Source organism: Pinus tabuliformis, chromosome 9 (assembly GCF_031772625.1).
Source record: "Pinus tabuliformis cultivar Carrire ecotype Pingquan chromosome 9, CPIR1, whole genome shotgun sequence".
In the NCBI taxonomy this organism is placed as follows: Eukaryota; Viridiplantae; Streptophyta; class Pinopsida; order Pinales; family Pinaceae; genus Pinus; species Pinus tabuliformis.
Genome location: NC_142307.1, coordinates 743,248,478 through 743,309,425, shown reverse-complemented (window position 1 = coordinate 743,309,425; position 60,948 = coordinate 743,248,478). Strand labels below are relative to the sequence as shown.

The 60,948-nt window shown below is 39.4% G+C and overlaps 1 pseudogene across 1 annotated transcript; it reads left to right on the top strand.

Annotated features, from left to right (window-relative positions):
- The first annotated feature begins 10,838 nt into the window (after nt 1–10,838).
- On the top strand, nt 10,839–15,228 carry LOC149150849 (alcohol dehydrogenase class-3-like; annotated as a pseudogene). Its single transcript, XR_016263251.1, has 7 exons — nt 10,839–11,156; nt 13,991–14,368; nt 14,470–14,552; nt 14,669–14,744; nt 14,888–14,949; nt 15,034–15,129; nt 15,172–15,228. The product of XR_016263251.1 is annotated as an alcohol dehydrogenase class-3-like (transcript).
- The last annotated feature ends 45,720 nt before the right edge of the window (nt 15,229–60,948 follow it).

Below are 60,948 nucleotides of genomic sequence, written 5' to 3'. Positions count from 1 at the left end.
TTAAAATTATACTATTAAAGGTAATAATATTATTAATAACTAGTATTTTAATAAAATAATACTATAAACAATATAGTTATAATGTGTTGGATGCAGTTGGGGACACTCTTTGACCATCTTGCTCTACCTAGGTTCTGCCAATATCCCCGCCCATGACTAGATCCCGGACTGCTACGGTGGCTGGAGCACAACAAATCCAGCCCATGACTAGATCCTAGACTGTTGCATGGCTGGAGTGCAACAAATCTGCGGATCAATTTTCCAAAGAGGCAGCGCACCATCCCAGAGGAGAATGGTTGATACAAGAGGAAAGACATGGGCAGGCCTATCAGTACTATCACAAGCCATATATAGAATAAAATCAGCAAAGGGCCGATAGGCCCTAATTTATCATGGTATTTTAAGACATCAACAAACAGAGACTCACATAACTAAATATTTTTTGAAATTTTGTAAACATATTTGTATATGCATATTGATCTATGATGGTATACCCTCCTTAGGTTTTATGTACAGACTTACTACTTTTGATGACTTCTGTCGGTCACTCGTATAGAATATGTAATTTTTCATTATCGTATAGAATATGTAATTTTTCATTATAATAGAAAATTACAATTTTCCCTAGGGAAAAAATATAGTTATAATGTGTTAACTTTATTATTATTTAATAAAATAACTATTTTTATTAAACTTTTATAATCTTTTATAACACTATTATTATATATTATTATATATAATATTCTAATAACTATTATTATTATTAGGTTTAAACCTATCCTTAATCGCACTTGTTAATATATTATTATTATTATTGGCAATCCTAACAACTAACTATAGAATATTAAATAATTCATAACTAAATTTAGGATATTAAATAATTTATAACTAATTTTAAAATATTATAAACAATATAGTTAAGGTGGATTAACAAATATTATTTTACGAATAATTAGTAATACTACTAAATAGGTTTTGTAAGCTCCTCCTGATACTTGGTTATTTCACAGCACGGGGGCATCACTGACAAACCAATATTATATCACGTGCGTTCATATTGGGGCATTAAAAATGGAAAATTCACAAAATAATATATTGGGGTTATAATGAGGGCCTAAAGGGTTTTAATATACCATACAACAATATATATATCCTAAGGTATTTTTTATACAATTTTTTGGCCAAGCGGAGGGAAAAATATCGGGCTACACGCACAGGCGGAGGGAAAAATATCGGGCTACATCGCAGGGGTGGAGGGAAAGAGTTGGAAATGATTCATTTTGGAGTAGAGGTGGAGTCGAACCACTCTACAACCACTCTGTAACCCTAGGAAAAATATCGGGCTACAGGCACTCGGCTCACACTCGGCTACACACAGGGGTGGAGGGAAAGAGTTGGAAATGATTCATTTTGGAGTCGAGGTGGAGTCGAACCACTCTGCAATCACTCTGCAACCCTAGGAAAAATATCGGGCTACACGCACTCGGGAAAGAGTTTGAACCAGACAGGACCACTCCTCAAATCCTTGCCCTGCCTCTTGCTTGTTCGAACCCGTGTCCAACTACCCTACTTCTCTATAACGAACACATCAACTGCGTCATAGTAGTGGGCTTCTCCAACTGCAGTGAGCACATGAGCGAGACCTCTATAAATTAATGTGTTCTGTCCACGTTCTGTCTAGCTACGGTAACCCTACCTTATTTTCACCCACCTAAAATTAATGTGTTCTGTCCACGTTCTATCCAGCTACGGTAACCCTACCTTATTTTCACCCACCTAAAATTAATGTGTTCTGTCCACATTCTGTCCAGCTACGGTAACCTTCAGGATCAAGGATTTAAAAAATGACGGGTTCTACGAACACCCAACACAAACAGAAGAAGAGGTGAGGAGTCAGCTTGTGGAGTGAAACAAGCAGTATTAGCAGTTGATTCAGAGGAGGTGCAGAGGAGTTGGCTTGTGGAGTGCAACAGGCGGTATTAGCAGTTGATTCAGAGGAGTCAGTGAATCTCTATAATATACAGGTACATCCTTAAATAATTCTCTTGGCTCCTTCACAAACATGCTGACAATTTCGACTTCTTTTAAGAAAAATTGATAACTTGAGACTTCAGAATTTTAGCTTCTTCAATTTGGATTTTGACTTTGCAAAACATTCTCAAAACTTTCTTCATGTAGCTTGAACTTCAAAAATTTGGTAACCTTTGACAATGGTCTCAAAATAGGATTGATGCCCAACATAGACCTTCAACTAATGCATAGGACTGGATTTTTTGGAGATTATCCTTCTAGGGCTTATGCACAGAACCATACACAAATTTCGAACTATAGACAAAGGGTTTTACTCCTTTATAGGATTGATATAGTTGCCAATAGGAGGGCCTTAAGTGCCTTGCAAAACTAGAACAATCCATTCTTAATAATTTCACTGATCAGTAATGTACATACCAAAGTCTGTGTAGATGTTCATAAATTTGGTGATTTGGAAGATTCAGACCTAGGGGGCACCTTTTTGTTTTTTGCTCCAATGTGAAGAGGTGTGGCTTCTATTATGCTACTAGATAATTCCTTTGACTCTTCACAAATATGGTCCTTACGCCTTTTCTCTAATAAAGAAGGTTTGCAGTCTTGATTGTAGAGATAAGAGGACTCTGTTGATTTCTGCTTTTCATTGTTCAAGACTTGGGGAAATTGGTGTACAAAATAGAAATACTTGTGTTCCTCTAGAGCAACAAATTCATCATTGAGGATTTCATAACTTGTGTAATGTTGATACTCATTATCAGAAATGCCAATGTTTGGTGCAAAATCCTTATTGCTGTCATATTTGGAGCAAAGTCTCTCATCCTCGGAGGGATATTCTATCCTCAATTCTTGTGACAAGTCTAGGGAGGTTATTCCAACACTTTTATAACATGACACAGTCTCAAAACCCTCATGACGGATGCTTGTGAAGGGCTTAGAAGTGGCTCAGAATCAAACTTCCCCTCTTCTTCGTGATCACCAGACATCGATGGTCCATGCAAGTAGTGTATAGGACTTGCCTCTACCCAACCCAAAATATATGGTTTGATGATTGATCCATACTGATGAGAAGATCATTATGAGTGTCTAGGATTATGTTTTCATTATTATGATTATCATGTACATAAGCCATAAGAGAAGGGAGTGTTCTTGTTTTTATTTGTGAGCATAAATCCCACGCCAAATTCAACTCAAAACTGCTACTACTTTCTTCTTTTGTATCTGAAACACTGTTTCCTATTTGGCAGCCAAAAAAAACATCACCAACCTGATGCCAATCCTCACTAGAAAGAGTGACACATGTATCATTTGAAGGTGGTGTATTAATGCCATCACATTTTTCATGTTGGTACTCATTTATGTGTTAAGCAATCACTTTAGATGCTAAAATGACCCTCCTTCCTATCATTGCTGCTGCAAGGTTGTTCTCTGACAAATATCTAGTGTTTTCATATTCAAATTTTGAGCATAATCCCTCTTCCATAAATGCTCCACTTTCATCCCCAACAATGTTATCATTTCCTTCAAAAAGACCAAGGAGGCCTTCCTCTTGTAGGGTTGTCAACAACTCCGATATGTACCATCAAATTTCTGAACCTTGGGTGGCAATGCTTGAGGAAGATTTCAACTAGAGATTTGAGAGAATGTATGTTGTTTGGGCTACAAGAATGCTTCAGCTAGCCACCATGCCCTTGTCCTAAAGAAAGCATAAATAACCTTATCATGGAATCTTCATGTCTTTCCATTAATTCTCATATATGCTTCATAAATTCTAGGACATGTGGGGCAGTAGAAAAAGAGTTCCCCTCAAACTGTGGAAGCTCCTTGCTATAGCTAGGAGGACAATTTTTATGTGTGAAAAGCTATTATGCTATGATACACGGAAATAAAATATGCCCAGAAACTTAAGATGTGTATAAACTCATCACATGAAACTCCTATTCTATAATCTCTCATACTTCCATGCAAATTTCATTACAAAGGTGAAATATTTATAGTGTAACCTACAACTACCTTGAGCTATGTATAAGATATTCCCTTAATAAATTGTGGATGGAAACTTCAACCATAATTGCACCTAGAGAAGTGAGGTGATCTTAAATCCCAGTTGGAAATCCCATAGAGAAGGAAACCACCTGTATCACTTTGAAATGGGATCTTCTAAATCGTCAATATAAAGTTGAAAGAGTATGGGACCTGGGCAACAATGGACATATTTGCCGTGGGTTTTGCTCACAGAAACCAGCAAAGGGAGAATGTAAAGATAAGCAAGAGAAAATCACAGTTTCCAGAGAATTTACACAGCATAGGTCCAAGGAGATAACATTGTCCCAATAGTTGAAACAACAACACTCAACATCCAAGAGAAATATGCTCACCTAGAGAGAGAGAGAGTAGTAGCCATTTTGTTGAACACTAACATTATGAACCCTAGGCTGGAGGAACATCACAATGGGTTTCTTTTGATTTTCCTGTAGAAGTTTGTTCGAGCTTCAGTTCTAGTCACAATCATCATTTTCAGCAGCAGTTGCATCATCCTGCTCTACCATCGTCTAGGTCTAGGATTTTGCCCCTAATTAGGTCTATTTTTCCACAGAGGAATATACTGGGCTCTCTTTATGATTCACCTTCATCCTCCTCTATCTCAAGGGAAGCTATTGCATCTAATCAATCTCCTGTTGGTGACTATGTTGGGAGCTCTATGGGATCTCTTTGCATGAGCCATTGTCATTAGCACTGTCTAGGGAAGGTATTGTAGCAAACTTCACTGCCCAATAGAAAGACATTAGCTTTTGATTCTTCCACCTATTTTATTTTCTTAATTCTTTGAAAAATCTTTGGTTGGAATTTACTCTTCATATCACTTTTCCTCTCATTGCCTAAAATCTCAACAATTTTATCCCAAGGAAGCCTCCCTTGAGCAGGGGAGAGGCAGCTTAAAGTGTAAAGGAGAGAGGGTTAGGTGATAGTGGTCTCCCTCTTAGTTACATGAAAGATTTTCTTGATCTTTAGGACTTTATGACAAAAAATGAGGGTTTATGTGATAAAAAGATCTAATGAAAGTGTTTCAACAATGCAATTTTGGCGTGATCTATTTTATTTTTAGATAATTGTATCAATGTAAACAATTCTGCCTCGTTGAGCAATTTTATCATATGTATGGTGATTGGTTTAGCACCCATTCATTATTCATTGATTTCAAACCCTAAGTATATGATTTCAAATGAGGGCTCTTTTCAACCCTTGACAGCTCTCTCCAGGCCTTTACTTCTAAGATAAGTCTCTATCCTTGCTAGAATTCTGGTACCTGTAATGACTGCTAGAAATAATTTGCTGGAATTTTAATAAATCCTCTCTCATGGCTCTTTAAATATTTCTCTGATATTTTAGATTTATAGGTAGTCTGATCAATTATAGGTATTTAATCCTTGCTTTCGTTGCGCCACTCTAATTCCTTCAATAGGTCAGAGTTAACCTCTAATTCCTCGTGCTCTGCTTCTAACTGTAGGGTGAAATTCGTAGCACAATTATTATATTTAGTTCAAGATTTAGACTTGAATTATGTTTAAAATATTATTGTGAAATCGACTTTAAATACTCTGATATGTCATATACTTATACTTATTCCTAGAGTATATTTAACTATTGGATACTATCTACTTACATGTTTCAACTTTGTTTTTTCAATCTCACACACCTTAAAAGAAAAAAGGTTTGAAACCTGATATTTAAACATTATGGAAAATTTACATTATTCATCTACAAGGAATATGAAAAGTGATAAATGAACTTGAATAGTCTTTGCAAATCCCAAAGGCCTCTTAAAAAAATAGAACTCAAAAACTAAAAGTCACATAATATTGTATTATATTTGAATCTCTATATCTGGTTAAGACTTATCCTTCCATTTATGCCTGCCCGACACTTTTCTCATCCAGCGTAATCTCAAGGACTCTGTAAAAATTAAACATTTTGTAGAGTCCAAGAATAGAGCAGCCACTGAATTTCTTTAATATAAAATTTCAGGCACATTTATCTCATACACCTTCACTTTTGAACTTTGAAAATGGTGGAGGCTCTCTCATAGGTTTTTGAGTTTCTAGACTATTTGATTGAAGAGATGTTGACATGTGTACTAGCAGAATATATTTGGAAACTGGGCACCCTCCACGAGGAATAGAACAAAATTCCATGGTTGATCACAGGTAATGTGGACAACAATCAGGATTGTTGGGCATACTCCACCCACTCAGGAAAATGGCAGAGCACCCCTCTATCCCTTCCCTTCATGAAATTTTATCAAGAAGATGCAAAGAAAATTCCTGCTTCCTTTAGTTACTTGGCATCAACCACAAGCTTGTTCTTATTTCAAAGAAATGTCAGCCACTCCAAATATGGTTTTAAATTTTGGAGAAGGCATTTATCTTAGCAAGTGCAAATTCTAAAATATTTGAGAACTTTCAATTACACCATCAAATTTTCAAAAATTCTCTTTTTCAAATTTGGATTTTGAAATATTTTAGAAATCCAAAGTATATCATCAAATTTTCAAAAATTCTTTTTTCTTGATACAAATTTTGAAATATGTTGAAAATGTTCAGTACACCATAGGAGTTAAACTTCCTCCAAATAGTTCTCTGAACATCATGGCTGGCTAAGACTTTGTTTCCATAGGAGTTGCAGTAATGCTACAATAATTTTCCTACAGGAGCTGTCCAAAGTGGAATTTGGCCCTAGTTGTCAATTTTAACAGGTATTTACATGGTTGAAACAATTTCAAGATGCACAGATGTTTGGCCTATCTAACTTAATAATGGGCATTTTTAGAAAAGCATTTGAAATTCTCGTTACAAATCATGTTAAGATTATGAATTAAAAATAGTTGTACAATGTTTTTTCCGAGTTCTAGTGCAACAATAAATCAGCTCACAAATTTGTTTTAGTAATATGTTTTATTTCTGGTTTCAGTTCCATTTGAGGAATCCACCGATAGTACATTTTGAATCAAAGTGTTTCATCCAAATAGTAATATTTCTTCATGTTTTTTGGAGCTTTGAATTGAAATTTCATACTTTGCTTCCTTGCTCTTTTTTTTTTTTATAATAACCAATATGCTTGTGGAATTTTACTTACTTTTTCATTTATTTATGTGCAAAAATAGATGGAGTTGTTTTATAAAATTGCTACCTGTGAAGAAAATTCTATCATTGGCGTGGACAACTGTCGAGAAGTTGTACATTTGCTGAAATTCGTGATGAAATTTTGGATGATGAAATCGTTGGATACCCTTTTGCTTTTATCTAGGATGGAACAGGTTTAAATCCAAAGCAAGAGAAAAAATGGAAATTTTGTACAACACTTGTAGGCATCAAGAGGAAACTAGGCACATATGATGTGGAAGAAAAATGTTCAAATGTAGTGAAAACAATACCAATCTTTGAAAACATTGAAGTGAATGTGGAGGGACCTATGCATAAACAAACAAGAGTTGAAAATATGTCTTTGTCAATGGAGCAAGCCATATTTGTTGATCCTAGTGTATTGGCATCTTGGGAAAACAAAGTTAAAAGTTTAATGGAAGAGTTTGTCAATGAGAAAATTTCTCTCAAAGTATATTCCAGAAAAGGGAGAATCTAAAATAAAGATCCATTGTGAAATTTGTGGCATTGATTATGGAACAGGTGATGTATCGTTGGCAGCACGAACAACACACAACTCCAAAAACCATCATATGAAAACAAGGGCCCATCAACAATGCCTATCAATGCCAAGTGGTAGTGAAATTCCTTCATGTAACGAAATACAACATACAGTGATGGTTCGAGATCAATTTCATATTGATCAAGAAATCAAACTTCTAGATGATTTCAACGAGACACAAGAGCATAATTTGTTCAAGGTGGTGGAAGCAACACTTGCAGACTATAAGGACATGAAAAAAGTGAGAGTGGAATGTACACGATGCAATAAATGGTTTTGTTTAGTGCCAACAAGTGGTAATATTGTCAGTTCTCTAAATGAACACATGAAATCAAAGAAGCACACTGCTACTACTACAAATGAGGGTTCACATGAGGAGATTGGGTTGAGGAGTGGCATAGTTGGGAGACCCAAAAAGCCTACCAATGATAAGTCCCAACAAAGTTTGACTAGGTTCTTGGTCCCATTATCACCATCAGTATTACATAGGGGTTCTACAAGTGCAGATCCTTCTACTTCAGGTATGTTAATTAACAACTTAGACTAAACTTGAATATGAATTTGTATATTATTTTATTTATCTTACTTCAAATTTATTTGTTTGTTGTCATCTTATTACAACTCAATTATCTCCCTTGTTACTACAATGTTGGGGGTATGGGCATCCTTATATTGATATAAATGGGGAGAGATTGGAAACAAAGGTCCTAATGGATGATCAAAGGGGTGGAAAATTATGGGCCATAGAGAAGCATACCAAGATCATGTTATGTTATGAGGGTATTGAATGTCGTATTGATGGTACATATAGGCATATTCATTGCCAGAGGGCTTCTGAAACAGGGATCCCATTTGATTCATTAATATGCAAATTTTCTAAGTTGGTTCCAGAATGTGATGACTTCTGGATGCAATTATATCGTGAATCAATGTGCACCAATAAGAGAAGTGAACGAGATACAGGAAAAGGTAGAAGACTCGACTATTTGACTCACAATGAATTGAATAATGCTACAAGGGTTGCAAATGCTAAACATATATCAACAATGCGATCTCTTTGGTGGGAGAGGACAAAGGTTGCTACACTCTCTATTAGAATGAGATCCCTAAAGGAAAAGTTGTTTGAATCAACATAAAGGAAGGATGTCTTTAGGTTTTACAAGGATGTGTGTGAGGCACATAAGCAAGGAAAATTACAAGGTAAAGATGCATTTTGGGAATTTGTCAAGGATATTTTTCATAACTTGATGCATGAAAAAGCAGGGAGAAGGTATAGTACATCCAAAAAATCCCTTTATGAGATGATCAAGTTATGGGGAGGCCCTAGATTACATAGCTTTATTAGCTTGAATCTAGATGGTCCTTCAATATCTACAACTTTAAGGCAAGTTAGAAATTCATTAGCATATATCCCAGGGGAGCACAAGCATATTTTTGAGGCGGTCGGAAAATTTTATGCTTCTTATAAAGCCAAGCATGGTATAGATGGCCCAATTCCTATGTTGCTCGCTAAAGATGAAACAGTTGTGAAAAAATATGTTAGGTGGGTAGCAAAAAGTGATACAATGGTGGGGTTTTGTGGTACGAAAGAAGAACATCAATGCCAATCACATTTCTTGGTGAGAGTTGGTGACGGAGCTGTAGGCTATGAGATTATAACATATTCTTTTAAGAATAATGTTATTGGCCATTACGCACGTGTTATTATTGCAAACCCTTTACATGAAAGGCTTCCTCGTTTGGTTGTGGTTGTTCATCCAACATGCAATAGATTCAATGCAAATTTTGTTTATCAACAATGGGAAAAGGTAGAATCTATGTGGAAGAAACACGTGGAAAATAATTTGGGACCTATTGTTGGTCATTCCTCGGATGGGGATAGCAGAAGAAGACAACTTATGTTGAAGGATTATTCTTCAACATCAGGTCTTCGATATCAAATTCCTTGGGAAGGGTGGAGGCTAACCGGGTTGTACAATGGTTGCAATGTAACAGGATTGCATGACCAAGATTACATCCACAACGACAAAAATCTAGTGAATCCTTTGTTTAGTGGTCGACGAGAATTGGTTTTAGGAAATGATTACATAATTTTTGGTCATGTCAGAATGGTTTATCACACTTTTAAAGTGGATGATCACAAGCTTAAGGGTGAAGATATAGAGAGGATGGATCGACAAAATTGGGGATCTGCACAATGCATTGCTTCAAGGCATGTTCAGAGGTGTTTGAAAGAGTTGAGAAGTACACCAAGTGGAAAGTTAGAGAGGACACTAGCTACAAAGACTTATTTAATGATTGTTGTTGACTACATTGACATCTTTATGTCTCATAGTTTGAGCCTTTGGGAAAGGGTGTGAAATGCTTCACGAGTTCATCATTTCTTCACATTATGGTTATGTTGGGTACAGAAACAATCTCATACTAATGTCAACATAAATTTCATCAGTAGAGAAGCATATCAAGATGTGAAAATTTCTTGCCATTTTGCAGTTTTGTTGATGAGATTGTTTCGAGATCATTACTCTAACTTTCCATGTGTTTTGCACTTAACTGGGTCAGATGTATGTGAGAACTTCTTTGGTAAAGTTGGTGGCATGGTTGAAGTGGAGAGGGCCTATGATTTCACTAACTTGCTTCATGCTGTTGGAACCCTTAATAGAGTTGCTGAAGAAGAATCAAATCCCCAAGGGCTTCATTTTAATAAATCTCATAATTGGAATAGATTGCACCAAGAAACAACAAAAAAAATTGATATATTGTTGCAATATGATTCAATATCCATAGACACTAAAATTGTAGAAGCCCTTAAGATTGGATTGAAGGATGCACAAGACATTTTATCAACTCTTGGAATGCAACTAGAAAATTACACTCAATCTTCTTGGTGGGTTAAACCATGGACAGAGGAACAAAATTATCCAACATTCCAAATTGTGGATGAAGTAGTTGATGCTTCTCCACCGAGTTGTTCCAACTCTATATTCCAATCTTCATCATCATTGGTACAAAATGAAAGTGAATTGCAAATAATGGAAAGTGAGTGGCGACACGAGTTGGATGAAATTTTAAATTCCATTGATGAAAATGGAAGCAAAACGATAAAGCCAGTCATGGATCTTGATGGTAAGGATATATTTAAAGCATGTTTGGTTAGTCAGTTGAATGGAAATCTAACATTATCGAAATATAGGTTGACAAAAGTGAGAAATGGAGTCTACTTTAGGCGAGATGGGAAGGCTCCACAAAAGGGTGTTTCAATTGGCTTTGGAATTGGATCAGACTGTCGGGTGTTGTTTGAAAGCAACTCAATTCCTACCACTGAACGTACTGCAAGAAAAGGTGTTCCTCGAAGTACAAAACAAGGTGTTTCTTGTCGAACATGGTACATTGGAAGGGTTCAAAGAATAATGAAGAAATATGGTAAGAGGGTGTTTGATTACCATAATGACATTGACCTTTTGGATAGATTAGAAGGCATCGAGCTTCAATTATGTTGGTATAGTAGAATAAAGGGGCAATGCATGTATAAGTATGATTTGACAAATCATGCATTTGTACAACTCGAATCTGTTATAGCAATCGCAAACTTATCATACAATGCTAGGAATGATACATACAAATTAGAAGAATGTGATTACAATTTTTTTTTCAGATTTTGTGAAAAATTTGAACAAGGTAGATTTTCAAAACATTCTACTTTCTCTTTCCTTATCATTTATAAATAATTATTGGTTGTACTTTTGTTGATTTGTTCATATGAATCTGATGTTAATTTTGTACTTTTTGGTTTTAGGTCTAGTGAATAGTTCAAATGGTGAATGTTCGAGATGTGGTTTGGGATAACTCAACCTTTTTTGTTACCTGCTTTTTGGTGTAAGTTTCTTTCACTATTCATTCATTCTTTTGTAGTCGTGTTTCATTCAAATGTTAATTTGGTCCCTCCGAAGTTGGTCCATTTAATCATGAAAAAAAAGAAGAGATGGTTCCTTTTTCATGAATATGTTTTGTGGATAAGTATGTGGTTCTTCTCACTAATATTAACATTTTCCTTGAATTTTTAGATTTATGGTTCGCTTGCTAGAAAGGATATCAAGGATCTGATGGCACGAGCTTCAGTCATGATGGTTTTTGCTCACTCAAGTCAACAAATTTACACCATAGCAACGTCTAGCACATGAAGTGCATTTTATTTTGAATGTTTATGTGGTAGTTGGCTTTCCTATTTTTTAAATTGGACATATAAATCAGAGTCTGTAGTTCAAATGTGCCATCAGAGTCTTTTTGGAAGTATTTATGTTTTGGCCATCCACATGGGGTCTACAATAGTTAAATTACATTTGGTTATTATTGTCAATTGAGTCCTCAATCATATTTTGGGCATTTCCTTTCAGTGCTTTCACTAAATGACATTAACATTAATTACTATCTGTAAAGGCTTTTGGACATGTGATGGTAGTTTGTTTTTAAATTATTTGCAACTTTATTGAGATATGTGCTTCTGGTAGATTGTTTGGGTGATGGCACTTTGCTTTCTTATTTTTTCCTACATTGATATACATGTGTTTGATGGGCCTTGCAATGTGTGTGTATGATCCAAGGGCTATTTTAAGGTGAATGGTATCTGATTTTTTGCAACTTTTGGATTGACAAGAATTTGATAGGGTGAATGGTATGCAAATTTTAATTGATTTTATTTTTCCAAAGAAAGAATGCATACGTTTCTATTTCATGGTTTGGAAAAGGAAAATACATAACAAAGTTCTTATAGCATGACATATCACCTCTAAAAAGGAAAATAAGGCCACTTGGTGGCAACTTTTCACCAACTTTCATACAGAATATACGTATGATCTCCCGGGAACATAACTAGAAGAAAAAAATATGTGTTGTTGAGTGAGGTAGGTTGTCAATGTGATGCAGGGTTACCCCTACTTTATCCACAGTTTGCATGGATTATGCACATATCCTATCTGTCCCAGGAATTTTAACTCTGTCGAGTCAATCCTTCTCTAAGGAATGGTTTAAGGCCCCTCTTATTACTCCTCTACGGAATGATTAATTAGACTAACCACAGTCTAACTTAACCCATCCTTTCCTTCCTATCGGGACTCTACACTCCTCTTTAGTTAAATCTTAGTTAACCTTCGGTTAAACCTTAAGCTTCACATATATAACCAATCCCCTCTTTATACCTTGGTTATATCGCTTACCAATAAACCATCAATCGACGTGTTATTTCTATTATAACACCCGTATAATAGAAATACACATAAACTTACGTAAACTCACCTTTTCCGCTTTTCCATAGCCTTGGCACATTTCTCGAGGTTCCACCTTATCGCGGTCACAATCTCCACTGTCGATCTGATTCTATATTCGATGGTCATTATCTTTCCCGATCACCAAAGCTGCTTGACGGTCCTCCACCGTTGATTTGCACTCAGTGAATCCGACTGTCCACAGCAATATTGGGTGGACAACTTGCCCGACACTTAACCAGCTTTATGGATCCGATGGGAATTATAAACTCCCAATCTATTAAAGTTTGGGTCCGATTTCTTAATTAAAGTCTGATTACTTTAACACCCGATATTCGTTGGATCATGAGATATCTCGATCCTGACGTCTCTGAGTATTCAACATAAACACGTTTTAATTTCTAGATCTGACGGTCATTATCTTTCCCGGTCACCAAAGCTGCTTGATGGTCCTCCACCGTTGATCTGCACTCAGTGGATCCGACGGTCCATAACAATACTGGGTGGACAACTTGCCCGACACTTAAGCAGCTTTACAGACCTGATGGGAATTATAAACTCCCAATCTATTAAAGTTTGGGTCCAATTTCTTAATTAAAGTATGATTACTTTAACACCCGATATCCATTGGATGATGAGATCTCTCGATCCTGCGCTCTGTGGGTATTCAACATACACACGTTTTAATTTCCCTTCAAACCCTGCAGTTGACTTCAATCTCAGCGTTGAATCTGAGATCGACAGTCAGGATTAAATACGGGACTTCAACCTCGATTATCAACAGTCGTAGTTCCTCCCTCCACATTCGATCTCTGTTGTTCATCCCTTTGGATCTCTGCCGTTCATTCTCAATAAATCTCATTCGTTGATCACTCCAACCTAACAGCTCCTGTGCATTCACTCTTCATCTGTCTCTTCACTTTGAATGATCTTGTTATGCTTGTTATTGGTACTCATTGCTGGCCATAACTGTTTTACTTCAAATGGCTTATGTATGTCTGCAGGATGAAAACATGCAAACTTTTCCTCGCATACTTGGACATGAGGGTGCTGGATAATAGTAGAGAGCATGGGAGAAGGCGTGACAGATATTAAGGTTGGAGACCATGTAATTCCCTTGTTCACAGGAGAGTGTGGAGATTGTGTGTTCTATAAATCTAAGAAGACTAATCTGTGTGATAAATTCAAAATCGATCTCACAAGAAAAGTGATGAGAAATGATGGAAAGACGCATTTCTCAATCAAGGGATTTCCCATTTACCATTTCATGTCCACTTCTACATTTAGTGAATACATAGTTGTTGACTATGCTTGCGTTGCCAAAATCAATCCAGAGGCTCCATTGGACAAAGCATGCTTGTTTGGTTGTGGAATAGCCACTGGTATATTTACTGTGACTTTTTTTATGCATCTAAGCCTCAATATTGGAGCTACAATATTCAACTTACAATTAGAATGAGCAATATCTCTTTTGATTGTTCAGGTGTTGGAGTTGTTTTCAACACAACTAACATCCAAAGTGGATCAACTGTGGCCATTTTTGGCCTCGGTACCGTTGGCCTTGCTGTTAGTAATATTGTCTTGACACTAATTCAGTTTTATGTGATATTCTCTACAAACAATTTCAGATTTCATGATATTCTATAAAGTGTACTCATTATGTTTTCATGGGCACTCTGTAGGTCGCAGCAGGTGCAAGAATGAGAGGTGCCTCCAAGATAATTGGTATTGACACAAATTCAAGCAAGTTCATCAAAGGTAAAATGGATTCTCCTATGAAGATCAGACAACCATACATTTTCTGAGTCCTAATTATGTAGAACCAACTAATCTAAATATCATCATAACTGAGACCAGGGAATTAAGTAGAAACTCACCAATTAACTTCATTTCCAATGCAGTGAAAGCCTTGGGCGTGACTGAATGCATTAATCCAAAAGACCATGAAAAGCCCATTCAAGAGGTAAGTTAAATGCTTTTTTTCTTAATAAAATGTTCACAGATTTATCTCTGGTTCACGATAAGGAGAAAGTTATATTTATGTCAGGTAATAGCAGAGAAGACACAAGGAGGTGTGGATTATAGCTTCGAATGCATTGGAAATACATGTGTTTTGTATCAATCTTTCTTGGCTACTCAGGAGGTAAAACAACTAGTATTTTTCCCTTTTTTAATAGTGATGTAGATTGATGGAGAATCATTATCAGCTGCAACTATTACATTAGGAACAATTATTCCATAAATATCATTAACATACAGTTAAAATAAATATCAGTAATGGACAGTTACAAAAAATTGAAACTTTAATTTTATATAATTAGAAAACAAATTGTTAACCAAACCATTTGAACTAAAATCTCTTAGAATCTGTCTCAATTCTATATAATTGAAAAATAAATGGTTTCCCAAACCACTCTCACTAATTTGAAAACCCTTCTCTTTACCAAGTCATCTCATTCAAAGTTTCATCATCCTTCTCTTTATTGACATCCTGGATTAACTGCTCAAAAACCCCTGAGATTATATCTGTGTTTTCCTGTTCTAGAGTCACAACTTTCAACACCTTGAATTTTAGGCTAGGCATCCTAGCTTTAAGATATTTAAGAACCCGTCTCAATCCCTCATCTCCCACATCTGCATCATAATTTTTCTATGTCAGTATCTGAGTCTTCAGTAGCTTTAGGTGATACTGAAAAGGAAGCATCTGTAGATTGTCCATTCCGCTGCAAGTAGATGTGAAGTAGACCACCTGCTCCTTGTATTTCTGATCACTGTCTTTTGTTACGAAAATTTCAAACAAAGGAACGCCTAGAGCTCCTGTAGCTAGATGCCTTTCATTGTAACCCTTCGCAACAAATATCTCATGTTGAGAATCAATATGGATGGTTCTTCCATATGGATAATTTGCACCCTCTGCCAAACCAGCCCACCATCCAATGTCATGTTTAATCATTCCTTGTAAACCTAGAGTACAATGATCATGTGATGGCACCAATATAGGATCTGAAGTGCATGAATAGTTCCCTGAAATGGAATTAGCCCAATTTGAAGAAGTGGAATATTTCTCAATAATGTGTAATGCCTGGATTTAGCCTCCTATTTCCTCTGAATACGGATGAAATATTCCTTTCACCATATAATTTCTTCGCAACACCTCGAATCTGGTTCAGAAGCCCAGAATTGTGGAAACAACAGAGCCCACCCAACGCAAGAGTTTGATTGGGTTGTAGTTAACAGGATAAACTAAACCATGAGAGGTAGAAAGAAGCGGTGGTTTCTTTGATGATCTATGTTATGATTTGGAGTGTGGCTGAGAACTAGTAGACTTGGGAGATAATTGGAGATTTGCAAACCATCATAATAATAATCCTGTATAAAATCTTGAGAGCAACTACAACCTTAAACACCAATTTTTTTTTCCCATATAAATAATTTTTAACAAAAATCTATATGTGATAACAGGTTTGAGGTAAGGTTTCAAGGCCACGGGTGCAACATTGCATGAAGGACTGTTTGAAGGCTGAGAGGCCTATTGTAGGGCCTTCTCTTCAAGTTTCAGGTGCACAGAGCCTAGCGCAGGTGGGGAAAAGGGTGTTAACCCTTGAACAAAGTTTGGAGCTCTTGTTGTAGCAAAACCGTGGGCTGTAGGGTGCCTTGTGTAGGTTTCCAAAGACTAAAACAATGAGTGGGAAGGCTATAGGGGTCTATTTTACAGCTACAATGAAATTAAATTAGAGTTGTCAGAATCTATTAGCTCATAATTATGTTTTCAACTTCTGCTTGAATTAGAGGCAACTAAGTTGGACTAAATCTTGCATTTTATAGGAAACTAAGTTAGAATAGAGTTGATCAAAACCTTTTTAGCGTGGAATTTTGTTTCAAACTTCTGTTTGTATTAGATACAACAAAGTTTGATCAAATGCTGCATATTTCTGTTGTCTCAGAGTAAGTTCAGAGGTTCGAAAGAAAATTGTGTGCCTTCTCTTCAACTGATTCTGCCATAGCTATTTATTGCAACTTATTGTGACATATTGGTAAAATGATCATTATTCTGATAAATAATTTGTGTTTTTAGAATCGATAGCTACTATGAAATTATCTTTGGACATGTCAGTAGTTTAACAATTTCATGTAGCAAAATCAGGGACAACTGGTTTAGCTTTGAAGATTCTATAATATATGTCATGGAAGGTGATGTGAGTCCTACTGGTCCTGCCCAACTTGAGCTTCCAAGGTAATAAGTAGATTCTTGCACTTGTGCTTTTAGAAGTCCTCAAACCTCGTTGGCCTTTTATAACCTCTGGTCTGCAAGTTTTCCATAGAAGCTTTGGGATATTTGTAATCATGGTTGTATATAGAAAAAATGGTTGTTCTCTATTCTAATCTTGACACTGAGAAGACAATATTGAAGTGCTATACAATAATATTAACTGAAGTTTTTATATAAACAATTGGCTTAATCCCTTGGGAAAGAATAGTGAAAGGATCATTTTCAATTTTTGGCAAAGATTTTCTCCTATCATTTCCTCCTTGGAAATTTAAGCCCGTCTTGTGAGCACCTCTATTCATGTAATCGTTATATAAAATCTTGGAAGTTTGATCCCATGCTTCTCAACTGGTTTTCGAATTTGAAAGTCCCATATCATGCTTTTCAACTGATTTTGGAATTATAGATGTTTTCTCTAGCAGAATTGTCTACATGGATGTTCTCTAGCAGGTCTTTTTTGTAAATTTGATCTTGCATAGGTTGCTTCGTTATAGGGTGATAAGGATCTTGGTTCTTGGTGTTCAAGACACTACTTTAATATTGTTTAGCTTAAATTTTCAAGTGATTGTCTGATTATAGAAATTCGTGGGTCATTCCCATTTCAAGGAAGTGATATTAGTTCTTAGTATTGCTTGTAGGGTTGTTTTTATTTCCTATATGATGTTAGTTCCAATGTAATCGCTCATTATTTAAAATAGACCTTAAGGAGAAATCCATTATATCTAGCTTGAGTGGGCCTAATGGTTAAGAGCATGTGTTTCCTCCTAAGAGGTCACAGGTTCAAAACTAGAGGGGGTAGAGTATGTATGCCTTCATTGACTTAGCGGTCAAATCACTGTGTGGAGGTGGGTCCCTTGTTGCAAAAGTAAGGGGGTCTCATGACCTTAAAATTGGATAATCAAAATATCCTCTAGAAATTTTAGAATTGTATTTCAAAGGTATGAGAGTGCAAGGAAGCCTTGTCTTTAGTGAGGTGCATGATAAGGTAATGCTTGCCTTCAACATGTAGAAAATCTTGTAAGCGTTTGGAGGTTTAATTTGGAATACATCATTGTTTTGAGCTAGCCAAATGGAGCGGATCACCTCTACAACCAAAATATTGTCTTATGTTCTAGTTGTAGTCCATTCATTTAATGCCTATGTGTTATCTCCAATCCATTGTTGCATTTTACATAGTCTATGAGTGATAGCCCATATGTCATTGGTGAGATGACAGTGAATCAAAAGGTGATTTCATGCTTTCATGTTATTCCCTTAAGAGCGCATGTGTCTGGACTTGTCCATCCTCTTCTTCTAAGCATGTCTAGGTTGGGATTGCACCCTTGATTGGAGAAATGGGGCCCCAACTTTGGTTGTAGATAGTTTTCTTGCATCTAGAGGGTCTAGACTTGTGCTTGAACACCTTATTTGGTCCAAACCAATTCATGAATATTCATCAATTGGTTTTTCATCATCATGTTATTTTATATCCATGCACATAATCAATCTTCTTAAAACATAGTTGATCTTTGTGTGTCTTAGACCATTAAATGCCACAAATCATAGTTAGATGTGCTTGAGTGTGGGTTAAGTAATTGCATTGTGGGAGAACTAATATGCATTTACAATGTATATCAAAATAAGAAAGGTGAAAAGGTCGTGGAGGCGGCGTAAAGGTCGTGGAGGCGGCGTAGTGGTAAAGTCGGCCTCGTCATGACGGACAGGTCTTGTGTTCAATCCCGAGCAAGGTCGTAGCTCGTCGTGCGAGTAGTTAGTCTGAACCGGGCCAAGCCCACTACCTTTTCCCCGGATGCGGGTGACAGTTTGACATGCAGCAACGAGCCACATGACAGCCATGGGCTGCCACGTGATAGCCCTTCGTCCTTAAATGCTCATAGCCGCCGGTTCCCATCAACCTATGCGGACTCTGTGCTAACTTAATGGCGTTGGGGGAGAGTGCTGTTAGCATGCGGGAGGTTTTAATGGCGGGTCTTTTCATTGGTAATGAGGGGCGGTTTAAGAAGGGAGGATGCCTGGAGACGGGAGATTATCATGGTTATAGGCTCAGGCAGAGGGATAATCCTTAATGCGCGGAGCAGAGGTTGGAATGTTGGGCAGCGAACCAGAATTTGGACGAGATCCTCGCACTGGTACACTGCCTTTATAAGATTATCTTTGTCAAGAGGCTGCTTCATCGTCGGAAGTCGTCTGGCGGGGAAGGGCAAAAACGTTTGCTGGTGGTCATGGTGCGGGAGAGAATGCCTTGTCGCAGAGGAACTTGGCGTGGAGAATCCTCTCGCCCTCCAGCTGCTGACACGCACCATCACTGTTGCTGTTGCTATTGTCACCGGCGGATGGGAGCCAATCCTATCCAGCCCTGTCAATCTATGGAAGTCGGAGGCTCGAGCAGTGGGGAGCAAAAGCTACCTGCTTTTGGCTCTGTTATTTTTTCTTTGGGCAGGTCTGAGGACAATCCAGGCCTTAACGCCCACATCTCGGTGTTGTTCACTCGAACTGAGGAGGAGCATGCTGAAGACTCCTCTCTGGTCATGGCGGAGGACAATGCTATGCTTGACAACGGCAAACTCCCCATGGAGGTGCCGTCTTCTGAGGAGGAAGGGTCGACAACCAGTTAAGGGAAACTGCCTCAGGCGGAGTCAGAGAAAGAGGAAAGCAATTCGGACCGCTCTATGGTCTCAGCCCCGCCTCAAGTTATGGAGAAGGCGGATTCGGTGCATAACCTGGCAGCAATGGATGTGGAGTCGGAGGAATAACTTCGGAGGGTGGTTCTGTGTTTTGGTCTTCTGCACTCTTGTCGAGCTTCGGGGTAAGCATAATTGCGTTTTTTTCTGTGTCACACAGAGGACAGTGTTTATGTTATGTCTGGATCAGTTTGCGGTTTATACTATGGCAGTGGGGACATATACTACTATGGGGCGCAACTCCTGTGGGATTGCATGGTTTTTTTCTGTAAGTTCCAGTTTTTTTGTCTTAACGTTTCATAGTTGGATTGGGCCGGAGGTCAGTTTTGGTTCGCCCCTGCGTGGGTTGTTTTGTGAAAGTCTTAGTATTCTGTTGCAACATCTTAAGGCCCAACAGGGCAGTTGTAAATGTTTGAAAATGCACCCAAGTGCCGCAGTTAGCCTTGGGCTGCCAGACACCTTGCTTGTATAGTTTTTATGTACATATTAATACAATAGTAGTTAAGTTTGCCGAGAAAAAAAAAATAAGAAAGGTGAAACTAATATGCATTTTCAATCTATATCAAAAGAAGAAAGGTGCATTGTAGAATGCATGTGGGGTCATAAGAGAGGCATCATGTCACTATACAAAGGATATAAAAATAAAAGGGTATAAAAAATGTGAACAAAAAAATGGATACATACAATATTTAGTGAAAATAGGGGTTTTTTAAATTGGGAAGGTGTATTGGATTTATATTGGTAGGGGGTTAAATAATGTGATTTTTAGAGGTATTTTCCAATATGTAGTCAAATTAAGGGTATTGTTTAGTATGCCATGAACGCACGTGCTATGTCAGAGGTTCAATGAGTGAAGCCCCCGTGTTTCACAGTAAGCCTTATGGTAAAAAAGAATGCATCGTCAGAGATGTTCTTGTATCCAATAATCTTAGAAGCTAAACCCTTCCCATGAATCACTTTGGTTTTAAACACATATTGTAGTGGCTATATGACCATTAACAAACTTTGATTAGTCAAAAGGTGTCTTGATCCAGTGATAGAGTGCATCCAAAGAGGAAGAAGCTAAATTTTGATTATGGTTAAAATTTTTATAAATTAAATTTTAAAAAGAGACAAAAAGAAAGAAAAAAAGTTGCAAAACGCAATGTTCTATTCAACATTCCCTTCTCTCACTTTAGGGTTATGCTAGTATATTAGTGAACTTGAGAGAAATACATAAAACCATTTGAATGATTATAATATATGTAATGAAACATAGAAAATTAATAGATAATGTTCTATTCAACATTCCCTTTTCTCACTTTAGGGATATGCTAGTATATTAGTGAACTTGAGAGAAATACATAAAACCGTTTGAGTGATTATAATATATGTAATGAAACATAGAAAATTAATCGATCAATTCTTAGAGAAGAAATTAGGTCTCTCCCTGATTGCTATCACCCTGTGCCTATTGCCTCTCTCTTATGGCCTTCTTCTGCCTTGTCATATGAGTTTTTCCCACCACTTTTGTCTTCGACAGATTGAGGTCAGTTGAACATTGAAGGATACAACATTGTCCAACTATGTTTTCTATTGCACTATAAACTTTGGGGTAGGCCTTGTCATAGAAGTTCGGTGCAACTTTGCCTCCTTCTGCAAATATATAGACAAATACCCAGAAACTCACAACTACAATAAACAAATTTCTAATGGATTTGTTTGTCGCCTTTCTTAATGCAGACAAGAAGGTTCTATGGGAGCTATTACAATTGCAGTCAGTAAATAAGACAAAGTATTGTAGCTGGTATTTTGAACAATAATTCAACATGCCATATTGAAAAATAATTTTTTTTATATAAAATAGTAACATGTTTCGAAGCCTAGCGATAATTAAGTGACATTTTATCTTCATACATCGTCTAGATCATGGAGGCATCCTTGTCATTTCCAATTTCCATTTGTTGGCACTTCGACACCTAGCGCATCGATGACTCTTCCATGTTTTTATATAAGATGTACTATATTAAACTAAAATGTATGTACATGGTGATAGTCAGAGCATATCCTTTCAACATCTTTGTTTCTAAAACACCACCATCATCATTTATATTATTACCATAATGTGTTATCAATACAATTCTTAATTATTTAATATTAAATTTATTGGAAGTTATTAGTTAACATTAATTATTCATCACTAAGTAAGTTTAAAAGATCGAATGATACTCGTTAATAAGACACACTTATTTTTGAAGAGAATTAAGTTCTTAGTCAATGTATTATAAACGTTCATTCTATTACATACAAACTAAATCTTGTTATTAGTTTAGTTACCAATTATGTTATCGCATACAACTTTGGGTGTTAAATACCCAATTTATTATTTGCTTCATTATGGTTCATTTTTCTTTATCATTATTACAATAATAACATCATAAATATTGACACATTATAAATACATTCCATTTAAAATATCAAAATATTCCTAACATTAATTATTTTCATTATTATTTTACCATTATTAATTATTACAATAACTCTATTTAAAATATTTTTAAAAACTTTAATATTTTTTTTTTCAATCAAACTTTATCTATTATATTCTCATACAATTAAATAATACAAAATGTTTCTCAACGACTGCAAGCTTCATTCCTACCCGAACTTTAACAACCTTGGTTAAAAACTCGGGAAAAACCAATGATAATTTCTTTTTTCGTGTTGGAATCCAATGTTTGTTTTGGTTTTGTGGCCACATCTAATGGTCATGTTATGCTTTGATACGATGTTCACGGGAAAAAAAAGATGTTGATGAGCTTCTGTATGTGTATGAGTATTAAAAAATATGTCACAGAAAAGTAAGAGATACGGTGCTCGCTTGGAAAATGTGATTTGAATTTTTATTGTGTCGGTCATGTTATGCGTTGATACGATCTGTAATGTTATTATATATCTATCTAGATATATATATATTCACTTTTTATTTTATTGAAAATTCTAAATATATACATATATATATATATACTTTTTATTTTATTGAAAATTCTAATCACCCACGTGTAACTATTTGCTACAACTTAAAAATAAGTAATTTTGAGTGGTTTTCAGGTTTTTTATATCACAAAAATAAAAAATAAAAATATTATCTTTTATTTAAGAAAAAAAAGCAAGAGATAAGATTTTTGGAAAATGTAATTGTGAATGAGTTATTAAATCCGAATGATTTTTTCTTTTCCTTAGACAAAAATATATATTCTCCATTAATTCCAAAGGAAGAATTTTGAATATAAACACTTATGTAATATTTATAAGAAAAAATTATATATATTTTATTGAAATATAAATTAGGATATAAAATTATTGAACAACAAGCAGATATAAACTAATGATATGTATCATTATTGAAGCACAAACTTGGATACAAAGGAAGATATAAACTAATGATATGCATTCTATTAAATCAAAAACATGGATACAAACACACATTTTTCCATAGAAAAAAATTGTTGAACTACAAGGGAGACTTTGGAGACTTTAGATATAGACATTCATGCTTTTGTAGAAGTTCTTTATAGAAAAAAATTGTTGAACGACAAGGGAGACTTTGGGGAGTTTCGATATAAACATTCACACTTTCATAGAGTAAAATTGTTCATAACCAAATTTGGGAAACTCTAGATGTAAACTCCATAAACAAGTTTTGGACATAAACTTGAAAGGAATAGAATAAAATTGTTCACACCAAAATTCATTGAAGCTTAAAAAGGAGAATTTGGATATAAACCACCATGCCTTCATAGAATAAAATTGTTTGCAATAGATTTGATTGAAGCAATTTTGAGTGGGTATTAATCAAGATAAATTTTTTATTTTTTCTCAAAATATGAATTGTGAGCATGAAAAGTGAAAAATATATTGGTATGTAGAAATCAATTAAGCTTTTTTATTGCATTTGAGCATGACATTATAATTGAAAGAAGGATACCCATAACAAAATCAGATTCTTTTACCTTTTTTCTAGAATTATCTGGTCATAATAAGGGGTTTGAAGGATAGTTTATTCCCATGGATGATGGATGATTTTTTTTTTTTTTTATTCCTTTCTGAATGCTTAGTTATGGATATTGTGCCTAATTTTGACACTTGATTTTCAAGTTCACTTAGTCGCCAAAACATGATCATTTTACAAGTAAGACATATCTTACACAAAAAATGCATTATCACATAAATCAAGTGTCAATTAAATCATTGAAATGTAAAAAATGAAGAAGGGTAAGTTATTTATTTGAGTGCCTCGATTATTAAAAGGGTAGTGTTACAAACCCTTTCAAAAATCAATGTGTAGATTGTTATAAATAGTTACTTGAAATTGATTTATAAAGTCATTTTTATTCAGACTAAAAACCATTGTAAACACACTTTGGGGTGCATGATCTGACACCTTAAGGTAGTAATAAGAACAAGACAATTTGACATAAGCAAGCACAACTGAGTGTGACAAGTGAAAAACATGCAATGGGTAAAGAAATAAACTATTTGCAAAATATCAATCTAGAAATCAAAGAAATGCAAGACTCCTTACATGAATTGGATAATTGGGTTGTTGATATTCACAAGAAATTTATTTAAAGGATAAATTGATTGAAGCATTTCAATTAAAATTAATATTGTGAACATGGTTGATGCAACATGTGCAAAAAATGACCTAATACAAAAGGATGTTGTTACTTGTAACACACGTGACTTAATGCAAATGATGAATGTTACTTGTGACATGGATTATCTAATGCAAATGCATGATGCTACTTGTGGCACCAAATGATCTAACAAAAATGGTTGATGAAATTACAAAAAAAAAGATTATTTATGATTGCTTACCAAGTTATGAGATGGAATTATTATTTAGCAATCAATTAATGAAGGAAAGTTTAATTAAATATGAGTCACAAGAATGAACATAGAATCATAATAATAACAATAAATATGGATCTAAAGTTGTGTGTGTGTGTGTGTGAGATATTTCAAATATGATTCTTTAACCTTTGGAATAATTGCAACTCAAAAGAATTGAAATGACTTCAAATGTGACAAAGGAAACAACTTTCATATTCCACATTATTCCAAACCAGTTTATTTTTTGAGTGTATGATTTCTTGATGGAAATTTGAATACTTTATTTTTTGAGTGGGTATTGATTATATCTATATATATATATATATATATTCAAAATATGAATTGTGGGCATGAAAAGTGAAAGAGATATTGTTAATTGTGGGCATGAAAAGTGAAAGAGATATTGGTATGTAGAAATCAATGAAACTTTCTTATTATATTTGAGCATGCCATTATAATTGAAAGAATCATACACATAATAAAATCAAATGCTTTTACTTTTGTTTTAGAATTATCTTGTTAGAATAAGGGAGTTTAAGGATAGTTTATTCCTATGGATGTATTTTTTCTGAATGCTTCATTATGGATATTGTGCTTAATTTTCAAACTTGATTTTCAAGTTCACTTAGTCATCAAAACATGATCATTCTACGAAGAAAGACATATGTTACACAAAAAATTGAAACATGAGACAAAGAGAAAGGTAATTCTCTTTGAAGGATTTCAAATTGTTTTTCCAAATGAATATTTCAGGCATGATTGGGCCCAACTCTATATGTATTTTAAATTGAAACATGAGTCAAAGATAAAGGTAATTCTTGCACTAAATGGGGGAGTGCATTGATGAAATCAAAATGGTTAATGGTAAAAAAAATATCACATTAATTAATCAAGTCAAAATGGTTAGTGATCAATCAACAAATCCACTAGATAACAATGATGAACCATAAAGGAGAAAAAAAATCCAAAAGGTCAAGCTTGGATCCCTACAATAATCTTATCACATTGCATACGATAGAGGGGAATATTAATGATGGCAACCAATCTTCAAGATTCAAAGTCTTATCAATCAAAATTCAAATCCACTAGATAACAATGATGAACCATAAAGGAGAAAAAAAATCCAAAAGGTCAAGCTTGGATCCCTACAATAATCTTATCACATTGCATACGATAGAGGGGAATATTGATGATGGCAACCAATCTTCAAGATTCAAAGTCTTATCAATCAAAATTCAATTAGAATTTGGGAATTCCAAAATTAAAACTAGTCTTCTCAACAAGATATCTACAATGAAATCAACGTCAATTAATATGTTCAAATCAACATATTTGGGAATATCTAACATGGAATCTAGAATCCTCTAATTTCTCTTCAATTATTGATAATGATGTTATTTGAGAGCTAATTTCATCTAAATTCAAAGAGCACTTTGGTGATCATATTTGTTCACTGCTAATAGAATGGTGTTCCTATTTGTTCACCAATTACTATGAGAATGTTTAGACATGACGATTGTTCATTTTTATAATTTATACTCTATTTCAATATTCATTTCAAATGAATCATTCAACATCCATGCTAAAAATTTTCAAAATATATATTGAAGCTTAGTTCAAATTTTTTAGATGGAAGTTTGAAGTAATAACGGTTTATGCATTAGTTCATGTTGTCATGTATAATTTTTCAAACTTGTGATTGAGTTAGGGTGGGAATGTTAGACTCTGAGTACTTGGATAATATCAATGTTAGATATCACCTTCTTATTATTTTTTCATCCTTATCTATTGATGAAGTGTTTTCATTATCCACTAATGAGTTAGTGGGATCTAGATCTAGAGGTGGTTAAATATGCATGCTATAAATTAATATCATGAGATAAATACACATGTTGAGTGTTTCCCCTTCAAGAGTATCAACCCCAAAGCCACCTAATTAGTGAGTGTGGCATGCTCTCTCTCAAACGAGACCCATTGCTCATATCATTCAAATGCAATTTTTCTCTTTATTCATCCTTAGTTATATAGTTTCCATCACTCTCATATGCTTCAGCCATAATGTATTAACTCTAGGAGTAACAACCCCCAAGCCACGTAATTAGTGAGTGTGGCATGTTCTCTCCCACACAAGATGATCCATAAATTATTGTGGATATTCCACTGGACAGTTCATCACAATAGATCTAATAATATTATATTAGAAATCTGGAATTCTACATTATTATAGTTTTATTAAACTTTAAGATCTGTAGATTTAACTGTAATTAGTGCATGCATGTGAATGGAAATTACGCAGAAAATAGAGAATGAAAAAATAAGCTCACATACACACATAAGACACAAAATATGCTTTGTGAAACCATTTTGGGAGAAAACTCAACTAGAAGGTGAGGGTGCTTTGCTCTCTTTCTTCACCTCAAAATATGGTTGTAGGTACAAAGAAGTAAGGCATGTGGCCTGTGGGCTGCTACAGTGCGCAAATCCTCCCTATGTGCTCTACCTCCTATCCCTCTTGGCTATCTTTCCTCAACTATGGAACAAAATTCTCTTGAAAGAATGGAATGCCTCATCCTTCTAGTGGCTCGGTTATAACACAACTTGATTAGCTACTAGTGGTTAAATTTGACTACATCAACTCTTAACTAGAGTTACAATTTATACTATTCTAGAGTATTTTACATCACAAACACATGGCTAGCCCCTTTTCCATGAATAATGGGGGGTTGACGCATCATCCTCCCGAATTATAGGTGTGAAAATAGGAAGGTCAACTTCTGAGTGGCATAAATTTTACATACAAACACTGATTGTTGCGCTTCTTATTTCATTGGAAATATCTTTGTGTGTAAAACAACATGAAGAGGTGTCACATTAAAACGACAATTTTTTACCTCCAAAAAACATTGTTTGAGCCTCAAAACTATCCTGGAAGGTTTCAAACCTTGTTTCACCTGTTGGCTTGTATGGGTCTGACCCAGGTTCAGAGGTGATTTAGCCAAGCAAATCCCAGTACTACTAGCCCTTTCGGCAACAGTCCATGGAGTGCGGACTGAGGTCTCACCCGAAGTAGTATGGGAGGGTGTTAGAACTAGGTTTCAGCACCTTGGGGATGTCCGATGAGCTTCTGGAGATCCGCAGTTTAACCATGCGCGCACGTCACTACGCACACTTGCTATTCCTTCGCAGCTTGCGATGTTGCTTCTGTGCAGCCCTACTCGGGGTGCAACCCGTATAATACCCAAGTTCCTTGCTATTCAATCTGTTATTACCCGATTACTTAGTTTGTTTATGTAAGATTTAATGATTATTACAACATATTCAACAATCATATCAATGTGCGTGATAAATAAAACAATATAAATGTAAAGAAGGAAATGCACAACATATACATAGAAATAGGAATCAACTTCTCTTTATTATTCTTCTATCCAGATTAGAGACTCAACACCGCCCTGCGCACTCAACTGCAGGGGTCCACGCACTCAGCTGTGGACTCTACTAGGCCTCTGTGCACTCAGCTGTAGAGCCTCTTCCTACCACTACGACCTAATACACTTAGACTCTTACTCTATGCTCGAATCATTTCTATTCTTCTCTCCAATTTGCTCTCGTTACACTTAGAGCCTCGCTCTATTTATACAATCCCATGGTTCGCGAACCATGGGTAGGCCAACATGACTTTACATTACATTACAATACTTTAGGGCGGACAGCCCTATGACTCATCCTATACTTTGCGCTTCGCGCCCGCAATTCACGGAGTCTTACAAAACCTTTGACCAAATCTTGGGCTTTGAGCCCCAAAACATGCTGTGGGCGGATTCCATGCCCAATAGGCCACCAACAAAGTCATCGCGACTCATCCCAAGTCACTTTGATGGTGCGGTGATCTTCGCACTAAGCACCTCCAACTGGTCCCGTATCGCTCGGAGGTCCGCGACGCACTATTCTGTGGTTTGTTGGACCTATTGCATGCGCTCTTCCGATTCTTCTTTGTGAGGATCAGCTAATTGCCTTAGAGCGCAGAGTCCCTACATTTGTGTGAGCTTTCCCTTAATAACTGCCGTAATGGTGAAGGCCTCATCAATCCATGGCTGGACGCGCACTTTGAGAAGTGCCTCTTTTTGTCTTGCGGCATCCACCTGCTCTTTCAGTGCCCTTGCTTGCTACATATTTACTAGCTGTTAGGTGAGGACGACTGTCTGTGTAGTTCCCCTTACACTATCATACTGCTCCTGCAGTTCGTGCGCCTCTGTTTCCAGGCGCTGTATGTTGGGGTCCTCCTGCAAGGATGTGAGGACGTCAAAGGCTTGGTCCAACATACCGGTACAATCCTGCACTTCCCATCCAATTTCTTCCAGTCCTATTTGAATAGCGCTAACACGCTGCTCTCTAACTTCTGGAGGAGTGGAAGGCTGCACCTTCAGCTACAGCTCAGCAATCTGGAGGTTCAACTCCAGCTGCACTCACGTTGTTTCCTCGTGCGCGCTTCAGACTCCACTTTCCAGACAGTGGATCTGCATCTCTGTTGGTAGGTCTGCGACGATGGACAACTCTGGGACTCGCTGGCATGCTTCATCAACTGTCTGCATGATCTACTGGTTCTGTGACACCAATTTGTCATGCTGTAGGTTGAGCTGTTCGATGTTGATCTTCTGCTCACTCATCACCTGAATCGCGTGGCCCTCCCTGGTGTGGAGCTCTGCTATTATGCCATCCTGCAGCTGGTACAGTGTGTCTCATGGAAGGGCAACCAAATTTAGGCCAAGTCCCTTGATCCTGCCCACGCAGCTCTGTCGTCCTATTTCTTTGCTATTAGCGCTCCTTCCGGTAGCACTATGGTATTGGCCATCTTTGCACGTAGTAGTTGTTCCGCTGTTGATGTGCCTGTTGCGCCATAGGTGGCTACGGTTCCTTCCTATGGGGGTCGCACCTGAAGTTCCTGCAGCTGCGCCCTTAGGGCCCCCAACACAATCTGTTGCTCTGACATGGCTTCCTGGAGCACTTCCTTGGTGACCTCGTGAACCGTGTCGTCGATGTCGTAGAGGTCGCCTTCTGTTAACGTGATCAGGTCAAAGGTCAATTTGGAGGCCTTGACCTTTTTCCGTGGACCCGATCTCTCTGTGATGCGCGACCTTTTCAGTTGGGTAGACGTTGTGCCAGGGTCCGCGCCCTCTTCTACAAGGTTTGTGTCCTCTGCCCCCTATCCTGTAGACAAGTCCTGGCCTTCCTCTTGCTGCATTGTGGTGGCCCCTGTTGTTTGTGCTGCTGCTGCAACTTCAACGACCTTTGCCTACTCTGCGACTGCCTTTGCTGCCTCGTGGACTGCCCTTACCTCTGCTGCCACTTTTTCATTGCGCCTCTTTTCGACCTCATCCTTTCTCCTCTGGGCTGCTATCCTATCCAGCTCCACCAAATCCAGGGTGCGCCACTGAGGAGGCCATGATTCTAACACTGAAAAAATTGCATCATCAATGGCGATGAAGGGGAGCTTGGTCCACTGCTGCGCCGGATCCTTACGCGCCTTGATGTAAACATTATGCATGTCCGCCTTGAAGTCTGCAAAGCTCCGCAGACTGTTGTAAACTGTGGGGGACAGGTGCGGCCTCCTATTGATCCACATCCGGACGCTCGCCTCCATGAGCACCCAGAAGATTTTTGTCTCACGGATCCGCTTTGAGTCCTTGGTAGCCCAGAGCAATGCATACTTTGCGGCCTCTGGTAAGTCCTATTCAATGTTAGGGAACTGACTGTCCTCGGGTAGTTCCCCGGTTACCAGCAAAATGGGCAAGAGAAACCATGCATAGTGAAAGGTCTTACCAAGAGCAACCATGCATATTGGAAGGTCTTACCCTATTCCTGGGCTTCCTTGTAGTTGGTCAGGAATTCCTCGTAGAGGAATTCGGCCCTGTTGAATTGGACCCCCTCTACGCATTGTTCAGCCATTGCAACTACCGGCACTGGTACTTCATCAACGCGATATTTCCTCATTACCTTCCCGGACAGGAGTTGGTTGGCTACACACACCCCCTTATCTTTGATGATGTTGATTGCGTAACCCCACTTCTTCTTCTCGAGCTTGTATTTCTTCTTCATGGCTTCCGCGAGAGCCAAATCGCCACTTTTTCCTGCTATCGTCGCAGGGTTCTTTCCCTTATAGGGAAGCTGTGAAATTCGATGGATGAGATCCGCCGTGATGGGAATAGGCTCCTCCAGCCATAGGTACCCATTGTGCACCAAGTACAACAGTTTCCTGATGATGAAAATAGCGATGGGCGCGTGGTGAAAGTGTGGAATCCATAGCAGATGAACCAATCTGGCCTTCTCCACTCTCTGCAACCATTTTCATGGCTGTAATGTTGTGACTGGCCCCTTCGTACTCTACTTCATGAGGCTCTCTGTCTCTAAATGTGGGAACTTCTCACTATCCGCAAGGTCCCAATATTCAAACTTCATTGTGGGCACGTGGCCCAGGTGTGAGCCCTCAAATACAATTCAATTAGGGAGGAACAGGGTTTGGAGTGTGCTCTTGGTAGCATCCAGATCCTTTGGTATCTTTTTTTTCTCTTTTCGCGGAGGGACGTACTCAGGCAATTTCGCTGTAGAGCACACCGGCTGGATGTCCTCTTCCATGTCTTCTGATTCTTCTATCTCATCGACTAACACCTATAGGTCCTCGTCCTCATCATTTGTCTCAATGGTGACAACCTTTCCCTTTTCTTCCATTGAGAGTTTACCAAACTGCGGATTCCGTGGGGACATGCAGACTGGTCCCGCTGCCTGCTTATCTTTCTTGGGCCTCAACGTTCGAGGAAATTTTGGGATTTCTTGCGCGTCCCCATCATCTCCGGGAATGTCCTGCACCGTGGGGTTCTACGCAGCTTCATCGACGGTACTTTCTACAAAGACCACACCTCTCCTGGTAGTTGTCATCCTATTTGAATTGTCTGTGGTCGTTCGCGAACGTCAGGGCTCGAATATTGCTCGGCACTCAAGACTCTGTGCTCTAATTAACTGCTCAAATTTGAAGTGAACAAGTGTTGTCCCGTGGCTAGCCCTTGGAGTTTTATAGTGCCTTTTGAATTCGAATTCGACTATTCCGCCCAATTCTGGGCCATTAGTGCTTTCTTGGCGACAGATTGTCCCAAATATTGTCCTTAATTGGTGTCTTAAATGCCTTCCGCCCGCTCCTTTTTGCCTTAAATCGAACATCCCGTCATGAACAGTGACACCAACGGTCACTTCCCATCCTACCCGAGTGGCAGCGCAGTCCCTTGTGTGCAGGCGTGAACCTTGGGACATGCTGATTCTACGCGCATCTCCCTTATTGCGCAACTCCCAAACATACTCTTTTATAGTCCCACACTCTCTTTCAACTGCCTGGAGTGTTGAGACTGTGCTCCCTACGGCTAGTCAGGTGGACGTACCACCTGTGCAAGACTTCAACTCACCTTTCCGTATAGTCCACGGAAACTCCTCAATTGCCTTCACAACAGCCAGTGCCGCACGTTCTACTGTATGTGGTGCGGTCCCCTGGTTACTGCGTTTGGTGAGGTGCGATCGTAGCCATGGCACTAGAGTCATAAATTCTCGGTGACAATCTTCTAATGCAGTGTATGATCATCTGGATCTAGCCTTGTCATCCTTGGTTTATCGACGAGACATGCTTGTGTGATCTCGTATTCCATCCTCTTGATCTCAGCGTCCATCAAAATTCTTTTCTTCCTCGACCTCGTGTAGCTGTGTGACTTCTTCGTCCTGGTCATCGTGCACTGTCACAACTGCAGGAGCCATTACGTGCGGATTCCTTTTTGTATTCTCTTCAGAAATTACGGTTTCTACTCTATTCTTCACCTTTGGAATCATCTCTGCGCTCAGTGTTTTGCACATGGTCCTATAGGTCCATTGAACAGTTGGCATGCGCAGGTCCCAATCAGTTCATCTCGCCTGGTGAACCTTGCTCAGTACTCTTCACACGCTATCGAATGCTTCGTCGTAGATAATTGGTAGCATGCGTCGCCTTTCCTACTGTTGCGGTTTGTTCTGATTCTCTATTCTGGGGGTGGTGTGCGCTTGTGCGGGTTATACAACATATGTCTGTACCCATTGGGAAAGGTGGGCGCACAAGTTATTCCACCCCTGCTAACTGGCTTTCGTTCGGAGCCGAGGTTTTCCGAAACGTAGGTGCATCATCCTTTTGCATCCACGCCAGTCCTCAAAATTTCCTTGATGCATACCCCACCATCGTGCAGGTGTTGCACGCAGTGCCCACTTCAACGCATCGAACCGCTGCTGTTCTGGTACTGCGATTTCAAATTTTCTCAGAAACTCATCCACTGCTGACAATCCATCATATGTCGACATCTCCCTTGCCTCAGTTGTCACGTAACGCAGTGATCTAACCATCATGTTGCAATTAAGCGTTGTTACTTCATGCAGCCAATTCTGCCATCGCTATACTTTTTCGTCTGAATCTGAAGTGTCGGAGCTTTCACGCTCCCATGAAATTCTTCCATCTGTAGTCGGATTCACCCAGTCCTGTTCTCGCGCAGTTATCTTGTAAATACAATCGAGATCATCATCACTATCATCATCGCACACCAGTTCAGTGTATCGCGTTCCTTTGGCTGGATCTAGCGGTACTACTACGCATAGTGAATTTTTCTCAAATATCACTTTGTGCTTCTTCAGATTTATGACTCTGTTCATATCTGTGGCCAGTATATTCCTAGTAGTGCGGGATAGGGATTACTATCATTGACAATCTCTATCACTTCAAAATCCGCCTGCGCGCTCGCACCTTCAATATCTACTGTTAACCCTTGCAATCTCCCCATGGGAAAAATCTTATGCTGGTTCGCTATTCGTAACTGGATAGGAGACCAGTGTAGCGCGGGTCTGCCCATGCATTCCCTTGTTTTCTTTGGTAGTACATTCACGTCCGAACCCAGATCCAGGATTACCTGATCCATTTCATACTCGCCGATTTGTGCAGTCAACCTCATTTCCCTTCCTGTGTGCAATGCATGCTTTCCAAGTTTCCGAACCACACGTAGTTCTCCTGACCCCGCGCACCTAGTGATAAGTTCTTGTAGTCCTTTGACTGCCTTGCTATTGCGCAAAAATTTCATGCATGTCTCCAGAAAGGTAGTGAGCATTGAAGGATCCATTCCCGGTTCTAGTTGATCTTTACTACCTGAAGTGGAGGCATCCGTGAAGCTCTTCTTAGCTTCCATGAATGTCTCCTTCGCTCGTTCTAAATCAAACTCGGGTTCCTTTGTAGGAGCCTTGCGAACACACGCACTTTCTTTCGGCTTCTTCCCTTTATCATTACCCATGGTCATACCGCTCCTGAGCATCATGTTTACATTTAGGTCTTCTTCACACAGCTTAGACCTCATCATTTGTAAATTCTGAGTCGGAGGGGGCTGAAGTACCCTTTTTTCATGCATCCTCTTTATCAGCGAAGGGCAGTATTCTGGCTCATGATCAAACTGAGTACAATACAAGCATGATATCGTTGTCGAGTTTTTACAATCGCGGGCATAGTGCCCTGGCCCTCTGCAGTTGTAACAAATTAGTTGTCCGCGACCCCTTCCTGGTCACATCCCGCCTCAACCTTGACCGCACCCATGAAATCCAGCGTGCGCCATCCGTGCATTTGGGTCGAGGGCTCGCGTTTCGGTTTGCACCCTATAGGTAGGATTCCGATTCATCATTAGTTCGTAGCTTCGGCAGGTGCGTTCATCATGGCCTACCGACCTACAAAAATGACAAAATAATTGTTGGGACGTCTGTGTATACTTCTGCAACATATGAAAATTATTCGTAGTGTGTTTTCCTCCTATCTGACAAATCGCACACCATAATGCAGATGCCATGCTTGGCCCTGCCTGTGCCTCTGGTCTCAATGGCATCGGCCCTCCTCCTTCCAAGTAGTTCGCGAACACTAGACAATGGTCCTTGTCGTGCCCTTGGCCTTTGCATTTTATGCACCATACTTCCTCGCGCGCCTTCGACCGAGGTGTCCTGTCCTATTTCAAACTTTTCATTTCCAGACACAAATTCTGCAGTTGCGCATGGATTTGTTGGACTCCCAACCCAGGGTCTTGTATAGGGGTCTCATGTAATCTCATTGCCATCTCCAATGCTTCAGCCTGGGTGGAAAGTTTTTGCTGTGACAGCACCGTCCTTAAGTGCGGTGTCAGAGATGCTACAAAACATGCGTGATGTTTTCCATCTGTCAACGTCATATTGGCTTCACGAATCGTACTTTTCAGCCTTTGGTCCAGATCCCAAGGGGTCTCGCCCGAGAGCATCGCGATTTCCTTAAATTCGATGATCGATTGGGTTTCTGATTTTGGCCTGCTAAATTCCCTGTTCAGCGTGAACTGGATCTCTGCGATTCTTGTGTTTGGGTGGTCATTAGAATGCTTGATATACCATGTTAATGCATGATCCTAAAATGTGCTCACCAGCATAGCCTTCTTAATATTGTCATCCACGACGCCTTGTGCTTCCTAGGCGAAGGTGGGGCGGGTGGAGATGGAGGTGAGGAGGGTGAGACGGGTGGTGGTGTGGGTGGAAGTGGTAATCGCAGAATACACTGTCATATCAGACTGACCGTGCTTCTCAGAGAAACTTTTGCGAGCTCTTCCTTGCTTTCCCATGAGGGTGAAATTAAGGGACTGGTTTCCAATTCTTCACTACTTCCGCTTCTGTAGATCTTCCCGCTTCGTGTAGCCCCAAACATTAATTTATTCGCATAACCCGCTTTTCACACAATAACATCTTAATCCAAGTGTTCAAAGATTTAATATACTTACCTCGCGGTCCCTTGAGGAAATGTCGCTCCACCTCACTGTAGCTGATGGTCGTGTCTACCACAAACTCAACGATAAATCCTCCTATTATCCGGTCGAGCCAATGGTCCAAAACTCGTGCGATCTTATCTCCTGACACTTCTAGTTCGCACACTAATTCCAGAGTCCACACTATTGGTTTGTCGAGCCTACACCTTCCCTGGTTGTCTGCTAACTTTGTGATCCACTCATACAGCTCAGAAGGAAAGGATGCAAAGAAAATCTCGTGGATTTCCGTATACAAGTAGCGCTCCAACCACTGTTCCTTAGATACTCGCGGAGTTCTATTTTCCTGCGTCACGAACTTGTGAATCTTCTTGTCCAACCACTCTTCAATTTCTTTCTTTGTTAGATTCCAGTGGCACGACATCAGACATCCCTTATGCAGATCCCGGTCTCGGCAACGGAACCATTTGTTGGCTTGTATGGGCCTGACCCAGGTTCAGAGGTGATTTAGCCAAGCAAATCCCAGTACTATTGGCCCTTTCGGCAACAGTCTGCGGAGTGCGGATTGAGGTCTCACTTGAAGTATTATGGGAGGGTGCTAGAACCAGGTTTCCACACCCTAGGGATGTCCAATGAGCATTTGGAGATCCGCGGTTTAACCCTGTGCGCACGTCACTACGCGCACTTGCTATTCCTTCGTAGCTTGTGATGCTGCTTCTGTGCAGCCCTACTCAGGGCACAACCCGTATAATACCCAAGTTCCTTGCTATTCAATCTATTATTACCCAATTACTTAACTTGTTTATGTAAGACTTAATGATTAATACAACATATTCATCAATCATATCAATGTGTGCGATAAATAAAATAGTATAAATGTAAAGAAGGCAATGCACAGTAGATACATAGAAATAGGAATCAACTTCTCTTTATTATTCTTCGATCTAGATTATAGACTCGACACCGCCCTGTGTACTCAGCTGCAGGGGTCCGCACACTCAACTGCGGACTCTAATATGCCTCTGTGCTCTCATCTGCAGAACCTCTTCCTACCACTACGACCCAATACACTTAGATTCTTACTCTATGCTCAAATCATTTCTATTCTTATCTCCCATTCGCTCTCGTTACACTTAGAGCCTCGCTCTATTTATACAATCCCATGGTTCGCAGACCATGGGTAGGCTGACATGACTTTACATTACATTACAATACTTTAGGGTGGAAAAACCTATGACTCATCCTATACTTCGCGTTCCGCGCCCGCAATTCGTGTAGTCTTACAAAACCTTTGACCAAAACTTGGGCTTTGAGCCCCAAAACATGCGGTGGGGGGATTCCATGCCCAACATAACCAATTTGGGTCCCTTTGGTAAAAATGGTCCTCTGAGCTGACTCATGGACATTTTCCACTCTGAATGCATCGAGATGGATGAGAAACAATATAATGATCCAATATGGATCACACCTCCCCATTTTGGGAGGATTTTGGTCCCCAAAAGCTTCTACTGAATGAGGTGAGGAATTTTTTCCTCCACCTTCTCTCTAGTGTACCATTTAGATTTGCCTGGAAGCTGCCCCTTCAACCAAATCTACCTTAAAATGTCATGCTACCCCTATCTTGTAGTTTTGGACCTCTTCTGCAAAATTGTATCTTCTGTTAACTCTGCCTGAGCATTTGGTACCAAATCCTCCACAGAAGGTAGGACATGTTCCTCTTTCTGATCTAGCATGGAAGGCTCATAGAATTTCAAATTTTCTACATTCAAAACAGAGTAAATGCGCATATATGGTGGTAAACTAAGTCGATAGGCATTATCACCCACATTTTCTAGTATCTCAAAGGGACCATACCTCATAGCCTTGATTTTCTTATTAGGCCCATGTAACCTCTCCTTGTTCAACTGTAACCATACTTTGTCTCCCACCTTGAACGATTTCCATGTTATGTGTTGATCTTGCCTCGCCTTATATATCTTATGTGACTTCTGCATTGTTTCTTGTACCTGTAGATGGATTTACTTGATCTTCTCTATAATTTTTTCAGCCCTCAAAGCATCTCCTATAATATATTCCCTCAATCCTCCTTGCTGCCCATATGCAATGTCCAATGGTGAAGGTGTTATGAAACCAGCTCACAAAAAGATAGAAAAGAGAGATCCACGACTTAGAATTCAGCCTCTTCGAGGGGGCAACCTCCTTTACATTACATAAATGAACAATTCTTGGATGATACAAATGAAAATACCTCCTTTCTATATATAGGAGTCTAAGTGGTCCCAATACAATCAAAGCCTACATAACAATAATATTGTAGGGCACAACAGTAACAATGGTGGGCTTCTATGTCGCATAATAGTAACAATATGGGCACTACATGGGTACATAAATATAATAGGTGGGTTATACTAATAACAATAAGGGGTTACACTAGTAGTATAGGGGCCTAACATGCCCCTCTCCTTCAAAAAGCGTTGTCCTCAACGCTTGAGTAGTTCTTGATGCTTCTATATAAAATTCTTGTCCTCCCATGTGGAATATTCAGCGGGTAAGTTCTTCCATTTGATGAGATACTCTAAAATTGATCGATTTCTTAGCTGTCGGGTTCTTGTTTCTGTGACTGCTCCAGGTTCCAATATGATTTTTCCTTCCTCTTCAATTTCTGGCAATATTGCTTGAATTGGGATCTTTTGAAACTTTTGAATAAGTGGCCATACTTCTTCGTTCTTCTTCCATTCATCCGTTGCTTCGTTTATCCAATTTGGTTGGATAATATAAATAGCACAAAACAATGCTTCCACATCCTCATCCTTGAAGCGTCTTCCCATTCGGTAAGGTCGCCATTTTTTAAGTGCATGTAGTATTGCCAACATTTCCTTCTCATAAATAGCTTGCTTGAGATGTAGCAGTAAAAATACCCAATCACTCACATCAAAACATTTTTCACTACGATGTTCATCTACCTGTTGTTTCATTTGATTTTGCACTGAAGTGGCGTTATCCTTTAAAAGTTGGAGAACTTGCTGTTGATGCTCGATATGATCTTTCTCTACTTGAACCTTTTTCTTCTTGATATGTTCTTCTATCTTTTGAGGAGTGGTAATTTCTTCCAGTCCTTTACAAGATATGGTCGGATTCATTTCTTGATGCTCGATGTGATCTTTCACTTCTTGATCATTTTTCTTCTTGATGTGTCCTTCTATCTTGATAGTTTGAGGAGTGGTAATTTCATCCATTGAATTACAAGATATGGTTGGATTCATTTCTTCTTTCTCGATGTGATCTTTCACTTCTTGCACCTTTTTCTTCTTGATATGTCCTTCTATCTTGAGAGTTTGAGGAGTGGTAATTCTTGCCAATGCTTTACAAGATATGGTCTGATTCATTTCTTCTTTCTCTGGGGTGGTGTCCTGACTTATATCCTCTTCTTTTGATGTTTCTTGATCCTTTTCTTCCTCCTCTTCATATTCTATGTAAAATAATTTCTTCTCAGCACACCTATGACCTTTAGTGCATTTTCTATCACAATTGTAACAAAGCCCTTTTTCTCTTTTTTCTTCCAATTGTTGTGGTGTAACCCTTGTAGGTTGTGGAAGGCTGGGAGAAACAACACTTCCCTCTTTATAGTTGTGAGGGGTATGCTTCCTGGTTTCCATAATTTTGCTTTCCATTATGTCACAAATCCCTTTTACTCTTTCCAATTGTTGTGGTGTTGCTCAAAAGAAGGTGTTGCTCTTTATATCCTCATAATGTGCTATCATTTCCTCCGTGAAAATTGACCACGTAACAAGTTTTTTACGAGAACAAAGCCCTTTGTACCATAAAAATTGATCTGGTTCTAAATATGAAGATGCAATACATACCTTTTGTAACATTTGTACACCATGTATATCAAAATATTGCTCCATCTGAAGTATCCAATTTACCGGATCGTTGCCATCAAACTTCCTCATCTTGCTTTTTCTTGATTTTAGGAGCTCTACCTTGAAACGACTGTAACTCTGTATTTTCGGATCTTTAAGTTCTGAACTTGTGACCTGTAGTATCCCTCTATGTCCTCTTTCCAATGCCACAAGTCTGATCCATATTGGATTCTCCAAGAAAAAGTTATGCACAATCTCCCGCAGTGACCTGATTATAGACTAGTTCAGTAGAGCGAACTTGTATGAAGTGCCGTGTGTCACTGTTTCCACCTTTGACTCTGAAAAATATATAAACAGAAACTACAGTCCGTCCTCTTTCTGTACCTTCTTACGAAATTTCAATCCGATGCTCAGAAAGAAAGTTATGACGATTTTCCCCAGGTCACCTGTTTTGAGTGTAATTCAGGAGTCTGCAAAAAGACCAACTTCCTCAGATCATATCTCCGAAAATATCGCGCGAAAAGCTCTGAAATTCGGACCCAAGGTTCAGCGCTATTTCTTCTCAAATGGGTTTTGTTTGCGACTTATGAAACGTCATAGAAAAAAAGTTATAGCGAAAATTCCACGATGACCTGTTTGGAGCAGCGAAACCCTAGAATCCAAAGCTCTGATACCAAATGTTATGAAACCAGCTCACAAAAAGATAGAAAAGAGAGATCCACGACTTAGAATTCAGCCTCTTCGAGGGGGCAACCTCCTTTACATTACATAAATGAACAATTCTTGGATGATACAAATGAAAATACCTCCTTTCTATATATAGGAGTCTAAGTGGTCCCAATACAATCAAAGCCTACATAACAATAATATTGTAGGGCACAACAGTAACAATGGTGGGCTTCTATGTCGCATAATAGTAACAATATGGGCACTACATGGGTACATAAATATAATAGGTGGGTTATACTAATAACAATAAGGGGTTACACTAGTAGTATAGGGGCCTAACAGAAGGCAACAAATATCCAAAACAAATTTCAAAGGGGGACTTTCTTATAGAAGTGTGGACTTCTCTATTGTAAGAATGTTGTATATATACCATGTTTTCATTTAGGTCTTCGTATGATTCTGGTTGTACCCCATCACCCATTTGTCTGTAGATGGAATGTTGTAGACCTGTTCAACTTCATATCCATCTTCTCCCAAAATGTAGTCCAGAATGCACTGATAAATCTTGTATCCTTGTCCAAAAGGATGCCCCTTGGTATCGCAAAGTGCAACCGGGCCTATCCAAATAACACGTTTGTTGTTTCTTTCTTGTTGATGGTCTTTTTACAGGGCATAAGAATACACATCTTGTTGAACCTGTCAACTACCATGAACAGGTAGTCTTGTCCCTTCTTGGTTGTCAGTAAATCTCCCACAAAGTCCATGGAAATGCTTTCCTAAGGAACACATAGCCCATCATCTGAAATTTCTCACCTTTAGGAACACCTCATTGAAGCAATTGCTTATACACCTCCTTGAAGCCCTCATTCTCTGAATAGGCCTCTCTATATGCATCATGGGTGAATGAATCCATGTGCATAAGACTCTCTAAAGCTGTAATATTTGATGTGGGTGACCTTGAAAGAATGTCAACCAATTTTTTTGTGCTTCGCTTCTTATACTTGATCACCAAATGAAACTGTTGTAAAAACCCCATCTACTTGTAATGCCTAGTCTGCTGTAGCTTACTCTAGGCCTGCAAGCACTGTAACTGTTGGTGATCTGTGTGGATTAGTGTCTCCTTTTCCATCAGATATTGCTTCCACTTCTTCACAGCTTACACCATGGCATAGAGCTCCTTGTCGTAGGTAGGGTAGTTAAGGACTTCCCCATGAAATACTTCATAATGGTAGCATATAGGCCTTCCTCCCTACATCAAGACAACTCCCATAACATACCCACTTGCACTTGTCTCCACTTAAAAGGGCCACTGCAAGTTTGGTAATGTCATAACAGGTGCTTGATTGATATTCTTCTTTAACTCCTCGAAAGCCCTCTCCTAACCTTTTCCCCACTGGAAACTCTTGCCATTTGTTGTTATGGCATGGAGCGGTGTTGCTATCACTGAAAATGAGGCTATGAATTTCCTCAGGTATTGTGTTTTTCCAATGAAACTCTTGACCTCATAAACATTAGTAGGCACTGACCATTTCATGATGGCCTCTATCTTGGAAGGATATATCTTCAACTCTCCTCCACCTATCATATACCCCAGATACACCAAGGATTGTTGCACAAAATTGCACTTCTTTATATTAGCTAGTAGTTGATGCTTCTTCAATGTTTCCATCACCTATGTCAAATGTGAAATATTCTCCTCCCAGGTAGCACTATATACCAGTATATCATGCAGATAGATAATAAAAAATGAATCTATAAAAGGGTGCAATAAATCATTCATTAATATCATAAATGTAATTGTGCATTACATAGGCCAAATGGCATGACTAACCACTCATACAAACCTTGCCTGTTTTTGAAGATGCTCTTCCATATATCTTCTTCTTTGACTCGAACTTAGTGATATCTAGACTTCAAGTCGAGCCCGGTGAAATATTTTTCTTGTTGCAACTGATCCAACAAATCATATATCTTGGGCAAGGGGTATATTTTGTTGAGCGTGATTTTTTTCAATGCCCTATAATCTATAGACATCTGCCAAGTCCCATCCTTCTTTGGAAAAATTATGATGGATGACCCACATGGTGATGTACTCGGTCGAATGGCACCCTCTTCCAGTAGCTGCTGCAAATATTTCTTCACCTCATTTTCTTTTATAACCGATTTCATGTACAACACAATATTCGATAATGGGGAGTCTGGAAATAGTTGGATCTCATGCTCTACTTCTCTCTTATGTGGGAGCCCTTTAGGTTCTCGGAACACATCCTTGTATGTTTGTAACAACTTCTCTAATTATTGTTTATGTTTCTTATTACACCCCTCCAGGGATGCCTTGCCTCTTATTAACTCCTGTTAGGATTGAATTGCTCTTAAAAACAATAAAACATATTTCTTGTTGGAACTGATCAATTTCTCGGCTTGGTTGGAACTTACCAGTGAAATTTCTTACTTTCCTTCGTGCACATTGATGATAAACGATTTGCCATCCTTGAAAAGCCAATATTTGTTGGCTCTACTCATGAATATTACATCTCGCATGTACATGTATGGAATCCCAAACATGAATCCACATACATCAAGGGGAACCACATCTAGATCTACTTCATCAATAAAATCAGCACTGATAGAAAATCTGATTTTGCATTGTTTAGTTACCTTCAGCTCTGCATCCTTATTTACCCATCCCAATGGATATGGGTTTTGATAATCACAAACTTCTAGCCCCAACTTCTTGACCAACTCTTCTGCAATGAGATTCTCCTACGTTCCTGAGTCAAATAGAGCATCAACCTTTGTCTCCTTAACCTGTATCTTTATATGGAAGAGTTTGGTCATTTATTTATCTTCCTGTTGATGAAGGCTACTTAGATTCACCTCCTTCTGCACTGGTCTACATACGATCTTCTCATCCATGTCTGCGTTGCTTTCAACATGGCTGCTAGAATCAATGGCCATGGGATTCTTCTTATTATTGTATTTCTTCTTATTCTTCGGGTTTAGCTTTAGATGCAACTTCTAACACTTCTCCTCTGTATGGCCATCAATGTTGCAATGATTGCAGTGGTTGCTGGGATCTTTGCGCTGGTATGTTGTGGTTGTCTTCTTTTTATCTTTTCCCCCTTTTTTCTTCTTCTTTCCCTCATTAGAGGCATCATGTTGCTCATTCTACTTCGACCCACTTAATTCACTCTCTCCAGGCCTATGTTTTCAAGGTATTGTGCATGTATACAAGTCTGGCCCACCAATTTTGGGCTTAAACAACATCACTTTCTCATGAAGATGGCGGTGCAGACCCCCTAAATACTTGAGGAGTACATTTGGGTTCTTTGGAGAGATACCCAACATTATGGCCATCTTTCTAAATTATGTGGTGTACTCTTGCTCGCTTTGGCCCAGATTTTTCCTCAAGTTATGCCACTGGATCCAATGGTCCTATAAGTACCCAATGAGATAAAATTGTGACTTAATGAGGGTTTTGAAATTCTCCCACTTAGACACTAGAGGTTCTCCCTCCAACCTCAGGGTTTCCATGTGGCTCTCCCACCAAGTCAGTGCATGACCCTCTAATTTTAGCCGCGCAAATGAGATATTTTTCCCTTCCTCGATCTGATGGACGTTAAAATAAACTTCTAGTTGCTGCAACTAGTTGTTCAGATTTAGAGCGTCAATCTCATCATGGTACAACTTGATATCGACTTTTGCTTCCATTTTAAATAGGGACTGATTCATAGCACTTGAACTAGGTTGATATTTTCGAGGTTCTTTCTTCGGTTGGTTATTCGTGTCTTCTTGATCTCCCAATCACACTTCTGATTTGTCCTCTGCATTCGAACCCCCATCTTCTCAAAATATCCCAAGATTATTGCTCAGGGCTTCTTGATGAGGTTTACATTGCAATTTATGTCTGCAACTTGTTACTCTAGCCGCAAAAACCACACTTCTGCGGGATCATAAGGGTCATTTACAGATTTGTTGGCCATGATTAGGGTTTTATGATTTTTTACCCCGCCGACCTAGATCCCCTACAAACTCCACAAAATACCCAAAGAAACCTGTCTCTAATACCAATATGATCCGTAAATTGTCATGAATATTCCACTTGACAGTTTGTCACAATAGATCTAATATTATTATATTAGAAATATGAAATTCTACACTTACAGTTTTATTAAACTTTAAGATCTGTATATTTAACTATAATTAGTGCATGCATGTGAATGGAAATTATGCAGAAAAATAGAGAATGAAAAAATAAACTCACACACACACACACACAAGACACAAAATATGCTTTGGGAAACCCTTTCGGGAGAAAACCTAGCTGGAAGGTGAGGTCACTTCGCTCTCTTTCTTTGTCTAGAAATATGGTTGCAGGTACAAAGAAGTAAGGCCTATGGCCCATGGGCTGCTACAAAAACCACTACATTCGTCAAGCATTGAATTCTTTGTTAAAAATCACTTATCAACAATGAATATGAATGTTGGATATTGCACATTGTTAACCCTAACACTCCAACTTTGGACCAACTGCAATTGCAAATATGTAAAGAAATATTTATGGGTGAAAATAATAATAAAAATGAAGTGATTGATGGCTCATTGAGGGTTTTCATCTCTTTTCCTTGTTCAACTTGCATAAACAATAAACAAAACATGAGAGCTAAAGAGAAAAGTAAGTAACAACCCAATGCACAAATAAAGAGAAGGAAATCATTTTGCCTCTTATGTATTTACTTGAAAACCAATTAGATGCATAGTGTGAAAATTGAAGATTAACTCTTGAATATGACAATACATATATTCAAATCCTATTCTCTATTCATAATTAAGTAGACTTATGAGAATTAAATCTTGCACCATCACTAAATCCATTTAAAACAAAATGATATGCAATAGTTAAGAATAAAGTGTTGGAGATTTGGAAATAAAATCTCAGGCTTGAAACCAATCCAATAGCTTGAAAATAATCCAATATCCAAGTCCAAGAACTAGCTTAATGGAATGAATGTACAATCCAACCTTCACAATGATTATGCAATTAACTTGAGTAATAATGCCATGAAATTCTCATGAATATTTAAGCCTGAAGATGCACCTTAGAGGATGAGGATCAAGTTAAAACATGGTTGGGATCTTCATTCATAATCATGATAGTCTAGGAATTTAAATGTGCATGAGTAAAAAAATAATTTTCCAAAACCTAACATGTTCAACAGAATAAGAGCCAAGGTGAAGAAAGGACATCATCTTCACTTATGCAATATAAATTCATGCTTTGTGAATTGCAATGCATGTCATGTAGACATAAAGCTTGAGGGTCATGGGGCTTAAAATGCATCATTAGAGAAGCAACTTCCCTAAACCCTAATGCATCAATAAGATCAAGATCTAAGATCAATCAAGGCAAATATATACAATATGCATTGTGCAGGCATGAGAAACCATAGGATTTGATGATAGCTGGGTCAATTAAGGACTTTGACCAATTCAAGACATAAGCACACCTGTTAAACCTTGAAAAGCAGAGGGAGCCCAAAATTTGGGTGTTGTTGTATCAACCACAAGAAGTTGTTAATAAGTCACTCTATTTTCTAATTCTTAATTGGTGGTCTGGCTTATTGATTGCGTTGATTATAGATTTACTCCATTTTCTAATTCTACAATTTTACTTCTATTTTAACTCATTAATTTGGATTTCCTATATTGTAATTCCAACCAACAATTTTCTAGTATTATAGTGTCTATTCAATCCATTTCACCACATGTTTTTATGTTATAGAGTCAAGGATTGAAAAAACAATTTGATTAAGTCAACATTTTAATTTCCTACTAGTGTGTTTATTTCAATGAAAGGTTGATTTCATTTCCTACAAAGTGTGTTTCCTTTTTGTAAAGTGTGATTTCCTTTTCTACCATAGTGTTTCCTTTCAACAAGTGTGTTTTATTTCCTTTCAACAAAATTTGATTCCTTTCTACAAGAGTGTTGTATTTAACATTTCAATTCTTGCAAATGTGAATATTTCAATTCCTTCAAGTGTGCAATTCATTTTTCCTGATGGATTGATAAAGAACATTAATGTCTAACTCTATAATACTTAACCAATACTGCAACTTCACCAATACTTACAAGATTGTATTAGTATATATAGTGCACAACAGTTTGCAAGTTCCAAATAAACACCATAATGACAATTAAATGCATAGTTTCTCATTTATCTACTAAGGAAATAGAAGGTAATTGAAAAACCTGTCACTTTTGGTGTCATTTCCAAGGATTAGTTAATAATACAATAGTTATTTTTTTGCTTGGCTTGATTCAACCAAGTGTATTCCTTTTATAAGCTTGGTGTGATGTGTTTTTATTCAATTTTTTCTTTAAGTTGGTTTGTTTTAGAAAGCATGTCTCTTTAAATTCCCATGGAAAAAATTATAGATCAATAGGGTAGAATTGTTAGATCTGTTAAAAATACCCACAAAAGTACCAGTGTACGACAATCACAAGAGGAAAAAGGGCACACTCGGCTTAACTATTTAACTCCCATAGCTAGCTCTCTTGCCAAAAATAAGTTTGAATCTTTTGTTGAGGGGCCTGCGATCGTGTAAGCCTCATCTTCTATATGGAGATATTTTCCTCTAAAGGATAGATAGAAGAATAATTCCATTCCAAAGATTCGATCCTTCCTAACTCTCCCTAAGAATCTTTAGTGGAAGAGGGCAATTTTCATTGCTTCATGAGGATCCTATTAAGGAGGAGGCATCCACTTTTGAATTTCCAATTTGAGAATCATAAGAAGGAACTATGATAAAGAATATATTGCATTCAACCTTGCCCAACTTCCATGGTTTATATAAAGAATATCCAAACACCTTCCTCTTTGAGCTCAATGTTCTTTGTAGGTGCTACGATTATGCATAAGATGCCAAAAAGTTGAAATTTTTTCTTTCGGTTCTCAAGAGTGATGCATTGCAACTTAGTTCATGTGTCTTGGTAGAGATAATATTCACACTTGGGCATAAATGAAGGGAAGTTCCTAGAAAATATCAATATTATTATAAGGAAAATGATTGGATGGAGGAAGTCTTCAGAATGACTCAAAATGAATATGAATTCATGAAATACTATATTGAATGATTCAATCACAACCTAGAGTAATGAAGACAAGGAAAATTGGCTCCAGAAACACTACATGTCTTGTTGTTGTGCAAAGCTAATGACGATTGTATTGATCTCTTGAACATGATGGGTGGGGATATGTATCCTAGTAGTATTATGATTTCATTCTTGAATTGTGTCAAAAATATTCTAGAGGGACATCAAAGAATGGGAAAGTACCAAGAGATATATTGGATTATTATTATTATTAATTTTCTTTTATGTCTAAAGGAATTGACAATTGAGTTAGTCTCATGCTTACATGACATGGAGTCGATTCCAACCACTACCATTATAACCCCCTAGATGAACCATGCCACCCCCCAACAGATGGCCATAGGTAAGAAACTAAGGATTTAAACATGGGACCTTGTACTCACATTTCCTTTACATTTTCATAGGATTGCTAAGTGACCTTCCTCGTGAGGGGGCTTATTGTTATTTTGTTTTGTTACAGTAACACCCATGTGGGATTTGAATCAATGATAATTTTAGGAGTGTCTTAAAAATGCACACATTCACCATCAATTTAAAGACCCATGGGCAACATAATGGCAAGAATTAACATAGGTGTTGGTAATGAAATAACTAGAGCTAAGATTGGGAGCATGCTATAATAATTCAAGAATATTATACTTAATGCACTAAATTCTCCATTGGACATGCTACAATTGAATAAGAATAAGGAAGGAGAAGAGTTGGATTTGGAAATATTTTTCCCAATGTCTAGGAGAAATCGCCCATTGAAGGAATTCCTACTAGATCACATTGAGGTTTGTGTGATTTGTAGCCAGGAGCATGCCACATGCAAGTCTTTGTCTTTACCTAGATTGAAAGGTGTGTATTAGGAAGTCGATGAACCTAAGAAACTGTATTTTGTCTCTCAAAAGCACCCATGGTAGTCCAAGCCTTAAGGATTGATCCAAAATCAATATCAATATTATAATTTGTGCTCGTTTAGTCTATAATTGATGATGATGTAGTCTATAATTGCTAGGTTACATTGTTGCTTAGTCCTTATTTCAAGGATTTTTTCTACTTCTAGTATGATTTTCCCTTCTTTATTTTATCTTTGGTATACTTCCCAAGTACAAATGAATAACATGGTTATGATCTTGATTAGGTGGAAGACCCTTAGTCATTAATCCAAATACCTTGGGATGATTGTTAACAACATTATGGATATTCAGTGACATAGATGATATTGATGTTTGAACATTTAGTGAACATAATTGTGTTATTACACCCTAATTCCCCTTTTGAGTAGTTTTTTTATTCCATTAGAGATTATAAATTTAGAGGATTTCCCTTGGATGCCTCTAAGATCAATTTCCTTTCCTTTTGAGGTAAACCTTATGAGGGTTTTTGAAAAATAAAGATCATTGTTCCCAATGATTGTAACCATTGACCCCTTGATACAACATTAGCACCACCCATTTGTATCGCTGATCCAAGTGGCTCTAGAGAGGCTCAAAAATCAAAATCTTCTACTCAATGTGAAATCAAGTCCAAGTCATAGATCGTCATTTTGAATCTAGTGGCACAAACAACACCCAAATCTGTGTTCGTATATCTAACTTATCGTAATCAGAAGTTCACAAGTTAAAGCGTAAAAGTAAGACCCTTAAAACATACATGGTAGTTGATTGGCCAATTAGCTTATAACACATGGAAGTCCATCATTCACTCTCATCCCTGCAAAAAAGACAAAAAAAAATAATATTAAATAAATCTTACATAATAACAAAACTATTTAAAAATGGTTATTAACCATATGAAGTCAACAACCCATATAATAAAAAGGTCATTAAATATATATAATCCAACTCTATAAAACACCCCTTCAAAAGAAAAAAATATTAAAATAACTCATGGTGGGTGGTTATAATACCAACGTATATATCTATTAAAAATGTCCATGGGCGCCACTCATAAGCTCGTTTGTAAGTCAATCCTAGACTTTAAAAGGTGATGTTCCAGCTTAGGGCTTGATGGTACTCGTGTATTAATTATACAAGTGGGAGTCATGGTACTTGTGTATTAATAATAATATTCAAATTAATTAAAACATTAATTATAAAATTCAAAGTTATTATTCATTGTTTATGTACATCTCTAGTAGGATGATAATAATTTCTTACTTTAATCAATGAATCATAGAAACTTAATTTCTTACTTTAATCAATGAATCATAGAAACTTAAATTGGTCTTGAATGACTATTCAATTTGGTAAATGATTTAATAGAAAAAAAATATTTATTTTTGTCAACACTGATAATAACTTTTTAATTTAATCAATGAAATATTTTATTGTAAATGTGCATTCAATTTGGTAACCAATTTAATAAAAAAAAAAAATATTTATTTTTGTCAATTAAATAAGTAAATAAACATCACCTAAGTTTGAGAGAAATGTTTAACATAAAAAATGCGTAAATGTTTAAATTCAAGCAACACCCATAGATGCGGGAATTGAATTGCGATTCAATCTCTTTCAAAAATGATATTGCTTCTTTGAAAGGTTTTGTAAGCTTCTCTCGATACTTGGTAATTTCACACTAAGTTTTCTGGTAAAAAAGAATGCATCGTTGGAGATGTTCTTATATCCAATAATCTTAGAAGCTAAACCTTCTCATGAATCACTTTGGTTTTAAACACTCAGACCATAGTGGCTATATGACCGTTAACAAACTTTGATGAGTCAAAAGTTGTCTTGATCAGGTGATTAGAGTGCATCCTAAGAGGAGGAAGCTAAATTTTGATTATGGTTAAATTTTTTATAAATTAAATTTTAAAAAGATACAAAAAGAAATACAAAAAGTTGCAACATGTAATGTTTTATTCAACATTCTTTTCTCTTACTTTAGGGGTATGCTAGTATATTAGTGAACTTTAGAGAAATACATAAAACTGTTTGAGTGATTATAATATATGTAATGAAACATAGAAAATTAATAGATAATGTTCTATTCAACATTAGAGCGTTCCCTTATTTCACTTTAGGGGTATGCTAGTATATTAGTGAACTTGAGAGAAATACATAAAACTGTTTGAGTGATTATAATATATGTAATGAAACATAGAAAATTAATAGATAATGTTCTATTCAACATTCCCTTCTCTCACTTTAGGGGTATGCTAGTATATTAGTGAACTTGAAAGAAATAGATAAAACCGTTTGAATGATTATAATATATGTAATGAAACATACAAAATTAATAGATCGATTCTTAGAGAATAAATTGTGTCTCTCCCTGATTGCTATCACCCTGTGTCTGTTGCCTCTCTCTTATGGCCTTCTTCTCCCTTGTCATATGAGTTTTTCCTACCATTCTTGTCTTCGACGGATTGAGGTCAGTTGAACATTGAAGGATACAACATTGTCCAACTATGTTTTCTACTGGACTATAAACTTTGGGGCAGGCCTTGTCATAGAAGTTCAGTGAAACTCTGCCTCCTTTTGCAAATACATAGACAAATACCCAGAAACTCGCATCTATAATAAACAAATTTCTAATGGATTTGTTTGTCGCCTTTCTTAATGCAGATAAGAAGGCTCTATGGGAGCTATTACAATTGTAGTTGGTAAATAAGAAAAAGTATTGTAGCTAGTATTCTGAACAATAATCCAACATGCCATATTGCAAAATATTTTTTTTTATAAAATAGTGCCATGTTTCAAATCCCAACTATAATTAAATGATGTTTTCTCTCCATACATCGTCTAGATCATGGAGGCATCCTTGTCATTTCCAATTTTCATCGTTGGCACTTCGACACCTAGCACATCGATGACTCTTCCATGTTTTTATATAATATGTACTATATTAAACTAAAATGTATGCACATAGTGATGGCTAGAGCATATTCTTTCAACATCTTTCTCTCTAAAACAACAACATCATTATTTATATTATTACGAGAATGTGGTATCAATGAAATTCTTAATTATTTAATATTGAATTTATTGAAAGCTATTAGTTAACACTAATTATTCATCACTAAGTAAGTTTAAAAATACCGAATGATACTTGTTAATGAGACAAACTTATTTTGAAGAGAATTAAGCTCAATAATCAATGTATATAAACATTCATTCTGTTACATACAAACCAAATCTTGTTATTAGTGTTACACAGTAATTTGTCACTGTCTCCCTGTCAGTTACCCTACTGTGTCAAGAATTCACAATAATCAAGTTCATGCCTTCTGAACTGGCCCAAAACCCACTTTTCCATAGTTTTCCTCATCAGCGCGTCTGTTTCTAAAATATCCACGCTGATCGGCGGCTCGTAGTGTGTTCAGTGCACTGCCAGCGCGGAAGCACATCACTTTTCCACGCTGGTCGCATTTTATGAGCCAGCGCATCTCTCCTTTGTATTGGGTCGCGCTGACATGACTTTCCCAGTTATTGAGGCGCAACGTCAGCGCGTCAGTTACCTTATAATCCGCGCTGATCCTGTTTGGGCGAATTTGTTCCAACAGCCAGCCTTCCAGATAACTCCAGGTTTGGTTGATGGCTTTGTGAGTATCGACTCCCTTATATGGCATGTCTGTTCGACTCTTTGCAACCACTTCCCTCAAGGATAAGTTCATCCTTCCACCCTTTTAGGAGGCTCCTCCTCCTATATAAACTTCCACCATTACCATGAGCAGCTAGTTTTGGAATAGCTTGGATTGTGTAGAGCTTGTAGTGCTCAGATTGCTGCTACTATAAGTATTTGGTGTGCTAAGTGTGGAAGTGATTGATAGCTTAAGGAAGGTTGTTTTGTGTTGCTTGTGTGAGAGAGAGTTTCTTGTCTTGGGAGAATCATTTCCAAAGGTGAATGCTTGAGACGCTTGCTGACTGGCCCCTCCTGATAAGGATACCGACGTCAGAACATTTGGTTGTACTCTTCTCTATTTTGATTAATAATAGATGACTGCTATTATTGTTCCATTCTCATTTGTCTATGCAATGGTTAAATGTGAATTACATCTTTTCTGACTGATGTATGGTTGCTTTTATTAGATTTCACGCTTGTGTTTGTTTCCTCTTCGTGTGTGCAGGTATCTATTCACGGGGATCGCGGAGGATTGTGACCAGCCAAAGCGAAGGAGCGAAGGCATCATCTCTTCATCAAACGACAGCGCTGGAATCCAAGTAGGTGCTCTTTACCTCTTGTTTAACTGTAATTAGGAACATGCATAGCAGCATTGTTTGATTGTTGCTAGACCCTTGCTGGGCTAGTAGGGATCGCCTCTATCCGTAGAGGGGATTTACCTCTCCAACAATTTGGCGACTCCACTGGGGATCAGCCTTTTTGTCTCTTGTGTCCACTCTTTGTGCTTGAGTTTGATTTTTTCTCTCTTTTCGAGTTTTGGGGATTGTTTTTTCTGCTTGTAGCCTTCCTGGGTCCATCTGGGAAGTGTCTTGACTGTTAAGAGATTTTCTACCTTTGGTTTGGGAGTTTTCTGCCTTGATTCTACTCGTTTTCACCATCGTCGCGGTTTTATTCAGAACAGACGCGCTGACGTCGCACCCCTGTTTCTTTGTCATCCTTGTCATCGCGCCTGTGCGTTTAATAGTCGCGCTGACCTCGTTTTCAGAGACAACGCGCTTTATCCGTGTGCTTCCGCGCTGACGTCGCACACCTGCTTCTTTGTCCTCCCTGTCATCGCGCCTGTGTGATTAATAGTCGCGCTGACCTCGTTTTTCTGAGACAGCGCGCTTTATCCGTGTATTTCCGCGCTGACGTCGCAAAGTTGCTACAGGCCTCTTCCTGTCAGCGCCGAGTTGCTGAAGGCCACCCGCGCTGATCCTGTAGAATTCATTTTTGTCCAGACTAGCCTCCTGAACTTGTTGCTTTAGCTTTCCCCTCTTCTCTCCACTTGGTTTGTGACTTGTTTTTCATTATCTGAACTCTGAGCTGCTTGCTTGCGAAGTCTTGTTCCACAGGGTTTCGTTTTTGCTCATTTTTCGGTTTTGCATATACCTTCCTTTTCGCTTTCGCTGCTTGGTTTGTTTTTCCGCCATCACTTTTACAACTGCTGGATTGTGTTGGACCTCTATTTGACTGGTTGAGACTCTTATCCTCCGGGTGTTTGCTTCTCTCCATTGATTTCGCACTCTAGCCCTAGGGCATCTAGTGGCCGTGTGTGTGTCAAGCCTTCCGTAGGGATTTTGTTTTCTTGTTTGACCAGCCAACTTCAGATTTGTTTATACGCTCGTTCAGTGATTGTTGAAGTGTTTTTGGTTGTGTTTCCGAGTGGTTTTCGCTTCCTCCTTGCTTGAATCCTTGCTTGTCGTGCCGAGCTTAGATCACATAGCTCGTGCGGAATTTGGTTTTCCTTTCGATTTGGAAATCTTTGTTGGGTGTTTTGGGAGCTTTGTGTGCTTTCACTAAGTGATTGGCTTGGTGTTCTCGTTCCTCCAAATTCATTTAGATGCTTTGTGTCGTTGAAAGAAAATCAAACTAGTAGCTTTGCTTTTGAGAATTGAAAAGGAAAAGAACATTTCATTGATTCGCATTTTCAAAGAAAAGTTTACTTTCCTCGCTTTTAGTTGCATTAGGCTGCTTGATTGTTTGATTTCATTTTGTTTGTTTGAAAATTCTCCACCTTCTCATAGCTAGAATTCATCGAACAAAATGGTTTTCTTTGGCATGTAGTTTGCATCTAGGTAATTGTGAGAGAACATACGATAGAGCCTGAAATCGAAACTTAACTCAAGATTAACCATAAAATGAACCGAATGAATCTAAAAACGCATTGGAACTAAACGCAAACATCTAGAGGTCTAGGTTAGAGACGTGTTCCGGCGTCTTTAAACATAGTCACTGTTGTTTCACATTATGGTTGGGTGATTCCTCCTTCTGTGACTCGATAGTGGTCTAACACGGACTGCGCTCCCACGTACCGTCGCGTATATAGGGAGACCCCACTAGGCTTTTATCCTTTATCCATAGGAAGCCGAGTCTGCCGCCTTGTGAACCGTAACGCACCGAACACAGCATTCGGGAAGATTGACTGCAGTACGGAAAGTCCTTGGCCCTCATATGAGTGCTGAGGTGTATAAGCAGTTTTACGGGTCGCTTGGTAAACCCTTGTACCTAGAGTCTCCAGAGCAGTCACTTTTGATCCTTTTCGGACTCCCTAAATGAAAAGGTGCCTGTGAGCGTCTTGTCACTTCGTGCTCATTAAACATTCGAAGGAGACTGGAGTCATATTTTCGTCCTTTTCTCGACTCTCGAAACATGAAAAGGTCAAGTTTGGTTCTTGTGTCTTAAAATTAATTCGGCCACGATAACATCACCTGTTTTAGATCTTGTGCGCGATAGTTTTGTGTAGGGTTTTTATCATTTACGTTTTCTGAGGGGTCTTATCATCCTGGCTGACCCGTCAACTCCCGGTCCAAGTGATCAAAGTTTTCCATCTTCTGTTGCTCCAGAGGTACCAGTTGTAAGCGATACTCTTCCCATTGTCCCAAGTATCCAGCCTATCAATGTACGTGCCCCGGGCGACAAAGATTACATAGAAGATTGGAATCCCATATGGGAGCCTGACAGCGATGCTACCCCCCGTACTCCTTTCGGTATGTCGTCTCCGATGTCTACTTCCCCCATGGATGAGACATCTTCCAGCACGGGTGAAACACCTGTCGTGACAGATATTGAAACTCCGATCCCAGCCTCCTCCCCACTCCCTCCGCGATATTCATCAGTGAGGGACAGGATAGCCGCTAGAACTACTTCTACGACTATATGGGATCCTAGTCTTATTGCCACCACAGGGCCCTTTGTTTCACAATCTCTCAGTACACCTCTTACTTCAGGTCTTAATACGCCTGTTACCTCAGTTCCCACCAGACCCACCGTTTGTGTAGCACGTTCGACTCCGGTCGTCAGTGCTGTACCGGCGTCCTCATCTACAAACCCTGAAGCTGGTCCCTTTTCTGGTGGCATTCCAGGAGCAGGGCCGTATGATGCTCATGGGCAACCCATTACGGACCCCGATTACGAAGGTCCCCTCTTTTATTATGATGAGAACGGTGAGTACCTCGAGAACATTTCGGTCCTTCCTCATCGTCCTTTCGAAGAGAACCAGGAACCGTTGGATATTACGTATGATCCCGCTACTCACGTTTTTCATGGGGCCCGGAATCCTTCCGGACAGCCCCAAGGACCACCCAATCAAGGCCAGCCACTCTATGTGCAAACCCCTCAGGGGCAACCACTTTATGGCCCGCCTTACCCAGGACAATCTGGGGGCCCACAGGGACAACCCTACCAGGGACAACCCTCGGGCATTGGAGGTCCGTCGTATTCATATCAAGGTCAACCTACTGGATATCCAGGGCAACCTGGTACCCAGCAGGGTTACCCAACTGGACAACCCGGGCAGCCTTATATTCAACAAGGCCAATCCGGCTTCCAGCAAGGGTACCCATCAGGACAAATTGGGTCAGTTTATAATCCTCAAAATCAACCAACAGTCCAGCAGGGATATCCTCATGGGCAAGGGGGGCAACCCTACTTACAGCAGGGCCAACCTACTCCCCAGTCTGGTCATCTTTCTGGGCAGGGTGGGCAACCCTATGTTCAGCAGGGTCAACCCACTGCTCAATCCATGAATCCTTCTGGGCAAGGGGGGCAGCCTGCTATACAGCAAGGCCAACCCACTGCTCAGCCTATGCACCAAGGAGGGCAGCCTGCTACACAGCAAGCCCAGCCCTCTGCTCAGTCTGTGCATCCTGGGGGGCAGACGGGCCAACCTTCTATGCAGCAAGGTCGACCCGCTGTCCGCCCTATTCGTTTATCTGGACAAACTGGCCGACCTCAGGGCCGACCAGCTGTTCAGCCGGCTCAGTCATCTGTTCCGCAAGGACAACCCTCGGTGGTCCACGGACAACCAGGCACCCAGCAAGTTCATCCTGCTGGCCAGCCAGGCCCGTCTCAGGTCCAACCAAGTCAACCTTCGGGCCAGATGATCCAAGCCCCGCCAGTTCAAGGACATTACTCTGGGCCTCAAACTCAAACGGGTTATCAAATGCAAGGTGGGCCACAGCCTCAACCTTCCTACCAGACGCAGCCTCCCTATCAGGCTCAGTATGGGGCCCAGCAACCATATGGCTACCAGCAACCCCAGGGGCAAGCTCACTTTGCTCCTTACCAAAATTTCCAACAGCCACAGGTCACTCCTTACCAAAACTATCAGTATGGTGCACCTGTAGGGCAAGTTGCTAATACTTGGGGAGCTGGGGGGCAGACACAGGGACAACCGTCCGCATATGGCCAGAATCCGTATGGACAGAACCCCTACGGACAAGCTCCCTATGCGCCAGGCCCTTTTGGGCCAGGTCCATCGGGACAAAATTCTTACGCACCAGGCCCTTTTGGGCCGGGTCTGTCTAGACAAAATCCATGGGGGCAACCATCATCTGGTTGGAACCCTAATATCGCCTCGAATCCGCAGCCACAGATGTCCTTTAACCCGCAGTTACCATTCTTAGCAATGTTGGAACTGCCTGATGTGTCCAAGTTAACAAATGATCCTATTTTGCATAATCCATATTGGCCACCAGTTCCGACTAAAATACCAGGTGATTGCCCAAAGTTTGATGGCAAAGCTGGTGAAGACCCTCAGGCCCATGTAATGACTTATCACCTTTGGTGCTCATCGAACTCATGGCTTGATGATTCTATCCGGCTACGCCTCTTTCAGAGGACTCTCACTGGTTCAGCTGCTAAGTGGTACATCGAACTGAATCGCGACATGTTCCAAGATTTCAACTCATTGGCTATGGCCTTTTTGACTCACTTTCAGTTACCCATTCGGTACGAGACTGGGACTCACCTTCTCACGTCTCTCAAACAGGATACGGCTACGCACATCTCTGATCATATACATGAATGGAGAAGGCGTCGTCGCTTGATTAAATTTTGGATCCCTGATCAACTCCTGACCGACTGGTTCACGACTTCCTTTGTCCCTAAGATTGCAAAAGACATCGCAATGGGAGCATGTGTAACTGAAGAGCAAGCGATCGCGCGAGCTCAGTACCTTGACTTAGTGTATTCTCAGTCAGGTACTTTGTATGAGTATTTGCCAGATGCCCCGAGGCATGGACAGCCCAAAGCTCCACCAAAGCCTTCTGTTGATGGAGTCATTGGTTCTGTGAATGCACCATCAAAGAAATCGGCCGCGAACCCTGGGAAGCAGAAGCAGAATACCTCTAGCGAAAATGCTCCTCAGGGCCAATCAATTTCTGGGAGTACCTCCGAGGTAAACGCCGTTCAGTCCACCGCGGCGGACAAATCCTCGAAAGGGAAAAAGAAAGGGAAAGCTAAAGATAAATCTAGACAGCCTAAGCAGGACCCTCCTAAGCCTCCGTCCGAGGAAGGAGCTAAACGGAAACCTAAATATCCTTGTCTCATCTGCGATGAGGATCACTATACCAAGGACTGCCCAAGGCGGTCCGAGGTTAGTCGACTCTTAAAAGGTGCTCCGGGACCCCCTGCTGTGCTAAAAGAGCCTTTCCCTTCCCAGCAGACGCATCAGGTGGCAGATCCCTCTCAATCCTCTTCCTCGTTCAGTTCTCAAGTGTTCATGGCTGGAACGATCCCCATCCATGTTTCAACTCGAGCGAAAGATTATCCATCTCCAGCCGGGAAAGAGCTGGAGGTTACCTCCAGCGCTCCTCCGTCCAGTTCTGGTCCCCTTCACATCGAACGGCCCAGCCCTGAGACGATCCCCCGACCCCCTCCCAAAGGTGTACTCAGGAAGTCATCTTATAACCCCAATGCTCGTGCTGCCCAGCACTATAGCATTGTCGAGGACCTAGCTCAGGCTCCGTCTGCTATGTCCGCATTAGAAGTCCTCCAGAGCTGCCCCTCCCAGAGGAAGTCCCTGCTATCAGCGATTGGTGGCATAGACCCGGCAGATTCGGATTTAATTTCTTTTGATCTCGAGGGTTTCACACAGAGACTGCCTCATCAGGTGGCTTTCCTTATACAGGTTCTTATCAACGGCAAAACGATCCATCGTACAGTCATTGATGAAGGTGCCTCAACCTGCATCATGTCGATTGCTTGCTGGAAGGCTATTGGTTCTCCTGCTTTGAGCCAGTCTCCTACGACCCTGGAGGCTTTCGATGGAAGAGAATCTCGTCCATATGGTATCCTCACGCGATTGCCTATCTCTTTAGAAGGGAAAACCGTAGAAGTAGAGGTTGAAGTTGTCGACGCTAATCTCACTTACAACCTCCTCCTTGGACGAAGCTGGACGTATGCCATGCAAGCCGTGGCTTCCTCCTTGTTCCGTGTCATTCGCTTCCCCCATCAAGGAAGAATCGTCACGGTGGACCAGCTGTCCTTTTTTGCTTCCTCTTCTGAAGGAAATGTGCCATTCGTAGAGCATACCTCCAAATCGTTAGTGAGTGTGGGTGCTGGATTATTCAAAGATCCCTCCTTGATGGGAGTCTTTCCCCTCCCACCTCCGAATCTCGCCCCTGTTAACATGATTTCAGTGCGTTCTGATCCGTGGGTTCTTCCTCCCTTGAATCAGGAAGACTCTTGGGGTGATATGATGCCGTTGAGTCCTGCCGAGCTCAACTACATCGAGATTGTCGCTGCATCGGCTCCCCCTCCTGAACCTGCTTTTTCAAGCAGCGTTCCCGATTCATATGATCACTTCCCTTGGTTGGGAGATGAGGCCACTTCGGATCCCCTGAAGGAATCATTTCCCTCCGATGAGGCTATCATCGAGACTATGTCTCTTGAGGAGCTCCCTTGGTTAGATCACCACCATCGCTCTTCGTTTCTCCCTCCGCTTTCGGAAATGGTCGCATGTCTCGAGCGGTTTGCTTCATGTGTCCCGTCTCCGCCTCTCCAAACACCTGTTCAGCTATATCAAGTGTCTTCGGAAGGCAATATGGGTAACATCACGCAAACCTAGGCTATCGACATCTCTGTCAAACCAGGGATTGTCGAGGATATTTTCATTGGAGTCACATGCACTCCTGAGGAAGTTCAACTTTATACCGCTTTATTTCGTGAATTCCACGATGTCTTCGCATGGTCTTACGAGGAAATGCTCGGCACCGACCCTAGTATTGTGGTGCACGAAATACCTACTTATCCAGGCGCTAAGCCTGTTCGTCAGCGTTTACGTCCAGTGCACCCTCGAAAGGCTGCCGCCATCAAGGCCGAAGTTTAAAAGCTCCTTCGAGCTGGTTTCATCTATGCCATCCCCCTCACAGAATGGGTATCCAATATAGTCCCTGTGAATAAAAAGCAGGGCACTATCCGGGTCTATGTTGACTACCGCGATATTAATCGTGCCTGTCCAAAAGATAACTTTCCTACGCCTTTTATTGATCAGCTCATTGATGACTGCGCAGGAAGCGAGATTTATTCGTTTATGGACGGCTTCTCTGGTTATAACCAGATCAACATAGCCCCTGCAGACCAGCATAAGACAGCTTTCATTTGTCCTTGGGGCACCTTCGCTTATAAGAAGCTACCTTTCGGTCTCAAAAATGCCGGTGCCACTTTCCAGCGTGCGATGTCGTATGCTTTTCATGATATCTGACACATCGTACAACCTTACCTGGATGACCTCCCAGCTCATTCAGCTAAACGTCAAGACCATCCATCTCATTTACGCGAAATTTTTCTCCGTTGTCGACACTACCGTATTCGACTCAATCCGCATAAGTGTGTCTTCTGCGTAGAATCTGGCCGACTGCTCGGGTTCATCGTCTCCCGGGAAGGCATCCGTTTGGATCCCCTCAAAGTCGAGGCCATTTTGAATCTTCCTCCCCCTGCCTCTTTGCAGCAATTGCAGAGCTTGCAGGGTAAAGCTAATTTTCTCAGACGATTCATCCCGAATTATGCCGAAGTGGCTAAAGGTTTCACACGGTTGTTAAAGCGAGACACACCCTTTCGTTGGGACGCCATCGCCCAAGAATCTTTCGAGAGCCTCAAAGACCTCCTTGTCTCAGCTCCGCTCTTAAGACCTCTGAATTACCACCGTGACTACACTCTCTATCTAGCTGTCGCTGACACCACCATCGGCATGGTTCTAGTGCAGGATGACGATGCCGGCACTGAGCATGTTATCTATTATCTTAGCCGCAACCTTTTGGATACGGAAACTCGCTACGCATATGTCGAGAAGTTGGCTTTGGCAGCTGTCTGCGCCGTCCAACGATTCCGCCATTATATCCTGTTGCGCACAACGACCGTGATCTCTGATTGCAACCCCATGACCTACATTTTGTCACGTCAGCTGCTGGGGGGAAAATACTCAAAGTGGATTGTCATCCTCCAAGAGTTCGACTTGGAATTCACTGCAGCCAAGTCTAAGAAATCTCTGGTCTTTGCTGAACTGCTCTGTTCCTTACCATCTCACTCCGCACCATCTCGCTCAGAGGAGCATATTCCAGATGAAACACTGTTTCTCATCAGCACCCTCGACCCGTGGTACGGGGACATTATCGTATATTTACAGACGTCTTCCTTCCGTCCGAATGTATCGAAAGATGCTCGACGGCGAATTCGTCACCAAGCTCAACCCTATCGCATTTTGGGCGATACCCTGTACCGCCTCGGCGTTGACTCTGTTCTCCGCCGTTGCTTGACTCTCGAGGAGGCTGAGCGAG